The sequence below is a fragment of the Lactuca serriola genome, chromosome 7 (assembly GCF_051521515.1).
Source record: "Lactuca serriola cultivar US96UC23 chromosome 7, Lser_US96UC23_V15, whole genome shotgun sequence".
Classification (NCBI taxonomy): Eukaryota; Viridiplantae; Streptophyta; class Magnoliopsida; order Asterales; family Asteraceae; genus Lactuca; species Lactuca serriola.
This window is the reverse complement of record NC_136414.1, coordinates 46,301,568-46,373,656: the sequence shown is the minus strand read 5'-3', so window position 1 is coordinate 46,373,656 and position 72,089 is coordinate 46,301,568. Positions and strand designations below refer to the sequence as shown.

The following is a 72,089-nucleotide window of genomic DNA, read 5'->3' as shown; positions in this document are numbered from 1 at the left end:
GTTATCAAAGTTTATTTGCATATTCGGGTTCCAAAATCCAAATTTGGCTCCAAGCTTGTTCCAAACCCTAAATCCAATTTCAAATTGATATAAATTTGGTTTACCTGCGACCATTCTCGTAACCAAACCACAACTGTTTTCCTTATATAGGTTGAGTTCCATAAATAATCAAATTACAGGTTTGTTGGATGGATCCAGATTCATTTACATCCCTAAAGTCCCTAAACAAGTAATTTTCCAAATAAGCTTGAAGTTGGTTTTAATCCCAAACAATCACACTGCTAAGAAGACGTTTTGATAAATTAGTTTATAATAAACAATAAGCTTTAAGCAAGGAGGAAATGCTTATTAAAATCAACTTATTTAGCTTATTCCCAGTACAATAGGCTGATTAGTAAAGATTGTTATCCAAACACTTAAACTTAGCTTACTATGGTGGAAAGAAAATAAGCAATAAGCCCAAACACCCTATAATAAGGGGGTGTTTGGATAAATTAGTTTATAGATTATTAATTTATTTGTGGTAAGAATAAACAGTTTTTGTAAAAGTATTTGTTGTTGGAATAAACAATAAGTTAGGGAATGCTTATTAAAAACAGATTATTTAGCTTCTCTTTAAAGAAAAAAAAAAAAAAAAAAAAAAAAAAAAAAAAACCACTTAGCTTGGTGTTGCGGTGTCCATCGTCTTCTCTATCGATGCTCTCACCTTCGATCCCAAATTGCTGCTACTGCATACGCTTTAACCCTCAATCAACCAACTACCTCCTGTAATTTCTATCGAATACGCTGCTACATCATCGACAGCCGCCGCATATGCTTTTAACCCGCATCTAATTTAACCCTCACCTCGAGGAACTGCTTCGATTTCTTTCCTCTGTGTGCTCTATCGATACCAGGTGAGTTCCTTCACTTTTCTTTTTTTATTGATTTCACGATAAAAGTTCTTTCACATTGCTCTGTTACTCTACGTGATCTACTCGTTATCTGCTAGAAAAACCAAAATCGAATCCCAAGTCAATTCCCCTGTTATTCAGTAGACAAAGGACGCAAATTATCTCATTTTATAGTGTAATGTGAAGAAAAAAACCATTCTTTATCTTGTATTATAGTGTAGAAATCATTGGAGTTTAATTAATTGTAAAAACAAATCATGTTGCTTGTTATAAACTATTCATTTGTTGTTCTGATTCCTGTTTTTCAGTAGACAAGGTATGCAAATATCTACACTTCTCATTGTTATTGATTACATTCCATTTCATGGCTACTCTTAGATCACATAATTCACATTTCTATTGACCATAAGCTCTAAAGCTAGTTTGTGATTTAGCATTCTTACCATATTTGAGTCCAGAACTTCACCTTTTTATCTACTTCAAATGTCCATTTTTATTTATTAGATAAATGCGATTATAATGGTTTTATACCTTAAACTTTTTTTGAAATTAAAATGATTTAAACCCTAAGCTAGGAGTTCTTCAATGTGTCCAAAGTAGTCATGTAGTTAATTAATTGTTTAAAAGGAATTATCACATGGAATTCAGTATATATATATATATATATATATATATATATATATATATATATATATATATATATATATATATATTATATATCCTATACTCAGAAGAAATTTTTGTCAATGTGTTTTCTTATCTTGCTCTTTGATATTGCAGTTGAGATTTGTTATTTGTTTCATGGTTATGAAAGAATTAGTTGTATTGTATCTTTATGCATTCCAAATCCTTTTAAACTATTTTATATAAATTTTTTTATTTTATTTATGTAGAAGACTATAGTAGATGGACTGGTTTCTGATATTTGTATCTGTAGCTGTTGTATGGTTGGCTTCTCTCTGCAAAATTCTCCATTCATCATTCTATCCAGACCAATCTTCCTTCTTAAATAATAATAATAATAATGGTTAGTGATATATAATATTTATAATATGTCATTTATTTATATATGTAATTAATTAATTATGTTGGTGTTGATGTTAATATCTTTTGTCTGAATGTATCAATCAGCTGGATCTATTCAGAAGAAAAATGTATTGTTTGTCATTGCACACCCTGATGATGAATCCATGTAATACTTTTATTTCTTTCCAATGTTTTTCTTATTATTTGAAAATTCTACCCAATTATAGCATTTGTACTTTCCTTTTTTTTTCTTATTGATTGTAATTGGCAGGTTTTTTTCACCAACAATTAATCATCTGACTTCAAGAGGGCATAATATTCACATATTGTGCATGTCAACTGGTAACAATTTCTTAATTTCACTTTTCTTTTATTTTTTATTTTTTTCATTACATCAATTGAGCTTTAGTTGTAAATTAATAAAGATCTATTGTACAACTATGAACATAAATCTTACATACAAGTTTCATGTATTTGTTTTTCTTTTTGCGTAAGTGATAAATTTAGCAACTTTATTTCATCACTATTTGAAGCACAATTTTTTCATATCACTATTTTATATAAAAACAAACCTTAGTGAAATAAAATCTGGGCTATTTGATTGTAGGAAATGCAGATGGAATTGGAGATGTTAGAAAAGAAGAGCTTTATAAGGCTTCTGTAATCCTTAAGGTGATATAAATATAATCTGCTTGAGTCTTTATTATTTTTATTTGGGATTTTGATGAGCTTTAAATATGTTTAAATTTTAACCTTTTGTAGATAAAAAGATTAATAATTTCTACTAAATAATGTATAAAGTTAAAGCTACACATTGTATTTGATCATGCAGGTTCCTCTCCAACAAGTGACAACAATTGATCATCCAGATTTTCAGGTATTTTTTTTCATCTGAAAATTCATTATATGTTGTTTATATTAAATACATGAATAATATATATTTGTGTTTTTTTTATACAAGGATGGTTTTGGTAAAGTATGGAATAGTAGTAAACTATCAAAGATTTTGGAAAAGAAAATTCTTGCTCATGCAATTGACATGGTAAGATATAAAAATACTAAAATTTAGTATTTTTATGTTATAAGATTATGTATTTTGATAAATTGTTTTTTCTTTTAATTTTTTCCAGATTATTACCTTTGATAATTATGGTGTTTCGGGTCATTGTAATCACCGTGATGTACACCAAGGAGTACGGTAAGTGAAAGTCCTTTTTTTTTTTTAATAAAAAAAGTTACATTTTTCATGATAAATAATAAGAATAAAAAATTGAAATTAATTGTTTTCTTTCTCTTTTATCAGAAGGTTTACACTTGATACTTCAGAAAAACACATTGAAGCATGGGAACTGGTATGTTCTTATTTCCTGTATGGAATTAGGAAGGAACGGAATGGAATGAGTGATTCCATTCCATGATATGTTTTTTTTTTCAGGTGAGTAGTAACATAGTACGAAAGTACAGTGGGCCCATTGATATATGGTTGTCTTTTTGGACTCTGAAAGGAGAAATGCATTGTTTGGTAAATGAACATCCACTTAGAAGCTATGCCGCCATGTCACAGCACCTAAGTCAATGGGTATGGTATGTATCATCATCATCATCATCATCATCTCCCACCTTAATGTCCTATCTGTCATAATAGAAGAAAACAGATTGTACTGTGTTTGACAGATATTGAACTGGGACTGATGTTGATGGGACAAACATTAAAGTTTTTTGTCCCACCCAAAAAAGTGGAACGAGTAGGTCACAGACTCACACTTGATCTCTTATTTGTATAAAAGACGAAAATGCCCTTCCCATCCTCTTCGTCGAAAATCGCCTAAAAAGCTCATCCAGTCCCATACATCCTTGTCGCTTGTAACAAACGCGGGCCGCGTTTGTTACATGTGGCATGATGGGACGGGGCAAACTTTTTAGAGCTATTTTCGATGATGATGATGAGAAGGGCATTTTCGTCTTTTATACAGACAAGAGATCGAGAATGAGTCCTGTCCCATTGACATTGGTTCCTGTCTTCCAATTCATGTCAAGCGCAGTATAAGATCGTTTTGTATATTGTAGTCCTGTTTTATTCAATAATAATAATAATAATATTTTTGAGGTAAAAAAAATTGTAAAATTTTCAAAAGTTGATTTTGGATTTTTATTAGATGTTTAATACCATTATTTTCAGGTTTCGGAAACTTTTTGTTTCATTTTCTAGTTATACGTATGTCAACACCTTGAGGAAGATCAACAAATGAGTAAAGGGTCAAGTTCTATGGTGTACTTCAAAAGTTACATTTGATTTTTTTTTTTATTGTTTTTAGGAAATTAAAAATTTCTCTATAGGTTCATTCTCATTCGATTTGTACAATGTAGTTATGTGTCATGTGACATGATAGGATATAATTCTTCACATGTATTTTTAAGATTATCTCTATAGCTTCAAACCTAATATGATCATAGTTCATTTTAATGAATCTTTTTAATTATTGTATTCATGGATAATGCTTTGCTTGTATGTTTAAAATAACAAACATCGTTTATCAAATTATTATTCCCCCATGATCACCTTATCATAACTGACTTGCACGTTTAAATCAATATCAGAAACTTGAATGTTCATGTTCATTCCACATTGACAACAATTTTGTAAAAAATAAAATTGTTCTTCAAGATCATCTTAGCTTTTGGTTCCAAATATTCACGATCAATGTTGAAACCCTTCTCTTTAGGTTAATATGGTAAATGGTTGTAAAAAGACTAAAATGTCCTCATGTAGAGCATGAGAGAGGTTAACAGGAAGAAGGAGAGTGTCAAGTCTTATGGACCTAGTTTAGTTTGGATTGAGGACTAAAATTGCAATGTTTTCCATAGTTTGATGGAAAGCGCATTAAAAGAAACGTTAGGGACTAAACATGTAATTTTGTATTCTTTATTTTGAAAATATACAATACAGTCGCTAAGTTGAAACATGGACATAGTTGAGGGACTAATTTAGAAATTTTGGTGACAAATGAGAGGGATTCACTCTTCATTGCGTTCCTCTTCACGAAGCAAATACAGCCCTGGCCATGGTGAAGATAGCTTCAGCTTCAGCTTCTGCTGAAACCTCTCCAAAAACTGCTCATAGGTATTCTTCAAATTCGTAATTTCAATCGACCTAAACCTAGCGATTTCAAACTCCAAATTGAAAATGAATGTTTTAGTTTAACACATTCGCTTTAGTTTCTCTCCTACAACTGTAAAAGAATTATAGATACAGTCGATTTTGAAGTCAAGAGTATTATGGATTTCGTTCATTGATGGATACCTAAATCGTAACTCGTTTTCAATTTTCCAGGAAAACGGCGTTGAGACCAAAATCGTCGGTGGCCGTGAAACAAAACGGTGCAGCGAAGAGGCCGAAGACGACGGCGGCGGCTAAGAAGAAAGCATCCAAATTAGATGCTAATAAACCCAAAAAACCTCCCACTGCGTTCTTCTATTTCTTGTATGTCTTCTCGTAGTTCTACGATTTGATCTCCTGCATATATGTGCGTTTCTTACTTTTGATATTCAAATCGAATTGAATATAGAGCTTCATAAAATATTGGGGAAAAGCTACATGAACATAGATTAGCAATTTGGTGGAATATGTAATTTGCATTCATAGCCTGTGTAAAAGATATGAAATCTCTCCTCCTCCTCCTCATGATGATGATCATCATCATTGAAAACAGCCCTAAATATCCTGTATAGTCTCTCACCATTTAGGGTTACATAACATAAACAACTGATGTTTTTCTTGAATTATTTAAGGGAGGATTTTCGTAAAGAATTCCAAGAGCAGAATCCAGATGTCAAATCAATGCGTGAGGTGTGCACTATCTATATAACTTAATATCTTATCCTTCTTCATGATTCATGCATCTTCTTTTCTTCATAAAAATATATGATTTGTGTTCTTCATTTTCCATCTTCCAGGTTGGCAAAGCATGTGGAGAGAAATGGAAGATCATGACTTATGAGGTTTGTAGTTTGTACTTTGTCTTAACTATTAAGTCATTCTTTCTGCATTAAGTCAAAAAGAATATTAAAACTTAAATGTTGTGATAGGAGAAAGTTCAGTATTATGATGTAGCAACTGAGAAAAGAGCAGAGTTTGAGAAAGCTATGGCTTGCTATCACCAAAAAAAGGTAACCTTTTTTTTTTAATGTTTTTCTGTTAATCTAAACAATTATAGCATTTCATTTTCAACAAATCAGTTGAAGTATAAGTATGATATTATTTTTTTTGCATTTTACTCTTTCAAAATGTAATGTTGTAGTATGAACAAATTTTCAGGAAAGTGGAGAATATGATGAGTTTGATGAAGACTCGGATTTTGATGAATGAATAAGTTTGCATTTGATGTATGACATAGGAACAATGGCAGTAGTGATGGATATTTTGTATAGTGAATATCAAAATTCAAAACATGTTTTTTTGAAACTGATTTTATGTAAATCATTTCAATTCATCTTTTTGGAAAAGTTACAAATATCGTCCTTGTGGTTTATTGGTTTTTATGTGTATGGTCCTTATGTTACATTGGTTGTCGTTTTTGTCCCCAAAATGATTCTTATGTAGATGGTTTATTTTATTTTTTTGTTGTTATACATTCGTATTAGTCGTAATGTTTTTATGCAACTTTATTTAAATTACTAAGGTTAAACTTCTATTATGTAAGTTATGGCAAAACTTCTAGAATGAACGGTAACTCTTGACCACAATTGTATGAAAAAATAAGACAGGGACTAAAAATGACAACTCAAAAAATATTTGTGGCTAAATTGTTAAGTGTCAAATACGGACTATTCATAAGTGCTACATAAATTAATATAATTATATAATTAGATAAAAGGTGTTTTTGAAAACAACTCAAAATAGAAGACTAATTGTATGAGGAAAAAAGAGCAATAGGTTAAATTACCCGGTTATATGTGGTTTAAGGTAATTTATGTATTTTGTCTCTAACAATTTTTTTTAACTCGGATCATTCATATGGTTGGTGCCTAACATACTATTATTTCTATAATAACGTATATTTTTAAAATAAAATAGTAACATACTATTATTCATGTAATAACGTATTTTATTTTAAAAATATAAGTATGTAATTTTGAGTTAAAGATAAAAAAAATATATTTCGGTTTTGATTTTATAATATAAGTACAATAAATTTTATATTACTTCGATATAAAATTTTGATATTTAATTTTAAAAAATTATTTAGTTTTATCAAATTTTAACTATATTCCTTAATAAGACATAAAAATTTCAAATCAAAACTAAAAAAATGTCTATTAGCTAATAGTTAAGTTCGTTGCTACACATGCTAAAATAAATAATTATATGAATAATATGACATTAAATTCCGTTTTAATTCATTTTATTTAATGAAAAATATTTTTTTAACGAAATTAATGTCATATTATTTTTGTTTAATTCCATTTTATATGACATTAATTCTGTTTAATTCATTATATATATATATATATATATATATATATATATATATATATATATATATATATATATAATGTATTTTTATAATAACACATCATGCTTTTATCATAAAAATAAATATATTCATATAAGATAAATGAAGACAAACCATAAAAATTACATCATATAAAAAATAAAAAGTAATAAAGTGATGTTTTTACGCTTCAAGTGTTTTTAGAAGTCCATTTTTCGGATCAAGATTCGCATTTCGAAAACTTCGCATACTGATTCTCCGTTCTTAATGTCTCCGAGACTTGTTGTAGGTGTTGACTATGATCTTCCTTACTTCGAGAATATATTAGTATGTCATCGATGAATACTATCGCGAATTTATCTAAGTAAGGTCGGCATACACGGTTCATTAGGTTCATGAACACCGCGGACGCATTAGTCAATTCGAAGGGCATCACCACGAACTCATAATGACCGTAGCGAGTTCTAAACTCCGTTTTAGGGATATCTTCCTCCTGGACTCGCAGCTGATGGTACCCCGACCTCAGATCGATTTTTGAGAAGTAGCTCGCTCCCTGAAGTTGGTCGAACAGGTCATCGATTCGGGGTAAGGGATATCGGTTTTTGATGGTGAGTTTGTTCAACTCTCGATAATCAGTGCACATTCGAAATGATCTGTCTTTCTTATTCACGAACATAATTGGTGCTCCCCAATGTGAGAAGCTTGGTTTGATGAATCCTTTGCTCAGGAGTTCGTTCAGTTTACTGGATATTTCCTGCATTTCGGTCGCGGCCAATCGGTACAGTGATTTGGCTATGGGGGTGGCTCCTGGAATCAAATCGTTTGTGAACTCGACTTGTCGCATGGGTGGTACTCCCGGAAGGTCATCTGGGAATACGTTGAGAAAGTTACAGACCTCTAGAATATCCTTGATGTCTTTCACTTCTCTATTCTCGTCAACAATGTGAGCTAGGAACGCGTGGTACTTCTTGTGCAAGTATTTTTGAGCCTTGATGCAGGAGACGATTCAAAGGTTTGTGTCGGGTTTGTCACCATAGATGACAAGGGTTTCGTTACTCGGTAAGTTAAGGCGAACGACTTTTTCGTAACACAAGATATCAGCATGGTGAGGACTTAACCAATCTATGCCAATGATAACTTCAAAACTCCTTATTGTAACCGACATTAGGTCAATTTGAAAGGCATGGTTGTTTAGAGTTAGGGTGCATCCTACATATATGTCGCTTGTAGTTTCAGTTTCCCCGTTAGCAATTTCTACGGTAAACATTTCGTTAAGTGTTTGAGGTTTCTGTTTGAGGAAATGTTCGAACTTACGACTCACGAAACTCTTCTTTGCACCGCTATCAAAAAGTATGCATGCATATGTGTTATTGAGAAGAAATGTACTGGTAATCACCGCGAGGTCTTTCATTGCCTCTTCGTGTCCCATCGTTAGGACTCTTCCCATGCCTCCGACATTTCTGTTATTGGCTTTTGGGTACTCCCTCCTGAAATGCCCCGTTTCCCTGCATCCGTAGCATGCTTGGTTCACCCCGATATTTGTGGCTGGGGTGGCCTGTTGAGCTGGCACTCTATAGAAACGGGCGGTATGCCCCTTTTGTTGCAGTTGTTGCAATGCATTTCCTAGCAAGCTCCAGTGTAGTGGAAGTTGCACTTTCCGCATTTGGGTAGGCTCGCAACATATTGTCTCGTTTGTGTTGGAGCGGCAGGGACAGTGGCAACATGGACTGCCACGATTTTTTGTTTCTTTGCGGACTCTTGTGTCGGTTGGATCTTCCTCTTGTTCCAGAGTTTTTTTTGTTGAGTCCCCCTTTTATTTGTTTGGGGGTAGTTGTCATAGTGCCCTAGCGGACTCCATGATCGACAAGGCTTTGTGCCAAGCGTTTGACACTGTCAAAAGTGGATGATTTTGTAGATACCACATCCCTTTGAATCGGGTGGGGGGGGGGGGACAGTCCCGAGATATAATGTTCCACCTTTTTGCTTTCCGAGATGACCATCTTAGGACATATCGTCGCCGCCAAGTCGCTAAACCTGGTAGTATAGGCTGCTACATCGAAGCCCGTCATCGTAAGGCTTTAAAGCTCTTGCTCCAATGTGACAACCCAAAATTTTCATGTGTATAATTTCCACATTCAAACACTCCAAATATTAGTCGAAAATATTTCAGTACATTTTTGGCCGGATTTAAGTCTGTTTGGTGTTTTATTTTATTTTTTGTCAAACGGTTAAATAAAAAGAAGCGTCGTTATTAGTGAGGTGTAACGAGTAGAACAATCCAACACCTTAGCTAGGTGTTCACGACCAAACAAGGGGTGTTTGGGCCGTAAACACCCTCCTCCCAATACTCATGCATATAGCATGAGTTTACCCTCCTTGTCTTCATTTTTACACTTCCAACCTCAAGAACAACTAGTTTTCTCTCAACTATCATCACACATTTCTTCCAAATCCACCAAAAATGTAAGTTTTCTTCCCTAAATTCGTTCATACAACACTAAATCTAGTTTTTATACATCATTTCATCCATGGATTTTTTATTTTTACTTAGATCTTCAAGCATCTTCAAAACACCAAGAACACACTAGTGTTTTGGGTCCTAAAACACTCTTGCAAGCTTCCTGTAAGTAAGTATACTCTTCCTAGCTAGTTATCTACTTAGTGTGCTTGCAAATCCATGGATTGAACCCCCAAAACCCCCAAGAACATGGGTTTACGGTTTGGGAATCTCCTAAAACCGTAAACACCCCAAAAAGGGGTTTTAATGCCCCAAACTCCTCCCAATGATTGGCTAATGAACTAGGAACTTGCATGAATGATCTAAGGACCACAAATCACGAAATGGATGGAGTAACCATGAGTTTACGGCAGTAAACTCATGGGTTTACGGTAGTAAACTCCCAAACATGGTCCAAGGACCGTAAACTCCAAAAAGTGTGCCATTTCGAGCCCTAACCACTTCCTAAGCCCTTGATTCAACCCTAGGACCTTCCTTTGTGAAGCATAAGACCTTGAAGCACACAAACACACCATTCCCATGATTTTATGGCCATAAAATCATGGGGGAAATGGTTCAAAAACCGTAAACACCCCTAAGGGCTACCATTTGAAGTGTAAACTCCATAGTGAGGCCATACACTCCTTAGATGCAACCCTTAGCACTCCTAGCACTTGAAACAAAGTGTTTTCATGCATTAGAGTGTTTTTACTTACTTAATTAGTGATTAAATAACTAATTAGATACATTTATGTATCACTACATGTTACATAGGATCCGTGTGTGTGTCCAAGTCCTCACTTGGCACCTAGCATCCTACCCGACACTTCCATCCACTCCACTCACTGTATGTGAGTTCATACCCCTTAATTAACCTTTTAAATGTTTTTAAATGCTTTTAGGGGGGGGGAATACAAGTTGAATCCAACAAGTTATAGATTCAATCACATATGATTTATAACTTGCAACCAAAAAGGATTTTCTAAACTTTTAACTACTTTGCCAACAAAACTGCTTTAAATGTTCCTCAAACTCGTTTTTCGTGTTAAATTGTTATAAAACTATTTCCAAACTCTTTTTAAAATTCTTTTGTTCCCAAACTATATCTACATCAATATATTTATATAAGTAAGACTTGAAGGACTTAGGACTGATAGCTCAACTTACTTCCTGTTCTTGTTTGATTGTGGACTTAGGGTATCTTGTTATCTGTCCGACTGTCATTGAATTCTTAGTTATATATCATATATATTTGTGTTGGATATAAAAGTCTTCACTTCAGTTCAATACCTTTGTGTATCAAAGGCATGCGTCTAACACCTCTATTTAACTATAATAGGTATAGTTAAGGCTTACCGCTCATTACTATTATGACCATGACACTCACTATAATTAGTATTGTTATAAGTCTATACATGTTAAATACTACAAAGAGAATACCATATACTATAAAAGAGAACACTCAATACACGATACCAAAAAGTACATTATACTATAATACAATAGAGTATATATAAAACAGAATGTAACATACTATTCCTCGATACGACACTTCACTGTGCCATCACCGTGTAACCAGAGTCTCCTGGAGGGAGAGCGGGCATTATGTGTATAGATCTATACGGGACAGACACTCCCACATCCCGACTGCTAGCTACAGTCCGAGCCGACTAGGCCCAGGGGTGACAAAATGTCACCATACTATGTGTGACCTGGAGGGTCATCAGTTATTCGATTGTCAATAAGCATGGTTACATACGATATCACATTCAGACCTTTAATTAACACATTAAGAATTAATGGCAAAACAGACTCCCCGAGGTGTATTGTGCACTTAATACTACCTGGAGTCTGCATTTTTATTTCACTCAGCCGACAGTGACACTGCTGGGGTAAAACATTATTTTCCCATTTACTTTACATGAATGAAGTCTAAAACTATATTTTTATAACTGATAGTCTTATTGGGAAAACTTTTACACTCTCAAAGGATCAAACTTACAAATAACCAAGTCTTGGTAGAAGACTACTTTTACTGGAAAATATAGGATTTTCTAGGGATTATACTATTTTCAAACTTTGATAACAGCTTTTATATTACATGATTGTAAACACTTTTATACAAGCAATGACACTAAATACTTATGAACTCACCAACTTTATGCTGATACTCGTTTTCAAAATAACTTGTATTCTCAGGTCATCAGTAGACAGGTACAGATGCACCTTTTGAGAAGATGGAGCACATACAGGACTCCTCTTTATTTTGATTATACTTTTAGTGTCTAACAAACTGTACAGAACACGCTTGTATTACAATTATTATATTAATGCAATGGATGTTGTTGCTTGTATTTACTATTACGCATTGTTATGATACTATACATGACGTCCTCCACCCCATAACGTATTCCGCCGTTCTCGGTTTTGGGGTGTGACATCCAACATCTGTACTTTGCCCCTCGGGAAATATTCCTCAAACATCATGATTTTTAAGTCCTCCCAGTTCATAGAGTTGGCCACTAGGAGAGTTAGTGATTTGACGTGGCCATTCCACCAAGAGAAAGCTCCGTTAGCGAATGTACAGGCTGCAAACTTGACCTTTCTTTCTTTCGGGCACGCACAGATCTCGAATACCGATTATGTCTTCTCGAACCACCTAGAAAAGGCAATGACACCTCCACTTCCATAGAAAGACTTGGGCTTGCAATTTGAGAAGTCCTTGTAGGAGCATCCTCTTTGGCGTCCATGGCTTTCGCCCTGATTAGAACTATTGGTACCATTTCCATTTCCATTTGTACTGATTTGTGCCATGGCATCTGCCACAGCAACTGTCACAGTGGCTTGGAAGATAGTAGAGTCCATCTGTGGAGGTGGTGGCGGTGTGGTGGAGTTGTTGATGTGTTGTTGACACGCCTGATAATTTGTGTGGTGGCATCCTTCTGCCATAAAGTTCAAAGATGGAATGATGATAAGTCTTTAATACTAGTTAATAGTCGGGTATTATCGAAATGGAATGTCTTAGTTATATTTGTATTATGTCCCGTCTTTATTGTAACTTGTAAGCAATTCATAAATAGAAATCTACAATAGTAAGTAAACAATTGCATACCAATTTATGAATTTAATAGTAATACCAAATGAAATAAAATGCACGCCAATTTCATTGATAACATATATATTAGTACATGGTTTTGGAAATTTTGACCTTGATTAAGGTCTACAATACATCAAAATAAAGAAAATTTTCGACAGCATAACGACCCCTTAAATAGTGTAATCACTTATTCGTTGGGTCAAACCTACATATAGGAAGGAGTAGCACCAACGCTTACTCATAAAACCTAATATATAACAAAATTCGAGTAGTAAAATCACAACTCGTGGCATGTGGTATCATCGGGTCCTCGTAGGGCGACCATGTGTGCCTGTATCGCTCTGGCCTCCTCCCTGGCTTCCGTCGCTTAGTGATCCGCCTCGATCACACGCCTCTCCGTCTCAGCCTATCATCCTGGAACTCTCTAATTCCGGCTCGTTTAGTGGTAACCTCCTACTGAAGGATGTCAACGTGATCCCTGGTCCGATCGTGATCTTCATCTAGACGACGAAGTCGGGCGGCTGTAACCTCGGCAGTGGCACTGACATCTAAAATATGGCTAATGGAGGTCCTAGACTGCTCATCGTGGCGTGCGATACGATGAACCATGACAGGGAGAGCCATGTCAGTTGAACCCCCGTTGTGGAGATTGTAAAAGCCTCGCTCCATGCCATAAGGGGAGCGTTGGCCCTGTTCCTAGCTCCAACTCCTCAAGTCCTCTGCCCATCGCAGTGTCAGGCCCTGAAAGTTTGGTTTGGGTGCAGGATCGCGGACGACATAAGGTGGGTTAAAGATCTTAGACTCCACGTCGGAGTCCTCCTCTAACTCCTCCTCATCCTCCTCCTCCATAGGATCCTCATCGGGATCCTCTTCGGGGTCTTCCTCAATCATCTCCTCAGGATCCTCCTCGTGGTCCTCCTCAATCCATCCGTTGTTTCCCTTGTTGGTAAAGTAAGTGTGACAACTCGAAATTTCCATTCGGTCAAACCCTAAAAGTCAACCACTTCGTATCATAAGTTAATGTCATTATTTCTTATTTTTAAGAAATATAAAGTTCGTTTGATTATTTTAATATTATTTTTAAACGATCGGGTGAAAGAAAGTGTCGTCTCGGGTTTTGATTTTTAGAAACCGCAAACACCTCGCGTCTTAGAAGTTCCCGGCCAAATTATTATGTTTGGGTTGAAAAATCATCCCAAAAACCGTAAACTCATACCTATGTATGAGTTTACTCCCCAAGACTAGCCATTATGTGTTTACTCCCCTAATACCCAAAAGAGTAAACTCCAAAAAGGCTTTCAAGTATCATCCTAGATTTGATTCCACATCTTCAAACTAGTAAGTGTTCTAACCATTTCAAGTTAGTAAAACACTTAATCTAGTGTTTGTGCATCTATTCATCCATTCATTTATGTATTTTGTCTAGATTTCCAAAACACCAAGAACACACACTAAGTGTTCTTGGACTTTTAGCTCAAATCAAGCCTCCTAATAGTAAGTACTTCCATCCTTGAGTGTTATTAAGCTAGTATTACATTTAAACATCAAGAAAAGATGCCAACAACACAAGGTTTGAGGTGTTCACGGTCCAAGAATGTTCTTGGGCCGTAAACACCAAAAATGGCACCAAAGTGTGCCTAAGGCCCTAATCTAAGTCCTAGTTTGATGTATAAGCCATCCTTGACATGTTTAAACCTTCCCTTATTGTGTTTAAGCATTGAAAAACATAAAAGACCAACATTTATATGTGTTTACGGTTTGGGGATCTCCCAAAACCGTAAACACCCTAAAGTGTGTTTAAATGGGTCATTTTCCTTCCTTAGGCCTAAAAACTAACTTAGACTATTACCTAGTTGTGTTAAGGACTTGAAAACATAGAAATACCCTTTTCCATAAGGGTTTACGGTAGTAAACCCAAAGGGAAATGACCATGAGGCCGTAAACTCCTCTAAGGAGTGTTTTTGTTGCCCTAGTCCCTTCCAAAGGCCAAATCACCTAGTAGAAATGCTTCAAAAGGCTTGTTAAACCACAAAACAACACATGGTCAATAGGAGTAGAGTTTACGACCATAAACCCTTGAGTTTACTACCATAAACTCCTTGGGTTATGACCATCAAAACCGTAAACTCCAAGGGAGTTTACCCTTGAACTCCAAACACCCTAACTTTGCCCTACCAACACTCGGATGCAATCCTTGTGATCTTTAACACTTGAAACAAAGTGTTTTCATGTTGTAGAGTGTCCCAACTTAATTTATTAGTTATAAATTGGCTAATTAGTTATATATATGTTCATTATATAATAACTAGGCTCGTGCGTGTGTACAAGTCTCCATTTGTCACCTAGCACCGTACCCGACACTCCAATCCAATCCACTCACCACAGGTGAGTTCATACTCCTTTAACTAACCTTTGAAATACTTTTGAATGTTTTAAATGCTTTAATGGGGGGGGGGGAATACAAGTTGAATACTTATTGTTATTACATCAATCACATGTGATTAATAACTACAAAACCAATGATTTTATTACTGTTCAAACTCTTTTACTTCAAAATGCTTTACAAACTCTTTTACTTATCAATTAATTTTACTTAAACTCTTATATACTTATTATAAATTGCATGCCTGTATATGTATAGTTATATAAGCAATGTTTAAAATGCTTAGGAAGGCCGTCCGCCCTATTTCCTTTTCGCACTTGAGATGTGGTCTGGTGGGATATCGGGTAGCCGTCCGAAGGTCGTTTCAATATTAATTATATATCATGTGTACATATATAGTCATAAAAAGTTCTTCCATATTCATGTGTACTAGTTACATCATTAGTAAGTTACCATCGGGGTAGCACAGGATAATACTTATACTATTGGTAGATCAATGAGTCAGTTCATTCATGAGTCAGTACTTATTACTATGAGAACATATACATTACATTACTATGAGAACATATACAACTATACTAGAAGAACATATACAACTATACTAGAATAAGAACATATACAACTATACTAGAAGAAGAACATATACAACTATACTAGAAAGAGAACATATACAACGATACTAGAACGAGTAACAATACATTACATATACATGAATACGTTAACATAATTGTGATCCACTGTATCGGAGCATGCCTTCAATGTCATGGCCCGAGTTGTAGCCAGAGTCTCTTGGAGGGAGAGTATGAGTTTGCGTATAGATCTATACTGGATTGACTATCCTACACCTTGTTGCTAGCTACAGCCGGACATGCAGGTCTGCGGGTGCCAAACGTCATACCTTTTTACGACCTACATTTGTCGTTGTTACCTAGTCGATAGTATGGTACAATTAATCACATGATACCTTAATATAAATCCGGTTTAAGGTAGTTAGTACAACAGTAGTTCCTACAATACAACACTACAATACTAAAATAATTTACCCTTTACATACATTTAGTGATTATTTCACTTAAACATTAATGTACAAACTATATTTTGTTAATGATAGTTACACTTGGGAAAATTACACACTTTTACGATAAACGAACGTACAAAACAGTTACGCCTTGGTAGAAGGCTACTTTTAATAGAAAATATAGGTTTTTCTGAGAGATTCAAACTTGTACAAACACTTACAAACATTCACATACTTTCATCACCAATGTTTACAAACTCATGCTTAAAACCATGTTCTAACGTTTTGATTCAAACACCGAAACTAAAATACTTATGAACTCACCAGCTTAATGCTGATAAACTCTTTCAAAATAACTTGTATTCTCAGGTCGTCAGTAGGCAGGTACCGAGGCCAACTTTTGAGAAGATGGAGCGCATCCAAGACTCATCTTATTATTTTGATTTTACTTTTTAGTGTCTATAACTGTACGGAACACACTTGTATTAAAATTATATATTTAATACAATGGATGATGTTGTTTGCTTATTTACTGTTATACTGTGTTGTGATACTTTACATGATGTCCTCCGCCCCAGAACGTTTTCGCCGATCTTGGTTTTGGGGCGTGACAGTAAGGGTCTCTGGGAAAATAAAAGCGTGCCATGTCGACTGTGCAAGGATACATGTATAAGAGACACATAACGAGTCTAGGTGTATGATGTTATAGTATCATAAAATACTCCTATAGTATTTTAAACTTTATGTTTGGTTCTTAGTGTTTCTTTGTATTGGGTGTTGGTAAGTTTTAAACTCGTCGTTCACTACGACTATTCCCAAACACATGTTTGTCATATCTCTCATAAATATAGTAGATCAGACTATATTTATCCCAAATATTATTACATAACTATCTAGGCTTAATCGTAGTGTTCAACTTATCTTTGTACTTTTGTATTGTTCTTCTTGTGACTCCGTCCTAGTATGTATGCATGTGCTTATACTTTTATAAAAATATCATTATATTTTAAAAGTATACTTGTGCGAAAATGTTTAGTCAGAGAGTTTTTGTCCCATTGTATTTATAGTTGTATATCTTACATGATTTGATATATTTAGCTCACTATAAACAATGCTCTCATACCAATCTGTCACACAAACGTCCGGGGTGGATGACTTTCATATATTGTATCATAACATAATGAATAATAGTGATCAAGAAAACACAACCATCATAAATACAATTGAAAATGTTACATTGTAGTAAGAGTTACATGTTTCAAGACCAATTACAATATGATGATAAAAAGATTTATCTGACGCCTTAGTGTTCCATCCTCAAAAACTAGTAGTTACTTGTTTTATTGATTTCCTGAGAATACAAGTAATTTTGGAAAAGTGTCAACAATTAAGTTGGTGATTTCATATGAGTTTGTATGAAGAATTGTAAGCCTTTCCTTGTAAAATGATAGTGTTCGTTCTAGAAAAATCCAATATTTTCCTTAAAATGAGTTGTAGTCTTATAAACCCTAAGACCAAAATGTACAAGTATTTCCATACTTAAATTAGTAATGTGCAGTTTTAATTTATATAAAACTGTTTGAATGCATGTTTCCCCATAAACAAAATGTATCGTTGTTTCCTTATGTGAGTTATTATAACCGTGCTAAAGAAATAGATGGTCTGTTACAACGTTCTTGTTGGGTTTTATACAAACAATCCTATGTGTGCATGCAACCCTAGAGTTGGATCTATGTTTTCATTATTAGTTATACAACTTTATGAACACAAAAAGAAACCTGGCATGCTACTACTATTTTTGAAATCCACATAAAAGAATATAATACATACCTTTTGTTATTATATAGTAATAACAACTAGTTCCTTGAAACTCCTTAGCTTTGAAAGCGAGTACCATAAGCAGTGTTGTAAAACTCGCCGAGTTGGCCGATTACTCCTCCGAATACTCGCTACTCGGCCCCTTACCGAGGCGAGTTACAGAATCCCGAGTACTCCTCGATCAGCCCCTTACTGAACTGAGTAGTGTTGTAAAACTCGATCAAATCGGTGATTAATATGTATATTATACTTAATGATTTATTATTCAACACACACATGTGATTATTAATACATACATATATATATATATATATATATATATATATATATATCTTAAATTTTTAGTAATTATTCACGAAATGAGACCATTATGTGTTTTTTTTTAGTTTTTGTGTATTTACATGTATCTACTTTTGTTATATATTTCAATAAATTTATGATTTTGACATATATTATTTCCCAAAAAATATTTCTACATGAATTACCAAATCCAAGTACTCCCCGAGTACTCCCGAGTACTCGCTACTCGGTAGTTGGCCGAACAGGTACCGAGTAACGAGTTCTACAACCTTGACCACAAGTGTAGTACCTCTAATGGCTCACAAACACCAAGCGCAAGAGGATGACTTAGGAGAAGAGGAGAAGCACCCAAAAATGTCTAGAAACCCTAAGGAAACTCTTGGCCACATTTTTGGTGCTATAGGGGTCCTTAAATAGTAAGGCTATTAGGGTTATCAAACAAGGTGTAACGCCTGTGTTTCCGGACTTGCCATTTTTAGCAATGTAATAGTCTAGGTTAACCTTTGTAACCCGTTTTGAAATAATAAGATTGTATTATTTAAGTATTGTGTGTTTTGTGCTTAATTGCTTAATTATGTGGTTTGATTAATTAAGAATAAAAATAAGCGTCAAAATTAAAGTGTAAAATAAACTTGATATCTTTGGTTAATGTTGTAGTAGTTGAAACGAGGTTTCTGAATATATATAGAACGCCCAAATCTGACTTCGTATGAGGAAGTTATGATTTATCGAAGTTTCGGCTTAGCGGTATGCAGCCTGAAATACTCGATTTGAGATCGAGCGGTTTTTAGCCGAAGCAATCTAAACGAGAATCGAAGGTCTCGTTGTTGGTATCGAAGCGATAAAAAGTTAGGCGAGAACGGACGTCAAACGAAGAAGTTATGAATTTATAACGAAGTTTTCCTGTCTCGGCCTATTAAAAATAAATAATAAAAAGAAAGTTAAAATTAGCCGACGGAGTCTAAACGAAAGTTGTAGAGCGTAGTCTCACCTTCGTGTGGATATAAAGAACGTCGAAAACAGAGTTCGTATGAAGGAGATATGAATTTCCGAAGTTTATTAAATAATTTGTATTTAATTTTAAAAGGAAAATCCGGCATTATCCGAAGGAGTCACCGATCTGATCCGAAGTACGCCCCACGTACAGCGAAGCATGATGACCCTCGCACTCGAGTTCTTCGGATGACGAACGCCATGACGATTTCGGACCTGTACGCCCGCGTACAGGCATACGCCCCGCGTACTCCGAGGCTCCAGCCTCCAATAAATAAGATGCGAGGGCAGCCGAGTTCTTTTGCTATTTTCTCTCTTCTCTCTCCCGTTTTGCATCGATTTGCGTGCCAGAAATACCCCGAAGCCCCGATATTATTCTCGTGCCCCGAAGCAAGTCCCGAGATCCCGAAGATCCCGAGAAGTGCGATTCCCGAGCCGAAGCTCTGCCCGCGAGAAGTTCGATTTTTGTAAAGATCTTCCAGATCTGCTGAGGATTACTACTTCTGCAAGTCGTAGTGTTGTCCGATCATCTTCTAATCAAGTGAGTGTATACTACCTTTCATAAACACGATAATAATACAAGTATGGTTCGAGTGTATTAAGTATATTGTTGTTTATAGGTGTGAGTGTGTGGACACTTTCTTCTAACACATAAGTATGAAGTATTTTATACGAAATACACGTTATGTGTATATTTTGTGTTATATGTGTGAATGTATATTCACTCTCTTCTATCTCATAGATCTGATTTGTTTTCTATGAAATACGTGTTATGTGTGTGTGCCTCATCTGTTATGTGGAATATGTATTGATCAAAGCATGCTATACAGGTTTTTATCTATGTATAAAAATGTATATTTTTATCTACTAATATGTTGGGTAGAACATGGGTAGATAGTTGGTGTGTAATAAACAGATGAGAGGCCTCGTTGTTGTTTGATTTAGTCATCTAGCGGAGTTTAGATGACGACCACAGACTTTTCTAGACAGTCTTGTGGAAACATTAGCAGGTTCGCCACCTGTAGGTGTTAATGAACTTGGGTGTTCATTTGCTGTACTCCATCCCCCTCATGGTTGCCTTATTTGACTTATATTGCTGAGGAACCCCCGAAGCATGTGTTGTCGCCCCGATGAAATATTCTTAGACTAGGTCCCTTATGTTAGTTGTCTTATGGACATAAAGTGAGAATAACGGGAATGGGTAATCGGGTTATTGTTGGTTGGTGAAAATTAAATATGATTATTTATTGTGGGTTGAAAACCCTATATGTTCACCAGGCTCCCAAGCCTGACCCACTCAGTTTTATTTGCATTACAAGAAGTGGCGCGAGGGCATAAGATGGATGAACCATCAAGTTGTTTTGTTTACAAGTCTGTATATGTATGTATTTGTTGAATGACTTATAATGTTATCGTTTATGCTTATTGGTATGTATCGGAACATGACACCCCGAGTTTTGATTATATAATGAAAATACATTTCTTTTATGAAATGTTTTGGTAAACATTGTTTTATCACGTTTTGTTTTTGGGAAAAAATTCCGCAACTCTTTCGAATAAAAAGGATTTACTCTGAAATTATTTTAAAAGCATAAATGAAAATCGGTCTTTTCTGGCCGAGATTTTGGGGATGTCACAGTTGGTATCAGAGCATTAGTTTAAGCGAACTAGGAATTTGTAGGATTTCTAGACTTAAACTTAGAATGCTAAGTGAAGTTTTGAGATGTGTGTCTGTTATGTTTTAGACACGAGCACTAGTTTATTTTAGGAAAGTTGCCTAAAATGCTTTATGTGCTAAATGTTATATGTTTCCATATATGATATTATTTGTTCGGATCTATGGTCTGTTGCCGACCGGATCTAGAAACCTTATGTGTGTAGGATTCTAAGCGTACGTCTACGATATTAGAACTAGCATGTAAACGTTTCGGAGCGATAAGGATGATTTGAATATCTATCGTGATTGAGGATCTAATTTCACCTTATTCGGTGTGTAGATCAAAATGGTGAGAACAAGAAGTGGAGTTGGAAATGCTGACGAAAACAGGAATCAACCACCAGTGATTGAACAAGTACCTGTCGTAGCAGCAGCACCTGAGCCAATAACCATGGCTGGTGTGCAAATGATGATTCAGATGATGTTGGATCGTCAAATGGATGAAACTAGACGGTTGCTTCAACAAAATCGTGAAGAACTGTCAATTCGTGTGGAAGAGCCTGAATTAAATGAAGGGCACTCGGAAGGTGGAAACTTCAGTGGGTCTGTTGGTCAAGCCAACCCACCGATAGTTAGGCAAAACAACCATGATGGAAGGAATGATGGAATGGGATGCAAGTATAAGGACTTTCTAACTTGCAAACCATCGACCTTCAATGGAAAGGAGGATCCGATTGGAGTTATGGATTGGATCTCTAAAATGGAGCTAGCCTTCATGACTTGTGGCTGCAGAGGCAAGTTGCAGACTATCTATGCAGTGAGTCAATTCCGAGGTGGAGTCGTTCGTTGGTGGAACAATCTAGGGAAGACTTTGAGCCCTAATGAGCCACTGCAATTGACATGGGCAGAATTCTTGTTGCAGTTCAAGCGCAAGTTCTGCTCGGCTCAAAATCTGTTGGAACTAGAGAACAAGTTTCTGACATTGATGAAAGGCAACATGTCAGTTGATGAATACACCAATAACTTCACCGATAAGATGGATTTTGCCTTGCGTATTGTTCCAGATGAGCTGACAAAGGTGGACCGGTATGCGAAGGGACTCCCATGGGAATACGAGGTGCCAGTACGTCAGGCACATACTCTAGAGGCAGCTATCTGGGCTGCCAAGTCTGTTGAGAACATAATAAAGGGAAGAACCACCGACAAGGTTGAGGTTGGTGAGAAAATAAAGTTTGAGGTAACATTTGGTTCCGGTAAGAAAGGAAAATTTTCGAAATCTGATTCGAAAAAGTTTGGAGGAAAAGGAGGCGAAGCGAAGTGGTGTGATAAGTGTAAGAAAAAGCACTTTGGGAAATGTAGCGAGGATGTGACCTGCTACAAGTGTGGAAAGGTTGGACATTTTGCCAATGAATGTCCGAACAACAAAAGGATGTGTTTTGGTTGCAATGAAGAGGGGCATATTTTGAAAGACTGTCCGAAGAAGAAGGAGGCAGCTAGGCCCAACATTCCACCAAAGCCAAAGGCGAGAGCCTTCCAGATGACACTTGAGGCTGCAAAGGATGAAGCTGATGTCGCTTCAGGTACCTTTCTCGTAAATGAATTACCTGCTCATATATTGTTTGATTCTGGAGCCAACTACTCCTTTATTTCGCATGAGTTTGGTAGAAAGCTAGTTTTGCCTGTTGATAGACTAGATAATGCTTTATTAGTTGAAGTAGCTAGTGGCAAGTTTGTACCTGTTAGCCATCGTATGAAAGACATCTTAATCGACCTTAATGGGAATAAGTTTCACGAGGCGTTATTGCCTATCGAACTTAATGGTTTCGACATCGTCTTGGGAATGGATTGGCTTAGCGCCAATGATGCCGAAATTTTATGCAAGAAAAAGATAGTTAAAGTAAACCCGCCTGGAAAAGATTCGTTTATGGTGTATGGGGACAAATGGCGAGTGAATTCTGGGATCATTTCTCTAATGAAAGCCAGAAAGTGTTTGACCAAGGGATGTACATCATATTTAGCGTTTGTGATTGATGCTAAGAAAGAAAAGAAGGTGATGCAGAGCATTCCAGTGGTGTGTGATTATCCGGAAGTATTCCCCGAGGATCTTCCTGGATTACCACCTGATAGACAAGTGGAGTTCAGAATAGACTTGTTACCAGGAACCACGCCAATAGCAAAAGCACCTTATCGATTAGCACCGACGGAGATGAAGGAGCTGATGATGCAACTTCAGGAGTTATTGGACAAAGGTTTCATTAGACCTAGTTCATCGCCCTGGGGAGCTCCAGTGTTATTTGTGAAGAAGAAAGATGGAAGTATGAAAATGTGCATCGATTACAGAGAGCTGAACAAGGCAACGATAAAGAATAGATATCCGTTGCCGAGGATTGATGACCTCTTTGATCAATTGTAAGGTTCGAGCTATTTCTCGAAGATCGATCTGAGGTCAGGATATCATCAGTTGAAAGTAAGAGAGCAAGATATCGAGAAGACTGCATTCAGAACTAGATATGGACACTACGAGTTCTTGGTTATGTCGTTTGGACTAACCAATGCTCCGGCAGCATTCATGGATTTGATGAATAGGGTTTGTTATCCGTTCCTTGATAAATCTGTGATAGTGTTCATAGACGACATTTTGATTTACTCGAAAAGCCAGGAGGAGCATGGCAGACACTTGCGAGAAGTGTTAGAAGTTTTGAAGAAGGAGAAGCTTTATGCAAAGTTCTCCAAATGTGATTTTTGGATTCGAGAAGTCCAATTCTTGGGTCACGTGGTCAACCAAGAAGGGATAATGGTTGATCCAGCGAAGATCGAGGCTGTGATGAAATGGGAACAACCGAAAAGTCCCACGGAGATTCGAAGCTTTTTAGGATTAGCTGGATATTACCGAAGGTTTATCCAAGGCTTTTCCTCGATCGCTACTCCATTGACAACTTTGACCCACAAAGGAGCTACTTATGCTTGGAGTGATAAGCATAGAGAAGCATTCGAGAAGTTAAAGAAGGAGCTATGCGAGGAAACGATACTTTCTCTACCCGATGGAGTTGAAGACTTCGCTGTTTATAGCGATGCGTCTGGTGTTGGATTGGGTTGTGTTTTGACCCAAGGAGAAAAGGTGATAGCATATGCGTCTCGACAACTGAAAGAGCATGAAAAGAATTACCCGACTCATGATTTGGAGTTGGCAGCGGTAGTTTTCGCTCTGAAAATATGGAGGCATTACCTCTATGGCACGAAGTGCAAAATTTTCACTGATCATAAGAGTCTTCAATATCTCTTTAATCAGAAGGAATTGAATATGAGGCAACGACGCTGGCTAGAATTACTTAAAGACTACGACTGCGAGATACTTTACCACCCCGGTAAAGCTAATGTTGTTGCTGATGCTCTCAGTCGGAAAGTCAATCTTGAAAGGAAAAGGCCAAGAGCGTTGAGAATTGAAGTTGTCTCGACTATTTTGGAAAGTATAAAGAAAGCTCAAGAGGAAGCTTCTGAGAAGAATGACCGAAAGGAGGAACGTTTGGGCAAAACGTTGGTGTTCGGTGTAAACAGTCATGGACTGAAGGTGTTCCAAGATCGGATTTGGATACCTAAGACAGGAGGAGTCAGAGATCTTCTGATGGAAGAAGCTCACAAGACCATGTACTCGATTCATCCGGGTAGCACTAAAATGTATAGGGACCTGAAACCCTACTACTGGTGGCCGACGATGAAGCTTGATGTTGCAAAGTATGTGGCTGAGTGTGTGACTTATGCGAGAGTAAAGACACAACATCAGAAACCGTATGGGATTTTAGAACCTTTGCCTGTGCCAATGGGTAAGTGGGAAAACATTGCTATGGATTTTGTCACTAAACTGCCCAGAACAAAAAGTGGTCACGACATGATTTGGGTGGTCGTTGATCGATTCAATAAGAGTGCGCATTTCATAGCAGCCAATGAGAAATGGTCTATGGAAAAGCTTGCGAATTCTTACGTGAAGGAAATTGTGAGGCTTCACGGTGTTCCGTTAACGATTGTATCGGATCGTGATAGTCGTTTCACCTCGAGGTTTTGGAAAAGTCTACAAGAGGAAATGGGTACCAAGTTGTGTTTAAGTACAGCTTACCATCCGCAGACTGATGGTCAGAGCGAAAGAACGATACAAACGCTTGAAGATATGCTGAGAGCATGTACTCTAGAATTCCTAGGTAATTGGGATGAACATTTACCTTTGGTAGAATTTTCCTACAATAATAGTTTCCACTCGAGCATTAAGATGGCACCTTATCAAGCTTTGTACGGGCAGAAGTGTCGTACGCCGTCTTGTTGGCTTGAGGCTGGGGAAAAGCAGTTTATGGGACCCGAGTTGGTTCATCAAACTGCTGAAAAGTTGAAAATAATTAGAGAAAGAATGTTAGCAGCTCAAGATCGTCAAAAGAGTTATGCTGACAAAAAGCGAAGACCGATGACTTTTGAGGTTGGAGATTCGGTTTTGCTTAAAGTCTCGCCGTGGAAGGGACTTATAAGATTTGGTAAAAGGGGAAAGTTGAGTCCAAGGTTTATTGGACCGTTTAAAGTTCTTCAGAGGATTGGGAACCAAGCTTACAAGCTCGAATTACCCGAAGAACTGAATGGAATTCACAACACTTTTCATGTGTGTTATTTGAGGAAGTTCACGGGAGAAGTTCCCGATATAATTCCAATTTCTGAATTGAGAATTGATGAGAACAAAAGGTTGATTGAAGAACTAGAGGCAATTGTTGACCGAAAGACTAAGAAGTTGCGACGCAAAATGGTTGGGTTAGTGCTTGTCCGATGGAAACACACGAATGGGCCGAATCTCACCTGGGAGACGGAGAGTGACATGTTGAGTCGATGTCCGCATTTGTTTGTTAATGTGTGATTCCGGGGACGGAATCATTCTAAGGTGGAGAGAATTGTAACGCCTGTGTTTCTGGGCTTGCCATTTTTAGCAATGTAATAGTCTAGGTTAACCTTTGTAACCCGTTTTGAAATAATAAGATTGTATTATTTAAGTATTGTGTGTTTTGTGCTTAATTGCTTAATTATGTGGTTTGATTAATTAAGAATAAAAATAAGCGTCAAAATTAAAGTGTAAAATAAACTTGATATCTTTGGTTAATGTTGTAGTAGTTGAAACGAGGTTTCCGAATATATATATAGAACGCCCAAATCTAACTTCGTATGAGGAAGTTATGATTTATCGAAGTTTCGGCTTAGCGGTATGCAGCCTGAAATACTCGATTTGAGATTGAGCGGTTTTTAGCCGAAGCAATCTAAACGAGGATCGAAGGTCTTGTTGTTGGTATCGAAGCGATAAAAAGTTAGGCGAGAACGGACGTCAAACGAAGAAGTTATGAATTTATAACGAAGTTTTTCTGTCCCGGCCTATTAAAAATAAATAATAAAAAGAAAGTTAAAATTAGCCGACGGAGTCTAAACGAAAGTTGTAGAGCGTAGTCTCACCTTCGCGTGGATATAAAGAACGTCGAAAACGGAGTTCGTATGAAGGAGATATGAATTTCCGAAGTTTATTAAATAATTTGTATTTAATTTTAAAAGGAAAATTCGGCATTATCCGAAGGAGTCACCGATCTGATCCGAAGTACGCCCCGCGTACAGCGAAGCATGACGACCCTCGCACTCGAGTTCTTCGGATGACGAACGCCATGACGATTTCGGACCTGTACGCCCCGCATACAGGCGTACGCCCCGCGTACTCCGAGGCTCCAGCCTCCTATAAATAGGATGTGAGGGCAGCCGAGTTCTTTTGCTATTTTCTCTCTTCTCTCTCCCGTTTTGCATCGATTTGCGTGCCAGAAATACCCCGAAGCCCCGATATTATTCTCGTGCCCCGAAGCAAGTCCCGAGATCCCGAAGATCCCGAGAAGTGCGATTCCCGAGCCGAAGCTCTGCCCGCGAGAAGTTCGATTTTTGTGAAGATCTTCCAGATCTGCTGAGGATTACTACTTCTGCAAGTCGTAGTGTTGTCCGATCATCTTCTGATCAAGTGAGTGTATACTACCTTTCATAAACACGATAATAATACAAGTATGGTTCGAGTGTATTAAGTATATTGTTGTTTATAGGTGTGAGTGTGTGGACACTTTCTTCTAACACATAAGTATGAAGTATTTTATACGAAATACACGTTATGTGTATATTTTGTGTTATATGTGTGAATGTATATTCACTCTCTTCTATCTCATAGATCTGATTTGTTTTCTATGAAATACGTGTTATGTGTGTGTGCCTCATCTGTTATGTGGAATATGTATTGATCAAAGCATGCTATACAGGTTTTTATCTATGTATAAAAATGTATATTTTTATCTACTAATATGTTGGGTAGAACATGGGTAGATAGTTGGTGTGTAATAAACAGATGAGAGGCCTCGTTGTTGTTTGATTTAGTCATCTAGCGGAGTTTAGATGACGACCACAGACTTTTCTAGACAGTCTTGTGGAAACATTAGCAGGTTCGCCACCTGTAGGTGTTAATGAACTTGGGTGTTCATTCGTTGTACTCCATCCCCCTCATGGTTGCCTTATTTGACTTATATTGCTGAGGAACCCCCGAAGCATGTGTTGTCGCCCCGATGAAATATTCTTAGACTAGGTCCCTTATGTTAGTTGTCTTATGGACATAAAGTGAGAATAACGGGAATGGGTAATCGGGTTATTGTTGGTTGGTGAAAATTAAATATGATTATTTATTGTGGGTTGAAAACCCTATATGTTCACCAGGCTCCCAAGCCTGACCCACTCAGTTTTATTTGCATTACAAGAAGTGGCGCGAGGGCATAAGATGGATGAACCATCAAGTTGTTTTGTTTACAAGTCTGTATATGTATGTATTTGTTGAATGACTTATAATGTTATCGTTTATGCTTATTGGTATGTATCGGAACATGACACCCCGAGTTTTGATTATATAATGAAAATACATTTCTTTTATGAAATGTTTTGGTAAACATTGTTTTATCACGTTTTGTTTTTGGGAAAAAATTCCGCAACTCTTTCGAATAAAAAGGATTTACTCTGAAATTATTTTAAAAGCATAAATGAAAATCGGTCTTTTCTGGCCGAGATTTTGGGGATGTCACACAAGGAAACCCTAATTTGACTGCTTAGGCCCTAAGCAGCCCATGGACTCCCTTCTTAGAGGCCTTGGACGATTTCTAATGGGTTTCCCCATAAAATTCGTCCACCCCTCTAATATGGATTCCATTAGCCCAATATTCAACTATCACACAATTGACAATTCTAGTCCCCTTTATTTAATTAATGTCTTTCAGCCATAAAATTAATTCTTATTAATTCTTGACTATTACTAATTAAACAATATGATTTTTCTTTTTATATATTATTCATATAATATATAAATAAATCATAATTAATCCTCTTTCTCCATAAATCATCCTATCAAGTTTCTTTGGTGAAGGCAACCCAAAAGGACCATGCATAATCGGGTCAAGTACATACCAAAATAGTTATGGACCTAGACACTAATCCAACAGTCTCCCATTTGGATAAGTCTAATAACTATTATATGTATGACTTCAGATCCTGATTAGCAATCCTAGCTTTCAAAAGCCGCTGTCAACTCTGATCTTATCATAAGCGTGCCCTTTAGATAAGGGATCATATAATCCTCCATTCTTAAGATATCGTATAGACATAAGACATGAATTTTAATCTTTCTCTCTATACTATTTCCCGGCTTACGATTTATGACGACTGACAACAGACTACAATTGAACACATCAACTTAGTCTCGGCTTAGCCAAGCGCTTAGGTGTCATCACTAAATCATCGAGGGGCCCACAGGTATCACTTTTATCCCACTTTGGGTAAAAGGAATGGATAAACTTTGACTCATATGCTCGCTTGCATTCACTCATCGAATAACACACAACAATAAGTTTTATAACACCAAGTTACCAGTGCATTTACTTATCATCAATGTGCAACCGACCAACAAATAACAACTCACACGTCTCGGTTTCAAGAATATACAATATTATCGACTCACAATCACACGTGATAAAATCCATGAAGTGATTATTGTGAGCGTGGGTTTAATCCAATGCTCAAAATCATATTCATACGCACTCATGAACGTTGCATCAAACCTTTTCTATGTCTAATACACTTTAGACAACCTACAAACCAATTCATGATAGTCTTCATTCATACCTACTTCCAACATATGAACGACTGTGGACCATTCGAATAATTTGATTATTCTAAAATAATTAATTATTCAGGAAGTCAAAACATGCAAAGTGAAACACAAGAATAATACTAACCTATATGGTCTCAAACCTTTGAGTATAAATAAAACACCTTTTATTTATCACCATATCGATTACTCATTATTTGTTGTTTCGGTTAATTAACTTATTACTTGAATTATTACTACAATTGTCCCATGCTCTTAGCATGCACACAATGTTTACCTATGGTCCTTACTTTGTGAAATAGATCAAATGAACACATTTCCAATCATACTCATTTCACAACTCCCAATCCTTATCACAAGTGTAAGAATATCAAATTCTTGCCACTTATAGAATATGTTATATTCTAACGTTTTATGCAACGATCCTTTCGTAATGTCACCACACTAAAGTCACAAAGACTATTGCCAATGAAATTACAAAGTCCTCTATTGGAGATTGTTGCAAGACAATTCCATAGATATGAAGTCTCATATTCAAGGTACATTCCTTTGAATATTCTTCTGCATAAAAGTTTCTAATCCAGACATATAGATTCTTAACATCTAACTCCCAATATGGAAACATTTCCACATTTTCCATATGACAACTCATTATCAAATCTTGTAATAATAATGTCAGTATGGTCCATCCGATACTATACTTCCAACTATTCACAAGCAACCAATCCTTGGCGAACCTTAGATTGTCCTTTGATAGTTGTTTAATAAACTTAGTCATGTCCGGTTCTAGTCCTTTTTCCCTCTTAATGCTCTAGGCATTTGGAAAATTTTAGAACGGTCAATTATTACAGCATATGCGATCGATCCTATACTCGAAGTGTATGGAACATGAAGCATAATGTCTTACATAAAGACGTGATACTCTATCAGTCTTTTGCCATACTATTTCTATTTGTCATGTTCTTAAAACTCGAATTAAGAAAAGGGATGCCGTAATCATAATCGAATTTTGAGAATGCAATTCATATATTTGACTAAATTTGATTAAAATTTCTCGATCTAAGCTCTTAGATTTCGAAACGAAGTACAATATTCTCTCCCTTAATTATAGCAAAACAACTTTTCAACCCTTGCAACTTTGCAAATTAAAACACTTGTTTTCTATAATTAATATTGCTAACTTGCAACTTACCATAATTATCATGCTCCAACTAACATGATGATTATATTTATACCAGCATAACACTTATGCTCCCACTAGCTTTGTCATGTATTCAGAAAACAATTGAACTTCTAGAAAACAATGCTTATTGAGTTTCTTAAGTTTATATTTCTAATACTAAGACGCTTCAATAAGACTTCATCTAAGCTTCTCAACCTTATACACCTTTTCTTAGATAACTCATGTGTGTGTCTAAACGATTCTAGAACTTATAGCAATAAGTCTAAAATGTTCAGACCCATTTGCCATTTCCCACAATTCGAACTATGAAGAGGGATGTCGTAATCATAGTTGAATTTGAGAAACCCAAATTACATAATGCTATCTTCAAAATCTCTCCTAGTGAAAGCGTTTCCTCACAATCATTTTCATGAAGGAGAGAAACCTTATGACACTTAGATTTTATTGTGTATGTACTCTTATCCATGTGAATTTGTCATAACCATAATCACAAGATAATGTTAGTGACAAATCCAAACTCTAATGGACAAAAAATGTTCTTCCTAATTTCTTGCCATTAAGGGTCCTACCATTGCTTCCAAGTTATTGAGCAGCTCACCCCTAAAATTCAATGTACTTTCCATTGATCAAGGTACTTTGTCGTTATGCATTCAAATGAGAACTCATAGAACTCACATGCATAATTAACTCAATTGGAATGGCACAGAAACAAAATAATGTCAACACGATAGGTTGTAAACCTCAAGTCGTGTGCTAGTGATGATTGATAAGGTTTATTCTTGATTTGTTCTTGAAACTTTTTCAAGATCATTAAAACTCCCACTGACCTCTTGACACATATGATTCTCTTGTCAGAAAACTTTTCTAGACAAAACAAATATTCAAGAGTTAGTGTAGTTCTTATCAAGACAAAACACTTCACATAATTGGTCCTAGTTTGTCTTTGTCTTATCCAATACAACACAACTTACCAATTTCAAATGTGCAAGAATAAGAAAACTTTTCCAAATTCCACATTTGTTGAGTGTTATAAACCTTCTTAAGACTTGTCACTCAATTCACAATCTTGGAGTATAACTCTAAGACTTGATATTGGAATGAAGTATGATTGACTTCTTGATTTAACCATTTCCACAATTCTCGATTCCTCTTCTTAGACATACAAATGCACTAAGACTCACTTAGAGGATCAATTGAGATATGGTTCTTAATCATTAATACTTATCATAAAACACAATAAAAGGTACTCTCACTTCTTTTTAGAATAGAGAAACTTTTATCTTTCTGCCTACTTGATTCTTCTTTATTCGTTCTGCTATTCATTGAAACTCTTTCAATCAACTCAGAATTACACTCAAGGTTGTAGAACTCGCTACTCGGTACCTGCTCGGGCGACTGGGGAGTAGCGAGTACTCGGATTCGGTAATTCATGTAGAAATATTTTTTGGAAAATTATATATGTCAAAATCATAAGTTAAAATCATAATTTGATTGAAATATATAACCAAAATTAAATACATGTGAATACATAAAAACTGAAATACACATAATTGTCTCACTACGTGGATAATTACTGAAAATTTAAGATATATATGTAGTAATAATCACATGTTTGTGTTAAATAATAAATCATTAAGTGCATTAAACATATTAAACTTGAAATTCTTGATTTTTTTCTCTTTTTATGACAATTTTGACCCTTTGACCGAGTTTGACCGATTTTGACCGAGTAAGCCCGAGTAAGACTCAGTAGGCCCGAGTTTGACCGAGTTTGTCCGATTTTTGACTGAGTTTGGCCGATTTTTGGCCGATTTTGACTAAATTCGAGTTTTTTGGCCGAGTTGACATTACTCGCCTCAGTGGAGGGCCGATTCCGAGTAATCAGCCGAGTACTCGGCCGAGTAGGTCGAGTTTTGCAACACTGATTACACTTAATCTTATAAGTATAATAATATTTACTAAACTTTTAGTAAATTATGACGAATATCTTATCTCTCTTTGTGGTGGATTTAATCAACGCACAACCTAGTGTACTCGATCTCCTAGTCCTTCACTTGACACTTTGTCAAAGAATTAGTCTAATTTCCAAATATAAAAGTGTTCATTCATCATGCAACTAAGTTGTATGATTCCAAGTTTCTATCCAATTGAAACTTGGGCGATGAGAAACTCTCCCTATTTGGTAAATTCTTGACATCTCCACAAATAACATAATTAAGAATCAAATCCATTATTGCTAATAACAGAAACCTTCAAAGATCAATTTTTTCATACACGCCACTGCAAGGATAAATAAATAAGATAAAATCAAAATTTATTTTATTGCGGAAAAATTTGTCCTTACAATGCAATTCATTTGAAAAACTATGTTATTATATATTTCTTAGCAATCTATTCTAACTCCAAGTAGTAGCTCAAAAATCTAATCTTCAAGCAATGCGATCGAAATCCATTTCTTCACGATTAAATTCAACTCACTTCTTCCCTAAAACTTCCTCTCTTTTCTTCGATCCTACAAAACATCAAAATGTAATCTTATCACATCATGTATTAAGAATCTAGAATAGAAACTTAAAATAGTTAGTTAATGGATTTTACCTAAAGTAAAGCGATACGTCTTGACTCTCCCACTTCTTGGACCTCTCAGATAAGCTTCGTCTCCAATGCCCCTTCTTTTGGCAATAAAAAACAAATGGACTCTTTTAGAATGGCACAAGGAACTATATCAGAGTTTACCTTTTCTGGATTTCCAATGTCACCATTTTCAATGTCCATTGAAGTTTGGGATTGTGATTCACCAGACAAATTTGCTTGACTAGTACGCTAAATCATTTCTGATTCAGCAGCTATAAGCAAATAGGTGAGATCAATGAGGGTCACATCATGATCCATCATATAGTACTCTCTAACGAACTCACTATATGATTCAGGAAGCGACTGAAGAACCCAGTCAACAGCCAACTCACTTGAAATCTCGACACCCAACATCCTTAACCTATCAATGTGTGACTTCATCTCTAAGACGTGTGCACACACAGGTTTCCCATCTTCGTGTTTACTTGCCAAAAGGGCTTGAGCGATCTTGAACTTTTCAAGCCTTCGAACTTGTGGGTTAGGGAGAATAATTGGATGAGGTGGAAGAAGTGAAGCATGATTTCTTGTTCCTCGATCATATCGTGGAACATCATCTCCATTTGGAAAGCTTGTTTCATGGAATTTGGGAAGACCATGATTGTCATAACTAGACATCTACAAAACGGGAGAAAATTCAAGTTAAGTTGATTAAAATCCTTGATGTGACACCCAAATGAAACATCGAGGCTAGGCCAGCACAATACTCTGCAACCTAGAGGAGGGATGCCGTAATCTAGTTGCAAAATATTTGAAGGTAGGTAAATGACGATTTACCAATTTCCACCATGAAAAACGAAAAGGAAATTTAAGTTTCAAATGTACTGAAAACTCCTAGATCTTTTGAGATTCATTGAACTTTTCAATGGCATGTTTAAATCTCGGTATGCCCCTCAATTTGTGACTGGGATGCCGAGGATCACAAAACAGGGTGTGAATAACCATGCAAATGTACATGGTGTCCCCAATGTTACAGTCGCCTATTCGATGTGCCGGTTAACCACACACGCTCCACTAATGTCTTAGCAAGGGTACAAAGTGTAATTTCATGGAATTGCATCAATTCACTTTTTCCTAAAGTAACTAAGATTTGGAATTTTGTAAACATTTAGTTACTTTATTATTCATTATACTTTTAATGAGGAGAGGGTTTGCCCTATCCTATCTGTTCGGCTAACGACCCTCTACCAATCAAGGAAGCGGTGGGTGAGAGTGGACACCCATTAAACGACCATTTTATAGGCCATAACCTTATACCCCCCTTATAGATCGGCTTTGTGAACGAGGCCTACTAACGGTAAGACTAGCAGTTTAAGTTATACATATATGATATTAGACTTTTAATGTTATATATAGTATAAGGTGTATTTTACACTTTTAAAATACTAGATGGTTTAAACTATTAATTATACCTTTAATTTAATTAGTCTTAAACCTTTTAATTTATGGCATATTAATTATTTCTTTTAATTAAATTTGTAATCAAATCAATAAACCACAAGGGTGTAAATTTGAACCTTTCAAAATTAGGGTTTTAGAATTTAGACTTTCAAAAATTAAACTTTTAATCAAAATTTAAATTCCAAAACTTGAGGGAAAGTTTTGAAACTTTTCAAAACATAAGCAAGAACATTCTAGATCAAATTTACCAATTAATTAGTAATTATCTAAATATGACCTAATTCAATTTCTTGCAAGATAATCTATCAAATAATTCAAATAAATCAAGTTTATCACATAAGGAAATGATTATCTAATTAATTTGACAATTATCTTATATTTTGGTAAGGATATCTTTTAAATTAAACAATTAATTTAACCTAATCCCTTAAATCCCCTAGGATTCGAAATTATGGGATGGGATAATTCAAAATCTTTAATTACCAAATTTAAACATTTAAAGGATAATTACAAGATATGGCATTATCCAAATCCCTAAAATTTAGGATCTAATCTTGGGGAAGGAGGCAATTTCGAAATCCAAGGGTTGGAAAACCCTAGAATTCAAAATCTTGGAGGCTAAGGAAGGGGTTTGGGAAACCCTAGTCAAATTTCGAAAATCAGGGTTCAAGAACCCGAATTTTGAAAATTCATGCCTCCTAGGGTTTATTGGCCATAAACCCTAATATGTCAAGTTCATACATTTGTATAATGCTAATTGAAAAAAAAAACCAATGACTCTGATAACACTGTTGGGTTTACAAACAATCCTATGTGTGCATGCAACCCTAGAGTTGGATCTATGTTTTCACTATTAGTTATACAACTTTATGAACACAAAAAGAAACCTGACATGCTACTACTATTTTCGAAATCCACATAAAAGAATATAATACATACCTTTTGTTATTATATAGTAATAACAACTAGTTCCTTGAAACTCCTTAGCTTTGAAAGCAAGTACCACAAGTGTAGTGCCTCTAATGGCTCACAAACACCAAGAGCAAGAGGATGACTTAGGAGAATAGGAGAAGCACCCAAAAACGTCTAGAAACCCTATGGAAACTCTTGGCCACGTTTTTTGTGCTTTAGGGGTCCTTAAATAGTGAGGGTATTAGGGTTATCAAACAAGGAAACCCTAATTTGACTGCTTAGGCCCTAAGCAGCCCATGGACTCCCTTCTTAAAGGCCTTGGATGATTTCTAATGGGTTTCCCCATAAAATTCGTCAACCCCTCTAATATGGAGTCCATTAGCCCAATATTCAACTATCACACAATTGGCAATTCTAGTCCCCTTTATTTAATTAATGTCTTTCAGCCACAAAATTAATTCTTATTAATTCTTGACTATTATTAATTAAACAATATGATTTCTCTTTTAATATATTATTCATATAATATATTACTAAATCATAATTAATCCTCTTTCTCCATAAATCATCCTATCAAGTTGCTTTGGTGAAGACAACCCAAAAGGACCATGCATAATCGGGTCAAGTACATACCAAAAGAGTTATGGACTTAGACACTAATCCAACAGTTATTAATGCATCGGAATGTTAGAGATTTGTCACCCCAGACTTGTCGGTCAAGCTGTTGCAAGCAGCTTAGTTGCGGGTTTGTCAGACCTGTATAGATCTATACACAAGTATCATGCTCTCTTACGGGAGATTATGGTTATATACAAGACTTTTGTAGGTACAATGATATGTACGTTGAAGACTTTGACTCACAAAATTTGATTCAACGAGTTTATGTATAGTGTAATGAAACCCTTTTTGTAAGTGGAAATAGTACCTTTCCATAGTGTATAATAATTATACTTTTAAATAATTATTTGCTAGAGAGATGATGAAAGAAGTACTTACCAAAAATAACTCAAGAACAACTTGGAAGATTTTTGCTAGAGAGAATGAGAGATTTTCATGGAGAGAAAGATGAAAAATGATGAAGATGATGGTGGATAAAAGGCCTTTTGGTCGTAATTATAAAAGAGAGGGGGTGGTTAGGGTGAGTTATGAGGGGACAAGGATTAGACTAATGGTGTACTAGTCTAGAGTTGCATTATCGAGTTGTTACGTTACTAACCCTAATTAGGGTTTATAGTTGATAATTGGCAAATCGAGAGATGTACTTTGTATTCATACTTGTAAGTTGTACATTAGGAAACATTGCGTAAATCCTAAAATCCTAATGCCAGTTGAGTTGACTTGTTGACATTGTTTGACCAAATTTGACTGTTGTCACAATATAACTTAAGTTTAAATTTATTATCGTTGTTATGAACTTATAAATAATATATATATATATATATATATATATATATATATATATATATATATATATGTGTGTGTGTGTGTGTGTGTGTATCATAAAATATAATATATAAAGTATTATTATAATATCTTTTAACTATTTACGGTACAGAGAATCTGGTTTGAAGGGCCGCATATGGTTGTTGGATTTCAAAAGTGCCATAATGACAAAATGGTACTGTCCTTCGATGTTTCATGTAAAAAATTATGTTTTTTTTGTGCATATAAATATGTTTTTACAAAAGAAATGTATACGTTACTATGAAATAGGTGTTTGTATATATATTTTTTTATAAATATATGTTTTCATACAAATGTATTTATCATAAAATAGGTGTTTGTGTACATTTATATATATATATATATATATATATATATATATATATATATATATATATATATAACGGATTTGTATGTATTTATGTACTTAATAAATACATATTCTTATAAATAGATATTTCGTATATAAAAAGTTTTTATATAGAAATATAAGATTTTTATATGAAAATATGTTTTTTTTTGTATAAATATGATTTTATAAAAAAAAAACATATTCGAAACAAAATTTTGAGAAAAAAGTTGTAAAAACAGCTAAAGTTAGGATGGATTGATAACAAAATTCTAAAATTTGGGCAAAATGGGTAAATTTTGGAACAAGTTTTTAATAAAATTTAAAATATGGGCTAAAAGTGTAAATTTTGGATCAAATTTGTAATAAATTTTGAAAATTAGGCCAAAAATGTAATTTTGGAAAGCTGGATGATCCGTTGACCGGGTAAAACGGTTAAATTGAATACGATTATCGGTTTTTGGGACTTAATTGAATAAAAAAAATATAAGGACTAAATCAACTATGAAACCAATATGTAAATACTTTATTGCAGTTTTTTCGAGCATTAGATGATAATATGTTGGGTTTTTTCTGATTTCACAAATTTTAGGTAACCGGCTATGAAAGGTTTTTGTTTACAAGATATTATTTTAAGCATAATCAACAAATAAAATGGATTTATCATACAATAATAGGTTGGCTCGAGTTACTTTAAATATTAATAATAACAAATCAATATAAATAAATAAAAAAAGTCTATATAAATAAATCAAAAAAGAAATTAGAAAGAGTAATCTATCGATTTCATATGTAAAAAAATTAGCTAGTACCAAACACAAATTACCCCACACCCACATTTGGACCAATTGTGTAATTTACTCTGCAGATGAAATGAAGTCATAGTTTGATTTGTGGATACATGTGTTGGCCAACCCATTGAAAACAAGGATTTGGTAAGATCTACTACTAATTAGACACCAACATACACAAACCAGTTTTAGTAGAACTGATAGGTGTATGTATCCATCCATATATACCCCCAGTTTACGACAATAGACATCTCCTTCAAATCGATCCAACATCACCATCTCCACAAAATCTCTTCCCTTTCTCCACAACCATGCAAGCTCAAGCTCTTCTGCAATCAACCCCACTTCGGGTCTCCCCACTTGACCCGCTTCAGAAACACTCTTTACTCACCAATGTCAAATCGCCTTCCTTCACCACACGCCGCCGCGCAGTAATTTCCGCTGTCGCCGCCGCCCCTAAACGTGAGAAGGATCCCAAGAAACGGGTCGTCATTACGGGTATGGGTTTGGTATCGGTCTTCGGGAACGATGTCGATACTTACTATGAAAAGTTGTTGGCGGGGGAGAGCGGAATCGGGTTGATAGACCGGTTCGATGCGTCCAAGTTTCCGACACGATTTGGTGGTCAGATTCGTGGGTTTAAGGCGGATGGGTATATCGACGGGAAGAATGACCGGAGGCTTGATGATTGTCTTCGCTATTGCATTGTTGCTGGTAAAAAGGCTCTTGAAGATGCTGATCTTGGTGGTGATAAACGCTCTAAGGTTTGTAGTTCTATTGAATTTCATTCGTTTTTCATGTTTGGATCTGGTTGCTATTTGGGTAATTTGAACTGCATGAGTGCAATTTATTGGATGTGTGCTGGATTTGGATGATAATAAGCTTGAAATTAGAAATGTATGATGAATTAAAGTCACTCCAATTGAATGGATGCCACATTTGCGTGATACCCAGTAAGTATAAATCGAAAACGTGAAAGATTTCATCATTTCGAAACCTTTTCTAATCGTTATTTATCTTCATATGCATATAACTCTGTACATTTTCTGATTAAATCCATTCAGGATCTGCTATTTAGATGTAACTTCAAACTAGTTGTTGTGATTTATAGTTGCGATAATTAAATTTGAGTGCTTTGGTACACCGTGTTTAATTTTCTGATCATTTAGTGTAAAAAAATCTGATTTTGTGGTTGATTCATTGTGTGCTTTTGAGGGCTTTCTGCAAATTTTACAATGTCCATAAACCTTTATACTTTTTTACAATTCAAGGTATCGATACACTAAAACTAAGAGGCTTACATATGCAATAAAATGGGAAAATAAATAGGGTTCAAACTTAAATGCAAGAAATGATAAAGCACTTTCATTGATTTGTTTATTATAGAGTCCTACTTTCATTTCTACCTATTACAACATTGCACTTTGAAAAATCTACCAAATCATAGCAATGTTATCCAAGAAATGATAAGTAGGATGCTATAATATACAGATAAATGAGAGCACCTTGTTATATAAATAATAAATTTGAAGCATACTTGATACATGTGCCTTGGGTAAAAGAGTTTGTGATGCGTGTACTAAGGAGATCATGTGTAAAGTGCACTGAATCTCTCACTTTGTTGGAAAACAATGTTGAGTGCATGATGTTCATATGACCTTCAGTAATTCTATTTATTTGTGTAAAAAATGCATGAGACATACGTAAAGGGAAAAAACAAGTATAAAGTTTACTTTACATCCCCAAAATTATTTTCATTCTGAGATGTACGGAATAAACTCCAACCTTTCCTTTTTCCAACACGTTTAGTAAATTCTCCTATTGTCAATTTGTCATTATCAAAAAGCACTCGAGACATTTTGAGATTAATTTGTACACTTTTAGGCTACATAACATTGTACTGTGTTTGTCATGTGTTCGACATGCATTGGACTAGGACTGAAACCAATGTCAATGGAACAAAAATTGTAATTTTTTGTCACATCCAAAAAGGTGGGACAAGGACACGCTCTCAATCTCTCGTTTGTGAAAAAGACAAAAACGCCCTCCGTATCCTCATCGTTATAAAAAGCCCTAGAAAGCTTGTCCTGTCCCGTCCAGTCCGCATAACAAATGCAGCCTAGGCTGCATTTGTTACATGGCACTTGACTGGATGGGACATGACAAGCTTTCTAGGGCTTTTTATAACGATGAGGATACGGAGGGCGTTTTTGTCTTTTTCACAAACGAGAGATTGAGAGCGTGTCGTTGTCCCACCTTTTTGGATGTGACAAAAAATTACAATTTTTGTTCCATTGACATCGGTTTCAGTCCTAGTCCAATGCATGCCAAACATAGTAATATCTGTCATATGTAACAATACATTATTTCTTGATTATTCTTTAATCGATATTTTTTTTTTTTGCAGATCGATAAAGAACGTGCCGGTGTGCTTGTGGGAACAGGAATGGGAGGTCTCACAGTGTTTTCCGATGGGGTGAAGTCTCTGATAGAGAAAGGTCATAGAAAAATCACGCCTTTTTTCATTCCATATGCAATAACAAACATGGGGTCCGCATTGTTAGCTATTGATTTGGGGTTTATGGGGCCCAACTATTCAATTTCAACTGCTTGTGCTACCTCTAATTACTGCTTCCACGCGGCGGCAAATCACATCCGGCGAGGGGAGGCGGACATGATGATTGCTGGCGGCACCGAGGCGGCAATTATTCCGATTGGATTAGGAGGTTTTGTGGCGTGTAGGGCTTTGTCTCAGAGAAATGATGATCCTCAAACTGCTTCAAGGCCATGGGATCAAGATAGAGACGGGTTTGTGATGGGAGAAGGTGCTGGTGTTTTGGTAAGTTTTGTACCCGTTTTTATTATACGGGTCAAAACGGGTCGGGTCGGTTTGGGTTGACTTTTTCGTTGTTTTCTTTTGTCCCTCCAATTTTACGAGTGGGTCTGTCAGTGTTAGATTCAGACTGTTTGATACCATACTTAGAAGACTGCGTTACTCAATTAGATCTGACTCAATCAAACAACAGTTAATAAGAATATATATATATTTTTTTGAAGGTGATGGAGAGTTTGGAACATGCAATGAAAAGAGATGCACCAATACTTGCAGAATATTTGGGAGGAGCAATAAATTGTGATGCTTATCATATGACTGATCCACGTTCAGATGGACTTGGTGTTTCTTCTTGTATTCAAAGCAGTTTGATGGATGCTGGTGTGTCTGCAGAAGAGGTACTTAATTTTTTTTATTTTATTTTTTATTTTTTATTTTTTTTTTATAATTTGATTGTTTTATAGGTTATATGCGTATTTATGCAACAATGTCATTCATCAAAATACAAAACATTTTATATACTGTATAATTGTATACTTTTTATATACTTGTTTGTAATTACAGGTAAACTACATCAATGCACATGCAACATCAACATTGGTTGGTGATCTTGCTGAGGTAAATGCTGTAAAAAAGGTATTCAAGAAAACTGAAGGCATCAAAATGAATGCAACCAAGGTAAACCCCAAATCCCAAATCTTTTTCCATTAATTGTTGTCTTAATAAATAAATAAATGTTGCTTATATTTAAAAAAAAAATCTTAATTGGTTTATGTTTCACAGTCTATGATAGGACACTGCTTAGGTGCAGCTGGTGGTCTTGAAGCCATTGCTACAGTCAAAGCCATTCAGACAGGGTGGCTCCATCCTTCCATAAACCAATTTGTATGCTCTTCATTTTTTTTATAATTTTTTTAAAAATAATTTTACAATTATTTTTAATTTTTTTAATCTTGTGTTTTTGTAACGTAGAACCCGGAGCCCGCAGTCGAATTTGACACCGTTGCAAATATAAAACAGCAACACGAAATCAACGTTGGTGAGTTTGAATTTTTTTCATTTTGGAATCTTGTGGGCCCCATTTGTCAGACTGACTGAGACTGATGTCAATGAGACAAGAATTGCAATTTTTTTTGTCCTTACCCGAGAAGGTGCAAAAGACATCGTAGTATTGTTGTATTTGGTTGACTGATTGATTAAAATGTTATTGTAAATGTGCAGCGATTTCGAATTCGTTTGGTTTTGGTGGACACAATTCAGTTGTAGCATTCTCTGCTTTCAAGCCTTGATATTGATTGGTGGAAAAAGTTAGGGTTTATAAAGAGAGACTTGTTGTTTAATGTTTGTTTGGCGATTTTAGTCGTGTTACTTAGAGGTGAGTCGTGATTGAGTAAGTACATTTTGAAATTTAGAGGCACTAGCATTTTGCATTGCGTTCATGAACATGTATCTTCTGTATTATTTGGTAAATTACATCTTTCTCCTCCTCCTCTCTCTCTCTCTCTCTCTCTCTCTCTCTCTCACACACACACACACACACACACAGACACTTGTTTTTGTCGATTTTTTGATGACAATTCATATTTAAAAGGTTTATACTAAAAAATTATAATTTTCAGTATTTACAAGTAATTCAAGTATCGAATGCTATTGAATATATATATATATATATATATATATATATATATATATATATATATATATATATATATATATATATATATATATATATATATATATATATATATATATATTCATAATAATAATATAGTATCATTTTAAAAGAGACAATTGGATTGATATATGTTTGAATATGTTTTCTATGACTTTTGATCACTGCTAAGATGAATTTATGAATCATTGATATATGTTTAAACATGTCAAATATATTTGGGCTCATATTATTCTGCTAGTACTATATTTATGAAGTTATTTTTCCTCGAACAATCAATTTTTTTTTTCAAAAGAGAATTGATTATGCGACCTTCATGATTAACGAGAGTGAATAATTTTTAAATACAAGTCAGACTAGCATTTTGTTAATATTTATATATTGTTTCAACAGTTACTTTTCCTATTAAAATATGAATCATTTTTAGTTTTATACATAATGTAACCAATTTGATATGCATAATTTTGTATCATTTTTAGTTTTATACATAATGTAACCAATTTGATATGCGTAATTTTGTAAGTGTGGCGAACTGAGTGACTTGAGTAGTTATTTATTATATGGATAAAACCGAATTCATCAATTGGACAATTTGGATGAAACTATTATTTGGATTGGTTTTTAGCAAAACCGACTAACAATTTATTTTTTTGTTCTTTTTAATATATATCTTTAATAGTTTATAAATTTACTAAATTATTCTTTTAGCATATTAAAAATTTTCATATTTTATAATACTTTAATATGTACTTATAAAAATCTTGTCTATAAAATAGTACACTAAAATATATTTTTCTTGATCATTATCTATAAATTTTAATTCACAACTAACCAAACAATATTTTTTAATTTATATTATAGAGTAAGTTAATAGTAAAGTTATATAGTTATTAAAATGCCTTAATTTTTGAAAATCAAATTATAAAAAACTGATCCAACCGAATTATAATTTGGCTGGATCGGATCGGATTTGAATTTACTTTAGAGTATTTGGATCTACATTTTGAAAACCGAAATTAATTTAGATTAACTTGATCAGATCATATTAAATTAATCGATCCAAACGAACATCCCTAACTTGAGTAAAAAGATCAAACAAGGTTGACATTAAGATGGATAACTTTTAATATGGGTCAAAGTGGCTTTATTGACCCACAAATCGTGTGTTCTTTAATTTTTTTTTTTGGATTTTATAATAGTAAATCTATTTTCTTTTATAAAACAATTCGGTTTGCTGTAAAAAGTAAGGGTGTAAGTGAACCGAATTATTCGTTAGTTACTCAGGATTGACTTGTTAAAAGGTCGACTTGAGATCAAATTAAACGAGTCCGAACCGAGTTCGAGCCTAAATATGAGGCTCGTTTATTAAATGAGCTCGAGCTGAGCTTCAATTAGTGAGCCCGCAAGCCTATATATAATATACTTTATTATTATTTTTTTTATATATTAAAATAAAAAATTTAAGGAATTAATGATTTAGGGTATTAGTAAACGATTTTTTTTAACGGTTTTGAACCGAGCTTAAGTTTATTTAGGCTCATCAGACAATAAACGAGCTAATCTCAAGCCCGAGCCGAGCCTGTATAATTCTTCATGAGCTCGAGTCAAGCTTCATAGAGTAAAGCTCGAGTTGAGCTCAAGCTTAAGCCCCTCATAACTTAACTAAGCCCAAGCCGAGCCTGATCAAACTCGGGTTCGGCTCGGATCGTTTACACCTCTAATAAAAAGTAAAAAGAAAAATGAAAGTAACTTACCGGATATATTATTATGTACAAAATTTCTAAAGAGAGTTTATGATTTTGGGTATCATTTGTTATGTAGTAAATGAAGAGAGAATAAAATGGAACATCAAAGGTTGAATGAAAAAAATATTGTCCTGTTGTCACGAAGAAATAATCTGAAGCATTGCAAATACAATTCTTTCCCAGTGTTTTGTCTTTTCGTTACTTCTAGAAATAGAATGATATTTACTATATTTATAAATTAATTTTTTCATACAGTCTTCAATAAATATATATTTTTTTAAAGTTTCAAAACTTTATTTTCTTAAATAAAAATACTTTCTTTAGTATAGTTATATTTTAAGATTTCACAAGTGTCTAGTTCTTTTTATTCCGTAACTTTTTTAGAGCATATATAATTACTTCTTAACAATTTGTAAAACATATAACTTGAATTTTGAACGACTAAAATATATTTTATATGCAGGTTAGTAAGCAATTTATCTTTATTTATTCAAAAATTATTTATATAAAATGATATTCATTTTATTTATTTATCAATTTTATTTTATTTAGTTTTTATTTCATAATAATAATTAAATGTTTTTTTTAATAAATTTCAACAATTTCAATTAAACAACAAGTTCAATTGTCATCGTACAATGAATGAGATGATAAACGGGCAACAAGCTGTGCCGTTAAGCCTTTTTGAATGGTAAAACTAATTCTTTTAAAGACTACATCCGAAGATCTAGGGGATATAACATTACTATGCATGATTTGTTGTACTCTTTTAAGAAGCTTTACCGCATATGGTGCGAGGAAACCAAACGTATCAAATGCAAATGGTATGAACACGTGTTGATTTTTCATGTACGATCTCTCATGTTTGGTGACTTTGCTTGTGGCTGCTTTTAAAGCAGCATGTCCCGCTGTGAAACCCCCATCCCTCATGCCCACGAGAGGGGATACCCCTGTAAGATCGACACATGCGTGTTTCCCTCCGACCCATCCAAAAATCAAAATGTCAGCCGGTCTGAGGGTTGACCTTCCTTCTGTCGGATCAGTCAAGAAATTAACAGGTGCCTCTTTCTTAGCAGAAACCCCGGCACGCTTAAATATGTCAAACAAAACATCTCTAACCATATCGTGCCTGTATTTGAACCCCATGAGTTCTTTACAGTGAACTGTGTGCTCTCCAAAAGAGTCCAAACATGCCTTGTGACACACATGACATATTCAAACTAACCAAATATGACAATCAAATATAATGATTCATTCTATTTTAATAATTTCATTCTATAGATGTTAAAGTAAAATTGGCAAAAGGACCAAATCTGAAATAGAGAAAAATGGATGGATTGGGCTTGTTCTGAAAAAATGAATAAACTATAGGGACCAAATGGACCATTAGTGTAACTTAATTTTGGGCTTTGGCCTGGACTTGTTCCCTACTTTACAGTTAAATTACAGATCTTTATTGGGCCCGGGGGTCTATTACATTTACGCGGGACTATCATTATTTTCCCGCCAGAATACTTCACTAACACTTCTGCTCTTCCCGCCTAAACAACACAGCACATTTAGGGCAAAGTTTCACCTCTCTTCCTCTCTGCAGCTCTTCGTCGTTCTCAGATCATTCTCTCTCTCCAATCGAGCAAACGAAATGGACATCAGCGAAGAACAAAGGGCTTCCAACAAAAAAGCTTTCAGCGAATTGTTCGACACAAACGTAATATACTTACTCTTGTTTTTGTCGATGAATTTGTTGTGAGTGTTTATTTACACTTGCGTTGTTGTTAACAGGATAGTTTAGATGAAGATATCAGGAACATGATCCAGAACAAGCGTCACCGTTTGATTTTTCAGCTTTCTCACCTCTTTCAACGTGGAGCCGAGGATTTGGCTCGAAGGTATAAATCATTTCACGAATATACATATTGAATTGAAATTATAGTACATCGTATGCATATTTACTCTTTTATGAATCTGAATGTGATCTATGGATTGTGTTATAAATTAGGCTGCTTCATACCCCTAGCGAATACATCCAGTCGTTGTCGGATTTCATAACTGAACGAACACGGAGCATTGATCCGAAGTTTCTTAAGGAAGGGGAGCAAGTATTGGTAGGATTTGATGGACCATTTGTTTCGAGGAAGGTTACGCCCAGAGATCTGCTTTCTGAGTTTATTGGTTCAATGGTTAAAGTCGAGGGGATTATTACCAAATGTAAGTTTTCAATGATCTGCTTTTCATGATTTCATGCTTCTAATGGGATGATTCGATATTCATGATGAGCTCAATAGCATATTAGTTTGTATCAAATCATTACCATCTATCCCCCAAAATTCTACATTTTGGGCCAGTTAGGTTAACCTAAAGCTTCCTTATCATATTATTGACTATCAATGCACACCTTTTAGTGGTTTTTGAGTCATTAAAAATCGACAATTGGTTTAATAAATTTGTTAGAATTAGGAGTCAACTTTTTTTGGGGCACAAAGAGAGTAGTTAAAAAAATCTGCAATTTCAAACATTAACATTTTTCTGTCACCAGGAAGCCCAAATCTGCTATTGAGCCAGTTACTCTGGCTGTTATCTTTGTTTTGGTAGAAGTAGGGTGAGCTATTATGACTTGTAGCATATGAACATGGTTTCTGTTGATGATAAAACATTACATAATGAGACTCTTTTTTGGTTTAGGGTTCTTCAAATACTCCATGCTCTTTGTGAGTTATGACTATGCACATCTGATTTACTTTTTACTTTTTTTTTCTAGGTTCTCTTGTAAGGCCAAAAGTTGTTAAAAGTGTTCATTATTGCCCTTCAACTACTCAATTCACATCCCGTGAGTATCGAGACATTACTTCCACCATGGGTTTGCCAACAGGCTCTGTATATCCAACCAGGGTAAATCCACATCCTCTGTAATATCTCACATTTCACAAATATAACAGAAACCAAATATCTAATATATATTCTTTTTTGCAGGATGATAATGGCAATCTGTTAGTAACTGAATACGGGCTATGCAGTTACAAAGATCATCAGACATTATCTATGCAAGAGGTGCCTGAAAATTCTGCCCCTGGTCAACTACCAAGAACAGTTGATGTCATTGCAGAAGATGACCTTGTGGACTCATGCAAGCCTGGAGATCGTGTGGCAATTGTTGGAATATACAAAGCTATTCCAGGAAAAAGCCAGGGGAGTGTCAATGGAGTTTTCAGGTTAAATTACAAAAAAGCCCTTCAAAATATTAATCTTTATGCTGTTATTTATAAACTAATTGAACAGATTTGGTACCATTTATCTATCTTGTTATTGATAAAATTAAATGTTTCTATGTTTTTCTACTTTCTGCTGTGGCAAATTACAAAAATACCCTTAAACAGTATTGTTTTTTGGAGGGCTAACTGGGAATTTTGATTTGATATCTAGGACTGTGCTTATAGCAAACAATGTTTCTCTGCTGAACAAAGAGGCAAATGCTCCAGTGTACAGCTCTGATGACATAAAAAAAATTAAGCAGATAGCTGAGAGGGATGATACATTTGAACTGCTTTCAAGATCACTTGCACCTTCGATTTATGGGCATGCATGGATAAAGAAAGCAGTTATTTTACTGATGCTTAGTGGTACAGAAAAGAATCTCAAGAATGGGACTCATTTAAGAGGGTGAGTTGTCAATTACCTTTTGTGGTCTTTATTCTCCATTTTCTTTAAGGAATGGAATTGTTCATTTCATTTCTTTCTTTCTGATGGAATGGAATTGACTATTCTTGAAAGAATGTGATTCCATCCATTTTATCAACTTTCATATCACAATGGAATAAAAAGAAAAGATTATAAAATAATCAAATTTACTTAAACCTTTTTATGTGATTTACAGTGACATTAACATGATGATGGTGGGTGATCCTTCTGTTGCCAAGTCACAGCTTCTGAGAGCTATTATGAACATTGCTCCTCTAGCAATATCAACCACAGGTCGTGGTTCTTCTGGGGTTGGATTGACTGCAGCAGTTACTTCTGATCAAGAAACTGGTAACATATTCTTGATAAACCCAAAAACACAAAAAAAAACATCAGGTTTTTTAATTTTATTGTGTTGTTTTGAAATTTATAGGAGAAAGAAGGCTGGAAGCTGGTGCAATGGTTCTTGCAGACAGAGGTGTGATCTGTATTGATGAGTTTGACAAAATGAACGATCAAGATCGTGTAGCAATACATGAAGTTATGGAACAGCAAACTGTAACAATAGCAAAAGCTGGTATTCATGCATCTTTGAATGCTCGATGCAGTGTGGTAGCAGCTGCCAATCCCATCTATGGAACAGTAAGTACTAAGTACACTTCTTGATGAGGGTATTTTTGTCTTTTTTATGCTCCATTGACAGTTAGGGTCTCAATTAAGTACACATTATGACAAGGGCATTTTCTTTTTTTGCAAGTACCTTTATTAGTGGGACAAAAAAAATCCAATTTTTAGACCATTGAGAAGGGCATTTTTGTCTTTCTCACAAATACCTTTCTGGGTCGGATAAAAAATCCAATTTTTGTTTCGTTTATAGTTTGGGTCTCAATTAAGTACACATCCAGTTTTTAGACCGTTGACAAATGGGGTCTCAGTAAAGGGCAGTTTTATCTTTTTCACAAATACCCTTCTGGGTCGGATAAAAAATCCAAATTTTGTTTCATTGATGGTTAGGGTTTCAATCAAGTACTGAGTACACATTATGACAAGGGCATTTGTCTTTTTCACAAATACTTTTCTGGGTGTGGCAAAAAATCCAATTTTTATACTATTGACAAATGGGGTCTCAGTAAAGTCCACTTCACAACAAGGACATTTTCGTCTTTTTCAGAAATACCTTACTGTGTTAATTGATCTTGATTGATTGCAGTATGACCGGTCAATTACTCCAACAAAGAATATCGGACTTCCTGATTCCTTGTTGTCACGTTTTGATTTGCTGTTTATTGTGTTGGATCAAATGGATCCTGTTATTGATAGACGCATTTCTGATCATGTCTTGCGTATGCATCGTTTTCGATCTGCCACTGATGGAGGTAACAATAAAAATAAAAGATAGTGCGTTTGTTATATTTTGTTAAAAATTGATCAAAACATGGTTGTTTAGGTGATGATGTGGCGTCAATGTATGGAAGAGAGGATGAAGTTGAGGTCGATGGCTCTATCTTTGTGGAGTACAACAGGATGCTACATGGGAAAACAAAAGGAAAGAAACTTAAAGATGAAGCTTTGAAGATCAAATTTCTCAAGAAGTACATTCATTACGCAAAACACAGGATTCAGCCAGATCTTACTGATGAGGTATTTTTAATTTTTTTCTTTTAAAAATTGTTCTTCATATATATGCTTATACTTATGCTTGTGTTAATGATGAGATATTTTCTTGTTTAGGCATCTGAGCAAATTGCAACTGCATATGCTGAACTCAGAAACAGCCATGGCAATAGCAGAGTTAGTATTAACTATTAACACTCATCTACCTAATATGTTTAATTATCCATATTGATTTTTGATTTTTATTTTTTTATAGACTGGAGGAACCCTTCCGATAACTGCCAGAACCCTAGAGACAATAATTCGTCTCTCTACAGCACATGCCAAACTTAAATTAAGCAAACAGGTATGTGTATTGAACACTCTAAACCCTAAACCCTAAACCCTAAATCTCAAATGGATTTAGGGTTTAGGTTCTTATACCAGTCGTGTGCGCTAGATTAGGGTTTACCTAAAGAATAACCTTTTGTTTCATGTTTTTAAATCATGGATCGTTTTTTTTTTTTAGATTCTGAAATCCGACGTGGATGCTGCATTGAAAGTTCTCAACTTTGCTATTTATCATCAAGAGTTGACTGACATGGAAGATCGTAGGCAGCATGAAGAAAGTCAAAAAGCTGACAATGATGGAGATAATAATAACAATGGTAGTGTCAGAAGAAAAAGAAAGCCAGATGCTACTACTCAAACAGGGTAAGTAGATAATTTATAAAAACACTTTTTTTTTTCTTACAGAAAATAAAAATCCTTGTGTGTTTTTTTCAGGACTGAAACAGAACCAATGGATGTCGATGAACCTCCAGTGGGACAAGAACAAACTACCTCAGCTGAGAGGTGTGTAGTTTTCTTTTTTCTTTTTTTTTTTTGGAAATTAAAACTTATTATTTTATCAAAAGGTCAATACTGTAATTTCCTACTTCTTTTGTGGTTGTAGGGTAGCTGCATTTAGGTCTGCATTTGAGCAGCATCGACATGAAAAGCGGTTTGAGCAAATAACAATAACAGAAATTGAGCAGGTGGTTAACATTCGGGCAGCTGTACCTTACTCAAGGGCAGAGATAATCTCCCTTTTAGAGGTATTAATTAATTAATTTATTATTATTATTAGTATTATTGGTTTTTGTAAAATGTCAAAAATCTAAAAATGGGAGTTACTTTGATGCAGAGTTGGCGGGATGAAGGGAGTGTAATGATAGTCGATGATGTTGTTTATCCAACGTATTGAAGTGAGAGGATTATGTTTGTTTTTGTTATGGTATTTAATTACTGAGTGTTTTATTATCAACACAAGTGTTGTGTAACTTTAAGACACCTCATGTGAAGTTAACATCTAGTTTAAGTCTTTTCAGATAGTTCTTATGCATTATTTTCCCCTTTAAAGTTGGTTATGGTATTCTCTTTTGGCAACAAATGAATCACAGATAATAAGTTAATAACATACCAATGCTTCCAAAAAAAAAATTTCCTTGTGTAAGGAAGTTTTACAAGAAGTCGCTACTTGAAGACTAAAAAAGAGTAGAAAGAAAACTAGTATCACACTAATGATTTGGTATTAACAAGGCAAATGCAAAGTATTTGTGTTGTCAAATGATTTTTTGGAAAAATAGGTGAAAAAATGTTTCCCAAGTGATGACAAATGATGTTACAAGTTATAAGGTTTTTGGTGAGACGATGAAAGAAAGGAAGATGCTTCTTTTAACACTTTGTGCTGTTGAATTTATTTGATGTTTAAGGACTTTGATTTTGTGTTTGAAGAGCATAAGTTGACTTTAACAAAGAAAAGAAAGTTACCAAACTTCATTTATGAGAGGCCACGGTTGTCTTTTATGTTGAAAGAGTTTACTATGGGGAAGGAACCCATAAGCTATGGCCACTTAAATTTACAACTACCCATTTTACACTTGGTTGTCTGCAGAAGCAAATAGGTGCATTGATCTTAATGTCCATGTCGGAAAGTTGACTGACTTGTAACTTCGCAAGATTTATAATACGGAAGAATTTTGGGGCTATAAATATAGGCATTTTGAGATTTTGGGCATGAGTTTTTATGTGTCTCAAGGCCGAAATTCTATAACATCCTAAAATGCATCTTTTGTAACAACCGAATTTTGGGGATAAATTAAAATTTATTAACTTAAATAATTATAATTAATTTAAAGTAATTATTTGATTTGCCCTTATTTACACATTTAGTTTATGCCATTATCTTAATATATTAAGCAGAAATGTTATATTAAAGATAAAATATACTTAATATGCTTTGAATTGGATAGATACAGAAAAATTCGTAGCTCATGAGCAAAAGGAAAAGATTAGGACAAGAATGGACTTGAGTAAATAGATAAAGATCAAAACTTGCCGAAAATCAAGAATACGCGACACAATTATTTTTATGCCACGACCAAGCCTCAAAAGTCGAGTACAGCGCCGAAACATCGCAAACCGCGACATGACTATGTACCTTTCGCGACGAGACGATGGTGAATTTCAAAAGTCTATAAATAGATGCCCTCTTTCATTCCAAATGATTATGCAATTAGACACCAACTCGGGAGACAAGTTGTACTATGAAAAATCAAAGTTCAGAAGAGTTTTGAAGCTGAGGAACAAAATTGGAGTATTGTTTTGAAGATCCAAGTGTGGAATCATCGATTAATCATTCAGTTTGCTTTAGTATAATGTTGTAACACCCCGACTCGCAGGTATAAATTTTAAAGTTTATATTCATATTTCTGGACCTACTCGACAATGTGGTTGCCCCAACTCGTCAAGTAAAGGCGAGCTGGCCCGCGTGATATAATGAGCCTACTCGACGAGTTGGGCGACCCCAACTCGACGAGTAGAGGCTGTGCATGGAAACCCTAAATTTTAGGGTTTGCACCCTATTTAAAGAGCTTATGGGCCGTTTCTAGCCTCCCTCATCGTCATTACAGCCAGAGGAAATCCTAGATCGAGTCCTAAACCCCCCTTATGTGTGTTGAGAGCTTGAAAGGTGTTATTTGTTGATTTTGGAAGGGAAGCTTGAAGAGTGAGGAGCTTGGATCGAAAAGGACGAAGTGGATCTGTCATCTACTTCGTTTTGACAACCAATCTGAGGTATAAAGCTTATACCTTGACCCTTTCATGCTTAGATCTTCTTCTATGGACATTTATGGTTATTTTTGGGGTTTAATGGAGCCACTCTTGGGTTTGAGCTTGTCACAAGGACATGGTCTCAGATCTGGACTCCTCTAGGCCCCAAATTCATAAAGTTATCAACTTTATCTTGTATTCGCCCTTCTCCATTCCCTAAACGTCATCCTAGACTTGGTTTTGGTGTTCTAAGCCTTTTAAGACCTTGCATGCACGTAAAGTTAGCAACTTTACATGATAAATTCACCTTAAAAAGCTAGATCTAAAATTTGGAGCTTTGGGGTAGCTTAAAAACGTCTGAATGAGAAATGGACTGAAGGGACTCGACAAGTCGGATGGTTAACTCGACGAGTCGGATGATGATTGCCGTTGTTGGTTTCTTCATGGACTCGGCGAGTTGATAAGATGACTCGACGAGTTAGTTAGGGTTTTCCCGACATTATAGACACCACATGGACTCGACGAGTTGACTGGGGAATTCGCGACTTTCTGAGTTCTGAAGGAACTCGACGAGTCTGAAGGCTGCACTCGACGAGTTGGGTCAACATGGACTGTTGACCTTGACCGTTGACTTTGAATTTGAACAAGGGTTGACCAGTTTGACTTCTGGGGGTATTTTAGTAATTTGGAAATTTATGGATGTGGATCACTGGTGGATGTAGGTAATCGAGTTTGGAGCTGTATTTGGGGAGTTTGACATTATCATCCCGAGCTACTTGTGAGGTGAGTTTTTCTCACTATATCAACAAGGTCTAAGACACCAATTCCGGCCCTTTTCGGATTGGTTTTTGGGTTTACTGCATGATGATATGCTTAGTGACATGTTAGGTCGATATCCTAGTTATAGGATGATACTATGTTAGTGATCTGTTAGATCTGTATGACTACCTGTACATGCTAGCTAGCGTATGATATTTATGTGCACATGATTGTTTGATTGGGGGTTGGGTTGAGGTGGTCATGGTTTGTGCTTGCGCCAACATAGTCGGGGCAGACGGGATAGACTGTAGACCCGGTTAGGGCGTAAGAGGCAGTCCAGACGTGCCGATGGCTCGGAGAACGGTCCAGATAGACTGATGGACCTGCGAGGCGGTCCGGTCCAGGCCGATGGCTCATTATGCATGCTGTTTATTTATATGATACATTTATGGTTTGTATGACGTTGGTATTTTGGGGAAACTCACTAAGCTTCGGACTTACAATTGATTGATTTTGTTTCAGGTACTTATGATGATCGCGGGAAGACGAAGACGTGATCGTACACCTCCTTATATTTTTATGATTTGATTCTGGGATATTCAGACATGAAACCATTTTGAAAACAAATTTGTAATAATTATTGGTTTTGAATGTTTTAAAAAGTTTTAAATTGGCCTGATTTTATGGGTGTTACAAATGTTAGTAATACCTTTATGATTGTTTTTTTTGTTTTCTATCAATGATTATGATCTAATACCCCTTGCTTCCGCTTAGATGTAGATGAACCGTTAATACTATGTTTGACTTCTTAGTTTTTGATTTATAAAGTTTCATTATTTATTATGCTTGTTTGATCGTAAACCTCTCTCTCTCTCTCTCTCTCTATATATATATATATATATATATATATATATATATATATATATATATATATATATAATTAAAGTTTCGATTTTTATTGCCTACAATTGAGTTATATATAGTCTAGATGACCAATCTAATTATATTAACTTGTATATTATTTAGTTTATAATAATAAATGTTAGGATTAGGGATGGATCAAATCCAAGGGCTAGGTAATATAATCATGAACTTTAGTGTACGGGATAATATTAGATGACCATTCTATGTTTAGATTGATTTTCACGATCATTAAGATTAATCACTAGATCAAGTCTTTCATAATTCGAACATTTAACTAATTATTTAGTTAGCTACTTGGATGATCATTGTGTTAGTTGTTTTATAACTAATAGTATTTGTTAATCGGATCAAGATAACTTAATTATTATAAAAATTGGTAATTAACAATATAAATCCATTTTCTAATAAATATACATCTTAAGACTACGTTTAAAAGGTATATCCACAACCGATTGTGGGGTGATAACTATATAACACAAAACTTATAAAGATAATACACAACCAAGCGATTCACAATGATTTATTCACACCCAACTTTGACACACGTAGGGTTGTAAACGAACCAAATGAACACGAAGAAGGGCTTGTTCATGTTCGTTCGTTTAAGTTAGCCGAACAAACAAAAAAACACGAACTGATAAACGAACGAGATTTTCTTGTTCATGTTCATTCGTTTAACAAATTACATTGTTCATGTTCGTTTGTTTATAATGTTCGTGAATATGCTAAACGAACAAAAATAAACAAACACAATTGAACATATATGAACATAAACCGACATATAATAAAAAAAATTGAACATAAACAAATATAAATAAACTTAAACGAACGAACATCATAAACGAATGTTCATGAATATAAATGAACGAACAAGACCATTGTTCATGTTCGTTCGTTTAACTAAACAAATGATAATTTTTGTTTATGTTCGTTTATTTATTAAATTATCGAACATAAACGAACTTCCTGCCAAACAGTTCACGAATGGTTTGTCGAACGTTCAGTTCATTTACAGCCCTAGGTACACCAAATGAGAGGTTGTTGAGATTTCTATATTTCTTATACTTGTTGATTAACTTTTTAGATAAAATACTAGATAGTGTATATTTTATATAAAGTATGTGTTTAGTATTTCTTCCATTTAAATACTGTTTCTATAGATTTAAATAACAATTTTTATCGACCATAATAATAGCTGCTATAAATTAAAAAAATAAAATAAAAAAAGTCTTTAGTGGCAACGCCTAATACTTCAATTTTTTTTGTAAGCTTTGGTAATTTCAAGTACTAATATCATCTAATCAAAAACTGATTAGTTTTTTCCTTGTCACTACTTAAATATATAAATAAGAGAACACTAAATGGAATTATTAGAAAGCAAATTTTGTTACAAATGAATAGCTAAACGCTGGAAATACAAGTTTGAAAGAGAGAAAATGTTGATAATGAGAAAGATGCTAGAAAAATCTACTGAGATTTAGAAGAGGCAAGCTGCCAAAGACACGATGGCTGCAAGTAAAGCAGGAACCTGCAATGCCATTCCATCACTCTGCATTGATGGGGAAGGTGCTGGTGCTCCCCCAAACTCCTGAGCCATCGTTCCAGAACTGTTGAAGGCCATGAGAACAATCATTGTAATGGTGAGTGCAGTGGCTATCTTTTCACCTCCCATTTCGATGAGTGATCTTTGTTTATATGTATTTGTACAGAAAGATTGGTTTTAATTTGTAGTTTGTATGAGTGGCAAATAAGGGCAGTGTGATTGTTGGCTTTTATAGCTGTTTAGTGGGGATTAAATTTAATAGAGGAATCTAACAGCTAATGACATGGTAAATATTATTTTTAAAGAAGGTGCGTAATCATTTAACAGAAAGTGGGCATCAAAGCAAACCCTAATTAAAAAATCTCAACTCCTTTTCGCCATTGTCTACCAGGCTGGACAATCTTCATACCATGATACTGGCTGATAAATGAATTGGATTTTTTCTCTAGATTTTGATAAGAACCACTCCGTTCTTAGAGACAAATATTTGATAACTAAAGTAATACATAAGAACTGTTCCAGCAGCCAACTTTTGTGATAGAAAGCCATAATGCCAGCGTACATTTTGATGAGTTCGGACTGTTTGGTTTAATAATAACCGTTAACTAACTCTTTGTATTTAAGTTTGTTACTCCCCTCAGTGCATCGGTTGTCATAGTCTGTTTTCAGTAAATATTTACTTTGGTAAATTGTGTCTATTTTATATTTGATAATAAAGAGAAAATGACTTACGAGCCCAATGAAGTTTCCAAACTATCCAAAAAACCCTAATCATGTTTTGTTTGTTCAAAAAAACCTAACAAACTTGACATTTGTCTAAAAACGCTCAAATATGTTATATTTTTATTGGAAATCACCATATTGGGGAAATGACTTGTAAGACCAATGAAATTTTAAAACCGTTAAAAAAACCTCAATCATGTTTTTTCGGTTCAAAAAAACCCAATGAATTTAACATTTTGAACAGACAAAAAATGATTGAGATTTTTTGAACGGTTGAAAACTTCGTTGGGTTTTTTGTAGTTAAAGGTTAAGTTTGTTAGGTTTTCTTGAACAGACAAAACATTATTGAGATTTTTTGAACGGTTTGAATACTTAGATGGGGTCGTAAGTCATTTTCCCTGATAATAAGCTTTATTTGGAGTTCTAGATGTGTGAATGCTGTCTCACTTACACTAACCAAAGCTTCTTTTTAGTTTTTGAAAATATACTTCATTTAAATTTGAAACAGCAAAAATAGAGTATTTGGTGTTTGGAATAGTGTCATCATTGCACACTACTTCAAACTTTTGGTTAATAGCTTTTTTCCCCTTATTCTTTCTCTTTCATTGATGGACACTTTTAACATGTGACCCAAGTGGGCTTATCTTTAATGTTTGTAGGACATGTATGATGTATTAGACACGGTGTGGTAGCATAATGCTGACGGTATTCATACTTGGCAAGGGTTGCCGGCGGCAAACACCACCCTTAATGACTTTTGTTGCCGTTGACAATCACTCAACGGTGAGAATCTCTCTCTCTCTCTCTCTCTCTCTCTCTCTCTCTCTCTCTCTCTCTCATTTTACCATCTTTTAATTGGATGTTGGCTCATGATCAACACCACACCCTAACTCTCTACAATGAATGGAAAGGCAAGATTGAGGTGGAACATAGGTGTAGTGGCCCCACACCGTTTAGCCTTACTAAGAAGGAGAAAACACTACAAAAACGGGAGTAATAGCAGCGAGACATGCTTCATAGCACACAAAAAGTGAATTATGTTGTGAATGGTCATCGAAACAAATATGGCATATTATGTTACTGATGACATATATCATTCATATGCTTCATTTTTCAAATCAATATTTCTCTCCGGAAATTCGAAAGCATAAGATGTTCAATCAACATTAAGAGGCTCTCATTAAAGATATATAATGAACATTTGGAGTACTACAAGCTCATTTTGTGCTCGTTTGACATGTCTTATTTGGGATAATGAACAAATCTCACAAATTATGATTGCTTGTATCATTATGCATAATATTATAATCAAAACTGTACAATAAACTTGCCAACATTATAATCCAGAATCATATTTCAACTACATCCATACAAATGGCAACGCTGATGTTGACTACTCTACCGAGTGGATTATAGATTTGTCAAGTTATATGACTAACATAGAACAACTACAATAGAGAAGTTCATGTATCTTAAAAAAAAGATTTGTTTGAGTATGCATGACAAAAATTTGACATAATTAGGTATGTAATTTGTATCTTTTATTTTTGTATTTCTGCATTTTGTGCATCGATTTGTAATTTGGTTTGTTACTTTTAATGAAAGACATATTTTATTATAATTATAACGTAATAAAACATTACTTTAAAAAATTTATGTGTACTATGTATTTTATTATTTTTAGAGACCATTTTTAATAGAAATTTGAAGTAATAAAGTTAAGTAGAAAAAGAAATAATATTTTATAAATCATTGATAAATAGTAAAAAGGTTGAGATTTGTTAGGGTTACTATATCCTATATCGGTGTGATGTAGTCAAAAATATATATATATATATATATATATATATATATATATATATATATATATATATATATATATATTGAAGTCTTTTCTCTCTATAAGAGACTTTTAGAGAAACAATCTTTGATTCCACTTATATTTACATGATATTAGAGCTGGGGTGCTATATAATGTTAGAAACAACTTTAAAGATATAATGTTAGAAACAACTTTAAATTTTGTTTCTAGCCAACACTGCTTACAACTATTTTAAAGATTTATACCTTTTTTCTTCATTGTATCCTTATTTGCTTCACTCTCTATGTTCCCTCAGCGACTTTTTTTTTAAATATATTTAAGGTTACTGAGAAATCGAAAGGGTACGTAGGGTAAAAAAGAGTATTTCATAAGACAAAACTGTAAATTTGGTCCTTGTGGTTTGTAAAAACCTTTGGATGGGGTCCAAAAAGTTTTTGGCTTGCACCGAAGGTCCAAAATCAAAGTTTTTCATTGTTTTTGGTCCAAAAAAACTTGAAAAGTCGATTTTACCCTTTTTAATTTCTTTTTTCTATTTTCTTTATTGTTTTTGGTATTTAAATAATTAAAAAAAATAAAAAATAAAATCTTACTCAACACACACTCACTCTCTCTCTCTCTCTCTCTCTCTCTCTCTCTCTCTCTCTCTTTCTCTCTCTCTCTCTCTCTCTCTCTCTCCCTAACCTAACCCAGGTTTATTCTTATTCATCTTCCACAAATTCATCATCACCGTAGCTGTCTGAGGACGGCGGATCCTTCTCGTCGATCGATGGCTTTAGGTGAAATGGGTTCGCCGGAGGTAGCAACTCTAGTGATTTTCTGAATGAAGAAATTACCTCAGTATCAAAATCCGATGCCACCGATGTGTCGTTTGAATCGAAAAGGGAATTCGAATCTGAGGAGTTGTTCTCTGGTATTGGTAGACATAGTGGTTTGCCGGAGATTTCAGTTTGTCGATCTTGTTCTGGGAATTCTGTTGTAGATTCACCGAAGGATGTAAAGGAATTGGGATTCTGTTGCCGCCTTCAATGTTTGCTCCGGGGAAACACACACTTCGGTGGTGGGTTTAGGCCAGGGAACAAAGAAGGAATGGAGGATGAAAGGGGGAAAGGCAGCAACGATCGCAACAGTCTTCATGGGGGAGTTCAGTGACTATAATCGACGCGTAAAAGGGTGGAGCAACAAGGGGCTGTTGCCTCGAAGTCTCGCCGGAATTGGCCATCACTCCTGTTCACTCACTCGAAAACAACCTCTCACTGGGGTTGTTCTTCGTCTTGATTGCAACAACAAAATTGAACGAAAAGAAGGGTGTTTGGAGCTGGTTTATCTCATCAAAGCTTTGAGTGTGAAGAAGGCGAAATGGGTTCGAGATTTGGGTGATTGATTTGGGTTCTTATTTTGGTTTGCAATTTCGATTTTCATCAGAACAATGGTGGTTTCAAGGTTTGATTGGGGGGGGGGGGGGAACGATCGTCAAAGGTGGGTGTTGGACAGAGAGGGAGAGAGAGAGAGAGAGGGGGGGGGGGGAGAGAGAGAGAGAGAGAGAGAGAGAGAGAGAGTTGAGTAAGATTTTATTTTTTATTTTTTTTAATTATTTAAATACCAAAAACAATAAAGAAAATAGAAAAAAGAAATTAAAAAGGGTAAAATCGACTTTTCAAGTTTTTTGGACCAAAAACAATGAAAAACTTTGATTTTGGACCTTCGGTGCAAGCCAAAAACTTTTTGGACCCCATCCAAAGGTTTTTGCAAACCACAAGGACCAAATTTACAGTTTTGTCATTTCATAATAAAAATCACACTCAACATATGTTGAATTCCCTTTCTATAATGTGTGTTGGATAAATCTTCACCGTTTGATCAATTTCAAGTACTAATATCATCTAATCCAAAACTGATTAGTTCTTTTTTCCTGGTCATTACTTAAATGTATAAATACCTCGAATTTTATCAATTTGTATCTGTCTAAAAGATAAGTGAATATATAAATGGAATTGTAAGAAAGCAACTTTTTGTTACAAATGAAGAGCTAAACGCTGGAAATACAAGGTTGAAAGAGAGAAAATGTTGATGATGAGAAAGATGCTAGAAAAATATCTGCTGAGATTTAGAAGAGGCAAGCTGCCAAAGACACGATGGCTGCAAGTAAAACAGGAACCTGCAATGCCATTCCATCACTCTGCATCGATGGGGAAGGTGCTGGTGCTCCCCCAAACTCCTGAGCCATCGTTCCAGAACTGTTGAAGGCCATGAGAACAATCATTGTAATGGTGAGTGCAGCGGCTAGCTTTTCACCTCCCATTTCGATCACTGATCTTTGTTTATATGTAATCGTAGAGAAAGATTGGTTTTTGTAGTTTGTATGAGTGGCAAATAAGGGCAGTGATTGTTGGCTTTTATAGCTGTTTAGTGGGGATTAATGGAGGAATCTAACAGCTAATGACATGGTAAATATTATTTTTAAAGAAGGTGCATAATCATTTGACATAAAGTGGGCATCAAAGCAAACACTAATTAAAAATTCTCAACTCCATTTCTCCATTGTCTACCAGGCTGGACAATCTTCATACCATGATACTGGCTGATAAATTGGATTTTTTTCTCTAGATTTTGATTAGAACCACTCCATTCTTAGAGATACATATTTGATAACTAAAGTAATTAATACATACGAACTGTTCAAGCAGCCAACATTTGTGATAGAAAGCCATAATACTAATGTACATTTTGAGTTTGGACTGTTCGGTTTAATAATAGGAAAGAACCGTTAATTAACTCTTTGTATTTAGGTTTGTTACTCCCCTCAGTGCACGGTTGCATCTAGTCTGTTTTCAATAAATATTTACTTTGGTAAATTGTGTTTATTTTTTTAAAATTATTTTATTTTATTTATTTATTTTAAAATATACTTCATTTAAATTTGAAACAACAAAGAATAGAGTATTTGGTGTTTGGAATAGTGTCATCATTGCACAATACTTCAAAATTACTGTTTAATAGATTTTTTTTCTTATCCTTTCTCTTTCATTGATGGACACTTTTAACATGTGAGCCATGTGGGCTTATCATTAATGTTTGTAGGACATGTATTAGACACGGTGTGGTAGTATGTGGTAGTATGATGCCGGCGATATTCATACTTGGCAACGGTGGTTGTCGGCAGCAACATATATATATATATATATATATATATATATATATATATATATATATATATATATATATATATATATATATATATGAAGTAAATTTAGTCCTTGTGGTATGTCAAAACTAGCACGTTTGGTCCAAAATGAGTTTGGCTTGCAAGGATGGTCCAATAGTTTCATATTGTTGCAAGTTTAGTCAAATGGTTTAACATCCGTTACCAAACTCCCGTTACTTTACCCATGCCCTTTCACTTAAGGGTATTTTAGTCCATTCATCTTGCCCCTTCATTATTTTATTATTATTTAGTCCATAAAGAGACTTCAACGTCTCTATTCTCGTCTCCAGCAACAAGCTCTAACGATCACTCCATCCGTGATTTCATCTTCTCCATCGATCGCCCCCCTCTGTGATTTCATCTTCTCCATCGACAATGGTGATGTGCTTCTGCAGAAAGTGGGCGATAGTTTGGACATCGTGGACAGATAACAACACAGGGCGTCAGTAGCGGAGCTTCAATATTTCATGGGGGGGGGGGGGGTGAAAATATAATTTGTATAAAAATTGGTGAACAAGGGGGGCCATAGTTAAAATTTTATATTTTTGGACTAAATATGTTTAAAGTTAAAGCATAGGGACTATTTATGCCAAAAAAAATAAGGGGGGTCACAACCCCCCTAGCCCTTGAAAATATTCGCCCCTGCAGGGCGTCAATTTTGGGGATGTCCTAACCCGGTAAGTATGTTACAATTTGTTTTTGACGACTGCTCCCTGGTGATCTAATGTTTCTGTCTTCTTTTTTTCAAGAATTCGTCATGTGGGTTTATTGGGTGGTATGATGAACCCATGTGTGCTCGTTCCAAAGTTATAATACCAGGGCTGCTTAGGACAATCAATAAGCTACGAAAAGTAGTGGATGATATAAAAGATCACGCAAGTAAGCATGAAAAAGAAGTGTTGAAGATCAAAGAACAAGCAACTATGTTGAAGTAGTACCTAGTCTATAGCTGGATTTTTTGTTGTTGTGTTGGTGTTCTTGTTGTAAGTCCACAAATGTTATGGTTATCTTTTGTAATAGGTTAGGTGTAACATCCCGGAATATCAAGAGTAGAGTTGAAGGGCTAAAAGTGAAAATGCATAAGGGAAACTCGACGAGTCCATGGGTGGACTCGGCGAGTAGAGTCGCGACTCCGGTCGCGTGTTAAGTGGCCAACTCGGCGAGTCGGCGGCTGGACTCGGCGAGTTGGTGCTGGGTGAAGAAAACCCTAATCTTCGGGGTTTGCCCCCTATTTAAAGGATGTTATGCCTTCTCTTCAGCCTCTATTTACCTTGAGAGTTCCAGAGAAAACCCTAATCGTGAGAAATTCCATTATTGAGAGGATTGAAGTTTGGAAGAAGGGATTTGTGAAGAGAAGTTGGAGGAATTCGAGGATAGCATCAAGAGGGCTTGTGGATCTGAAGTCTACATCAGTTTAGGCTCATCTTTGGGGTAAGAGTCCTCTGTCTTGAACCCCCTTTTTCCCTTATTGTTATCCATGGTGGTTGTTTTGGGATTTTTGGAGGATTTCATGAGTCATTTCGGGATTGGAAGATGGATCTGAGGATGCTACCTCAGATCTGGAGTAGTGATGGTCCAAAATCGCATAAAGTCCCTGTTGATAAGTGATTGGTGAAGCTACCTTGTCCCAAATCCTAGCCCTAGAGTGTAAAATGCCTAGATCTCTTTGGATCCATGTAAAGTTTGTCACTTTACGTGATGGTTGGCTTGTAAAAGAGTAGATCTATGGTTTTGAGCTTCTGCATGGCTTGGAAAGCCTCTGTATGGATTCAGATCTAGGGGTACTCGGCGAGTCACAAGGGTGTACTCGGTGAGTAGCTTGAAGATAGGCTGGAACTCGACGAGTTGGAAGAACAACTCGGCGAGTTGGTTGAATATGGGCAGGAACTCGACGAGTTGGAAGAACAACTCGGCGAGTTGGTTGCAGATAGCCTTGGACTTGGCGAATCTGTTCTTGGACTCAGCGAGTCTGGTCGTGAGGTCCTAACCTTTCTTCTGGTTGAGCTGTGAATCGGTGAGTCGAGGGATGACTCGGTGAGTCGAGTGTGAAAGGACTCAGAGTTGTGGACTCGGCGAGTCATCGGGTTGACTCGGCGAGTAGAGTCAGTCAGGGGTTGACTTTGACCTTGTCAAAGGGTTAACCAATTATTCTCCAGGGGCATTTTGGTAATTGTTGGTTATTGTTTTGAGTTCAGTGCTTTGGTGGTTGGCGAGTGGTAGAGATCTTATCAGTGGTCGGAGCAGCTCGGGTTTATCTGTTCAGTCGGCAGTTGCGAGGTGAGTTATCCTCACTATATCAATGGGGTCTAAGGCACCAAGGCCGGCCCTTTATCGGATTGAGATCCGGGTATTTGTTGCTATGTTTTGCTTTGATATGTTTGCATCCTGGTAATTAGGATGGTATGTGTTAGAGACCTGGTTGAGGTCGGTATCCTGTTATGTAGGGTGATGCTATGCTAGTGACCGGTTAGGTCGGTATCCTGGATAGGGTGATGATATGTTATGTGATCTGCTTGATCGGCTTGTTGACTGTGAATTGTTATATGATTGTATGTTTATGTGCACATGGTTGTTTGGACTGGAGTTGGGTTGAGGCGGGTCCTGCTTTGTGCTGTAGGCTAAGATACCCAGGGCGGACCAGTTGTCCCGAAGGCCCAGCGAGCGGTCCGGATAGGCTGTAGGCCCCAAGAGGGCGGACCAGATGTGCCGAGGCTCGGAGAGTGGACCAGGCCGACTGAAGGCCCGGTACGGGCGGACCAATCATACTGTAGACTCAGAGAGTAGACCAGGTGGATTGAAGGCCCGGTGCGGGCGGACCAATCACACTGTAGACTCGATGTATATGGCTAGACTCGGAGGGTGGACCAGGTGGACTGTTGGCCGGTGCGGCGGACCAGTCACCCAGTAGACCCGAAGTGCATGGTTGTTCTGTGATCGGGTATGTTATGGCATGTTATGCGTGTATGGTATATGTGGTTGGTATTTTGGGGATATCTCACTAAGCTTTCGAGCTTACAGTTGTGGTTTAATGTTTTTCAGGTTCTTCAGGAGACCGTGGCAAGACGAAGGCGTGATCGTACCGTTCCTCATGTTTATGTTGTGATGTGATTCTGGGAATACTCTAAATTAATTGTATTGAAAACCTTTTTGTAATAATTTAATGAAATCGGGTTGTTTTTGAAAAGTTTAAATTTTTTGAAATTTTCGGTCGTTACATTAGGGGTATATGTGTCTGGTTTAGCTAGTTTTTTTTTTTTTTTTTTTTTTTTTTTTTTTTTTTTTTTGCAAATGTAGAACATTGTTGTAATGCAAATTAATGGTAATGAAAATTTGGTATCTACTAACCAATTATGGATTTGTTCTGTTGTTCATACATAACCTGCTAAAGATAACATAACATGCATCCATATGTAGTTAACACAAAAGCATACTAAACACATAATACCTATTACTATCTTCAAAATACATTTCATAAGTTAATTGAAAACAAAGTTATTGCAACAAAAGACATCCTACATTTAGGAGCCAAAAGACATTGCATATCCTCTTCATCATATACTCCCTAATAAACTCCAAGCAGCTAATAATTGGTTTATCTCTCCCATCAACCAGCTTGCCATTAAACACCTCACAAAGGTTGTTTAACAACATGTCTGTGGTTGCTCTTCCTATATAGAAAAGGGTAAAAGTGTCATAATGTTGTGGTGGTCAGAAAAGGGTTAAAGGGTAAAAGGATCATAACTGGGTAAAAGGGTAATAATAGCTTACCTGTGAAATGGCTTTTTTCCCAATGTTGTGGTGGTATTGACTTCAACCATTCATATGCTGAGTTGTCATATAAACTCAATTAGTGCGTGTAATGGTTAAACTTTGGAACTGTTGTAGCTGTGGCACAATCCCAAAAGTGATCTTTATATTCCTTAGTTCTCCATTTTTTATTCATGTTCTCATGTATATGTCTGAGACAGAACCTATGCTCAACACATGGGAACAGTTGACTAACTGCTTTAGCAAACCCTGGCAACAAATTACACATGGTTAACAAATAAAGATTAAAAATAATAAAAAAACAACCATTACCTTTTGTCTGTCACTAAAAAAAGTGAAATTAGACATAGCATGTAGATCCAAGTCATCTCCAAGACATTCAAGGAACCACTTCCAAGATTCACAGTTTTCAATCTCTACAATGGCATATGCAAGTGGGTATATGCAATTGTTGGAATCTAATCCAACTGCAGTTAAGATATGGCATGGATAAGGGCCTTTCATATGAGTCCCATCTAACCCCAAGAAATCTCTTAAACAAGCTTTGAATCCCTTCTTCATCCCCCTAGGCAAACATATATTCTTTTGAAACATCTTGAAGTGCAATTCACCATGTTAGACTCTGAAATATCTCCAAGTTCTAATTTGACTGTGGTATCAGGATTGGTTGACTGCAACTCAAGGATATAGTCTCTTAGAACTTCATATTGTTTTATTAATCACCCACTACAATCTTTTTTTCATCTGCTTTAGCTCTAAAAACTTTATGAATTGAGAAACCTACTCCATACTTCTTCTGTAGCTGTTCTTGGAGAGCTTTAACTGGGATAGTAGGGTTGGATTCTACCTGATCCATAATTTGTTTGGACATAAACTTTGTTGTTGCAGCTCTGACCTTCCTTGTATTCATACAAGTGTGTTTGTCTTCATATGTTTTAATATACCAACTGCTTGCATCTGTAGACCTCGAGGCATGTAACATCCAAGGACAAGAAGAGTCTGCTTTATCCTGACTTGACCGACCTTGTTTGTACTTTTCTTTACTTTTCCCTTTACTTTCAATCTGCATTTGTCATTTTTTTTAAATGCAATATTGTTTTTTATTTCCAATGCATGCATTTTGATTTTCTCTTTCAACTCCTGATTACTGTTATACTTTTGGCCTATTTTAAAATGACACTTATGAACCTCACCTAAAGAACAACTTTTTTCCTTACTTAGTTGTTTCAAAACTGCTCTTCTTTTCCTGTCCTGATCAGAATCCTCATCCATGGAATCAAAAACGTCATTGTCAATAACATCTAACTCATCAGCTTCTTCATCACTCTCATGTTGTCTAGGATTCCTAGTCCTTTTATCCAAGAACTCTACTTCTGTATCAATGCTCATGTTAAAATCCCTTGTATCAACTTCAACATCTTCAATTACATTATCTTCATCCACCCAATAATCACTATCATCTTCCTGCTCTGTTTCACTTCCTTCTTTGCTTTTAACCTCACTTACATTTTGTTTTCCATTACTATCCATGTTAGACTGAGGTTGGTTTTCACTTCCATCTTGGACACAAGCATCGATTTGATAGTCAAAATCCCAAAAGTCATTCATTTGAGGTTGGTTTTCTTCATCCATCTGAAGTTCATTGACATCATGCATGTCAGGGCCATTGACGCCATCAACATTGCTTTGTAGTATTTGTTGGTAGAGTCCAATATCAAAATCAATAGCTGCCTCAACAAAGTCTTTGTCTATTTGCTCAGTCTCACCAATACCATCAAAGTATATTTTCTTACTGCTAGATGCCATCACTCCATCCTTGCTCATAACCCTTCTCCTATTATATTCAGGTGATAGGGATACGACTTGAAGTACTTCATTGACTTGGATTTCAGGTTGGTTTGGTTGAGTGGGCACCACATCAGTAGGTGTAGTAATCACAGGTGTTTCCTTTGATTGGTCATCAGGAGCTTCATCATTGTGTTGCACATCCTCATGTGGTTCATTTAACTGTACAAAAGGTAACCTTGGTAACAGGTTTAGGATTCAAGAAATAGGTGAGTAGTCTTGTTTCACCATGTTCTATGTATACCTTCATCACTTTGTGCTCACTGACATATTGAGAAAAGTTTGCAACATCTTCATCATTTCCTAAAGGGTGAAGACCAAAGTGGAAGTCTCCACCAGGCACAAGAAAATAGTAGTATATAATAGGAGGAACCCCATATCTAAAACCTTTTATGATTGCATCGAGCTCATGAACTGAAAACTCATCTATATCTACCATGTCAACATAGTTTACAGTTCCGTCAATGTAACGAACATCAGGGTACTTAGTGAACTCACGTCCATGGTAAAATTTAATGATAAACAATGTTGGGTGTCCATCTTCAAAACAAGTAAAAAAACACTTCAGGTGGAGTTACATCAAAAAAATTCAAGAAATCAAAAGATGAAAAATGGCAAATTACGTACCATAAACAACCTTGGGGTTGAAGTATGTGTTTAACAACCTTACGTGCCACATTGGTATGTTCATCCATCGATAATCTCACCAAATCGCAACTTAACTAACACACCATATTTTGTGTCTAGGGCTTTTATTGATCTTGGTTAAAGAACGACGATCTATTTTATTGAGGAGGAGACGAACTGCTTTTATTGAGCTTTAGTGGGAACGGTTACATGGATGAATGGACTAAAATACCCTTAAGTGAGAGGGGCATGGGTAAAGTAACGGGAGCTTGGTAACGGCTGTTAATCCATTGGTCTAAACTTGCAACAAAATGAAACTATTGGACCATCCTTGCAAGCCAAACCCATTTTGAACCAAAAGTGCTAGTTTTGACATACCACAGGGACCAAATTTGCAATTTTGTCTCTCTCTCTCTCTCTCTATATATATATATATATATATATATATATATATATATATATAGAGAGAGAGAGAGAGAGAGAGAGAGAGAGTGGCACATTCTCGCTGTTGAGTGATTGCCGCCCAGTGGCAGAACCATAAATTTTGATATGAGGGTACACAAATTGTCAATATATTATATGAAGTTATCCAATATCGGGAATTAAAAATCATGTTATAATCTCTTTAGTTGTGGGTACAATAACATGAAACATGTTTACAAATAATATATATATATATATATATATATATATATATATATATATATATATATATATATATATATATATATATATATATATAGTACCCCCAATGCCCCATCTAGCTCCGCCATTATTGCCGCCGGCAACAAAAGACATTAAGGGATGGTGTTTGCTGCCGAAAACCGTTGCCAAGTATGAATACCAGCAACATCATACTACCACACCGTGTCTATACATGCTCTTATACACACACACACACCATCTTTTAATTGAGATGTTTGCTCATGAAGACCACACCCTAACTCTCTACATTGAATGATAAGAATGGCAAGATTGAGGTGGAACATAGGTGGAATGTGTTGTCATTGGCACCGTTTAGCCTTACTAAGAATTAGAAGACACTACAAAAACAAGGGTAATAGCGACGAGGCATGCTTCATAACACACAAAAAGTGAGTTATGTTGTGAATGGTTATCGGAACAAATATATATATATATATATATATATATATATATATATATATATATATATATATATATATATATATCATTCATGGGTTTCGTTTTTCAAATCAATATTTCTCTCAGGAAATCCGAAAACATAAGATGTTAGATTAAGATCAAGAGCTCGTCATTATAGATATATAACGAACATTTGGAGTTATATAAACTCATTTCATGTTCCTTTGACATGTCTTATTTGGGATAATGAACAAATGTGACAAAGTATAATTGCTTGTATCATTATGCATAATATGATAACTAAAAATGAACAATAAACTTACCAACATTATAATCGAGAAGTATATTTCAATTACATGCATACAAATAGCAATGTTGATGTTGATTACTATATCAAGACAAATTATAGATTTTTCAAGTTATATGACTAATATAGAACAACTACACAACAGAGCTTCTCGTGTATCTTAAAAAAAGTTTGATTGAACATATATAAAAAATTGACGATTGTAATTAGGTATGTAATTTGTACCTTTTGTATTTTTGTATTTTTGCATTTTGTGCATCCATTTGTAATTTGGTTTGTTTCTTTTAATGGAAGACATATTTTGTTTCAATTATAACGTAAAAAAACATTATTTTAAATAAAATTGTGATATATATATATATATATATATATATATATATATATATATATATATATATATATATATATATTATTTTTAGAGATAATCTTTTAATAGAAAATTTAATTAATAAAGTTAAGTGGCAAAAAAATAATCTTTTATATGTTTGGTTAAATCATTGATAAATAGTAAAAAAAAAATTTAATTAATAAAGTAAAGTGAAAGAAGGGACATTTGGTTTACAGTAATTTGCGTGTTTGGTTCATAACTTATTTTTTTAACTCGGAAGGACCCTACTGATTGTTTTTGTTACGCGATTGGTCTCTGTCTTACCTAAAAGTACTATTTTACCCTTGATTTTTTTAAATTTATTTAAATAAACAAATCCCAACTTCACCCCCTCACATTACCTTACATACCCCACTATTTTTTCCTATTTAAATTATAGTCTTTTTAGGTAAGACATGGACCAAATGCGTAACAAAAACAAACACTAGGGAATCAACGCGTAACAAAAACAAATATTAAGAACCTTCCGAGTTAAAAAAATAAGTTAGAGATCAAGCACGCAAATTATCACAAACCATAAGGACTATTCATGTAATTTACTCTTACAAAAATGTTGAGATTTGTACGGTAATATATATATATATATATATATTGGATTCTTCTATTCTGTAGAAGAAGGGACATTTGAGTCTCCTTCTCTTTAGAAGAGACATTTTTGTAAAGACAATCTTTGGATTCAACTTATATTTACAAGATATTATAGTTCACAGCATGTGGCTCAACATGTCCAATTAATATTTATATATATGTTGGAGTCCTACAGAAAATGCTATTTTAAAGAGACAATCTTGAATTAAATATATATTTATAGTTAGTAGTATTTGGTTGTATAAATGAATGAAGAAGAAATAATATTTAAACGATATATTAGTTTGTGACAAGTCTCTAATAAAAATGATCTAAGAGATTTTTCTCTAATAAAAATGATCTAGCTAAGAGATTTTTCTCCAATCAGTTTTGAAACTTGCCTCCATAGCGAGAGACCAACCATTTTGAAATTTCATAAATAAGGTTCAGTGTTCAATCGTTTCACTTTCAAAATATTGCTAACGTTTCGATATTCATTCTCTATGTGATGGCTCAATATGCATAGGTCCTATCGAGGATGCAATTTTTTTTATATCTTTCTTGAAAACGTGAATGTTTATGAAAATCGTAAACATAGTCTTTCTTTTGTTTCTAGCCAACATTAAAAGGTATAATGTTAGAAACAACATTAAATTTTGTTTCTAGGCTTCTAGCCATCACTATTTAATTATTTTAAAGATTTATACCTCTTTTCTTCATTTTATCCTTATTTGCTTCCCTCTCTATGTTCTCTCATCCACTTCTTTTAAGGGGGTGTTTGGCTAAACTTATTAAAAGCTTATTTTTTGTAAGTTTATTTTTTTCTAGCCTATTTTTCATGGAATCGGTTTTTTTCTTAGTGTAAGTCATAATAAGCTCTTAAGTTGGAAAATAAGTCAGAAAAATGGGCTTATAAAAAATAAACTCGAAAATAAGCCATTAATAAGCTTAGCCAAACACCCTTTTAAGTATATTTAAGGTTATGAAGAACAAAAGGGTAGGGTAAAAAATATATTTTATAATAAAAATCACACTCAACATAAGTTGAATTCGCTTTTTATAATGTATGCCGGATAAATCTTCACCGTTTGATCAATTTCAAGTACTAATATCATCTAATCCAAAACTGATTAGTTTTTTTTTTCCTGGTCATTACTTAAATGTATAAATACCTCAAATTTATCAATTTGTAATTGGCTAAAAGATAAGAGAAATACTAAATGGAATTGTTAGAAAGCAAATTTTTGTTACAAATGAAGAGCTAAACGCTGGAAATACAAGTTTCAAACATCAAAGTCTCGATGAGAGCAAATGTTGATAATGAGAAAGATGCTAGAAAAATCTACTGAGATTTAGAAGAGGCAAGCTGCCAAAGACACGATGGCTGCAAGTAAAGCAGGAGCCTGCAATGCCATTCCATCGCTCTGCATTGATGGAGAAGGTGCTGGTGTTCCCCCAAACTCCTGAGCCATCGTTCCAGAACTGTTGAAGGCCATGAGAACAATCATCGTAATGGTGAGTGCAGTGGCTATCTTTTCACCTCCCATTTCGATGAGTGATCTTTGTTTATATGTACTTGTAGAGGAAGATTAGTTTTTGTAGTTTGTATGAGTGGCAAATAAGGGCAGTGGGATTGATGGCTTTTATAGCGGCTGTTTGCTGGGGATTAATGGAGGAATAGAACAGCTAATGACATGGTAAATATTATTTTTAAAGAAGGAGCATAATCATTTGACATAGAGTGGGCATCAAAGCAAACACTTAAAAAATCTCAACATAATGACGCCATTGTCTACCAGGCTGGACAACCTTCATACCATGATA

At 35.2% G+C, this 72,089-nt stretch overlaps 5 protein-coding genes across 10 annotated transcripts; 4 read left to right on the top strand and 1 right to left on the bottom strand.

Moving 5' to 3' along the window:
- The first annotated feature begins 637 nt into the window (after positions 1-637).
- Positions 638-4,408, top strand: LOC145063275 (uncharacterized). Of its 5 annotated transcripts, none has more exons than XM_079010864.1 (11): positions 638-896; positions 1,787-1,920; positions 2,025-2,085; positions 2,191-2,261; positions 2,527-2,591; positions 2,752-2,796; positions 2,881-2,961; positions 3,050-3,117; positions 3,226-3,271; positions 3,355-3,503; positions 4,099-4,408. In XM_079010864.1, the coding sequence occupies exons 2-11, from the start codon at positions 1,800-1,802 to the stop codon at positions 4,166-4,168; spliced, it is 777 nt and encodes a 258-aa protein (XP_078866990.1). In that variant the 5' UTR covers positions 638-896; positions 1,787-1,799; the 3' UTR covers positions 4,169-4,408. The 5 variants fall into 5 exon arrangements, with proteins under 5 accessions (XP_078866990.1, XP_078866989.1, XP_078866987.1 ...); XM_079010863.1 differs by having other exon boundaries at positions 639-896; positions 1,790-1,920; positions 3,223-3,271; XM_079010861.1 differs by having other exon boundaries at positions 639-896; positions 3,223-3,271.
- Positions 4,409-4,905: 497 nt separating this feature from the next.
- On the top strand, positions 4,906-6,446 carry LOC145062066 (high mobility group B protein 14-like). 2 transcript variants are annotated; one of them, XM_079009683.1, is made up of 6 exons: positions 4,906-5,040; positions 5,251-5,400; positions 5,709-5,766; positions 5,874-5,918; positions 6,009-6,086; positions 6,235-6,446. In XM_079009683.1, exons 1-6 carry the CDS (start codon positions 4,982-4,984, stop codon positions 6,283-6,285), a joined length of 441 nt encoding a protein of 146 aa, XP_078865809.1. In that variant the 5' UTR covers positions 4,906-4,981; the 3' UTR covers positions 6,286-6,446. The 2 variants fall into 2 exon arrangements, with proteins under 2 accessions (XP_078865809.1, XP_078865808.1); XM_079009682.1 differs by having other exon boundaries at positions 6,006-6,086.
- A 31,796-nt stretch (positions 6,447-38,242) lies between these two features.
- LOC145061389 (3-oxoacyl-[acyl-carrier-protein] synthase I, chloroplastic-like) lies at positions 38,243-42,395 on the top strand. The gene is made up of 7 exons (XM_079008842.1): positions 38,243-38,839; positions 40,483-40,914; positions 41,133-41,306; positions 41,473-41,586; positions 41,692-41,793; positions 41,881-41,947; positions 42,130-42,395. The coding sequence occupies exons 1-7, from the start codon at positions 38,387-38,389 to the stop codon at positions 42,195-42,197; spliced, it is 1,410 nt and encodes a 469-aa protein (XP_078864968.1). The 5' UTR covers positions 38,243-38,386; the 3' UTR covers positions 42,198-42,395.
- Positions 42,396-45,868: 3,473 nt separating this feature from the next.
- MCM3 (Minichromosome maintenance (MCM2/3/5) family protein) lies at positions 45,869-50,966 on the top strand. The gene is made up of 16 exons (XM_079009262.1): positions 45,869-46,033; positions 46,108-46,214; positions 46,325-46,533; positions 47,084-47,214; positions 47,296-47,534; positions 47,746-47,982; positions 48,197-48,351; positions 48,434-48,642; positions 49,211-49,376; positions 49,448-49,641; positions 49,732-49,791; positions 49,871-49,960; positions 50,123-50,307; positions 50,380-50,448; positions 50,549-50,690; positions 50,780-50,966. The coding sequence occupies exons 1-16, from the start codon at positions 45,968-45,970 to the stop codon at positions 50,837-50,839; spliced, it is 2,319 nt and encodes a 772-aa protein (XP_078865388.1). The 5' UTR covers positions 45,869-45,967; the 3' UTR covers positions 50,840-50,966.
- A 4,750-nt stretch (positions 50,967-55,716) lies between these two features.
- On the bottom strand, positions 55,717-56,106 carry LOC145062700 (uncharacterized). Its single transcript, XM_079010291.1, has one exon. The coding sequence runs from the start codon at positions 56,039-56,041 to the stop codon at positions 55,847-55,849; it is 195 nt and encodes a 64-aa protein (XP_078866417.1). The 5' UTR covers positions 56,042-56,106; the 3' UTR covers positions 55,717-55,846.
- Positions 56,107-72,089: the final 15,983 nt, after the last annotated feature.

Excerpts from the sequence above, each read along its gene's own strand:
- LOC145063275 (XM_079010863.1), top strand. The coding sequence starts at position 1,800 with ATGGACTGGTTTCTGATATTTGTATCTGTAGCTGTTGTATGGTTGGCT. Across the intron at positions 2,262-2,526 it reads CATATTGTGCATGTCAACTG|GAAATGCAGATGGAATTGGA; the intron begins GTAACAATTTCT and ends ATTTGATTGTAG. Across the intron at positions 3,504-4,098 it reads CACCTAAGTCAATGGGTATG|GTTTCGGAAACTTTTTGTTT; the intron begins GTATGTATCATC and ends CATTATTTTCAG.
- LOC145062066 (XM_079009682.1), top strand. The coding sequence starts at position 4,982 with ATGGTGAAGATAGCTTCAGCTTCAGCTTCTGCTGAAACCTCTCCAAAA. Across the intron at positions 5,767-5,873 it reads ATGTCAAATCAATGCGTGAG|GTTGGCAAAGCATGTGGAGA; the intron begins GTGTGCACTATC and ends TCCATCTTCCAG. Across the intron at positions 6,087-6,234 it reads CTTGCTATCACCAAAAAAAG|GAAAGTGGAGAATATGATGA; the intron begins GTAACCTTTTTT and ends ACAAATTTTCAG.
- LOC145061389 (XM_079008842.1), top strand. The coding sequence starts at position 38,387 with ATGCAAGCTCAAGCTCTTCTGCAATCAACCCCACTTCGGGTCTCCCCA. Across the intron at positions 38,840-40,482 it reads GTGGTGATAAACGCTCTAAG|ATCGATAAAGAACGTGCCGG; the intron begins GTTTGTAGTTCT and ends TTTTTTTTGCAG. Across the intron at positions 41,794-41,880 it reads ATCCTTCCATAAACCAATTT|AACCCGGAGCCCGCAGTCGA; the intron begins GTATGCTCTTCA and ends TTTGTAACGTAG.
- MCM3 (XM_079009262.1), top strand. The coding sequence starts at position 45,968 with ATGGACATCAGCGAAGAACAAAGGGCTTCCAACAAAAAAGCTTTCAGC. Across the intron at positions 46,215-46,324 it reads GCCGAGGATTTGGCTCGAAG|GCTGCTTCATACCCCTAGCG; the intron begins GTATAAATCATT and ends GTTATAAATTAG. Across the intron at positions 48,643-49,210 it reads CCAATCCCATCTATGGAACA|TATGACCGGTCAATTACTCC; the intron begins GTAAGTACTAAG and ends GATTGATTGCAG.
- LOC145062700 (XM_079010291.1), bottom strand. The coding sequence starts at position 56,041 with ATGGGAGGTGAAAAGATAGCCACTGCACTCACCATTACAATGATTGTT.